Consider the following 72089-nt stretch of genomic DNA (forward strand, 5'->3'; position numbering starts at 1 on the left):
TTCTAGATCTTACTGGAACTATGTACTAAACAGAGATCCAATATAAAAGGAAAAGTAAAAGGCGCCAAACTTATCAAGTCCAACCACTTCTTGCACGACCGTTGGAGCCAGTTTACGACGTCTTCTTGCCACCATTCGATCCCCTCCAACCTCCTCGACCCGCCGCCTGGGACCAACAACTGTGCTCGAGCAGAAGCTCCACACGAATAAGTCCTCATCTACTCACCTCGACGAAAACCTGGGCATCCGACCACCGCTCGGGGTCCGTTCCGTCGCCCAGCTTACAGCATCGCGTCTTCTCTCTCTAAACCCTTCGCGCCGACTCCCCAAAAGCCCATCAACACTAGCCTACAGCCCCACAAGAAAGAATAACACCTATCCCAATTGGTTAACAAATTAATCCAATTCTCGTTATCAGTAACTATAATCCAAACAAGCTGCGGGAGAACCCACTCTCTCACCAGTTAACATAACAAAGAAGCGTTTTTACTTTTAGCATAACTAAGAAGCCATTTTATTAGCCTTAGCTGTAACATAAAATTAGAAAACACTTCCACAAGGGGTTGTGGAATCGCCGCTGCAGAAAGGGAGGGGAACGTGGAGCATGGGTTTGCTAATTGACTGTGAGACTAACACAGAAACATGAAGAGCGCGATCACCTCATTTGGAGTTTTCTATAGAGTCGCACATTCCCTCCTAACTCATAGCGTCTATACTCACATCTGTCCCCGACACTGGCGGTTTTGGCCTTTTTGGGGGAAACAAAGACGATAATTCAGAGTAAGAAGTGCAGGAGAGACAGAAAGAAGCTTTACAAGTTGGTAAGTCATTCGTGAAAGAGTGAGAGTGGAAGAGGTGAAATAAAAACAATCTCCTAAGGATATACTTACTTTAACAAAGCCAGGATGCAGCACTCCATGCCGGAATATGTAAAACTAATAAGAAGTACACACCACTAAACTTAAATGAAAGTACAACCCAGAAATCTGAAGAAATAGTTACTATAAAAGATAAAATTAACTACTCATGTCCCAATATAGAAGACATCCCCGCGATTTGAGCAGAAAAGTTCCTAGCAAACTGAGAAATGAGTGCGCTTCGCCATGCCCGTACGTGAAGTTTTACCAGCTGGAGCTGAGAAACGATAAAATAATATTATTATATTTTGTGAAACTCTCTATAGGCAGACGATCGCTCCTTCATCAAAGGCAGAACAATTAATTTAAATAGCAGAACTATTTTCTGGATCTAAACATGAACTTTGGACGGGATAAGTCCAGAGCAAAAAAACATGGAAGCTGCAATAGAGCTGGTCTTGATAGAGAGAATCCTGCACAGGGACTCCCAAGTCCTTTTGCACATCGTGTTTTTTGTAATTTTCTCTCTGTTTAGAAAACATTCTACTCTTTTTTTTCCGAAGTGCATGACTATACACTTCCCCACTGTATTCCATCTGCAAGACTTTGCCCATTTCTCCAGACGTCGATATGCTTTTGCAGCCTCGCTACGTCCTCAAAGCTGCCTGACCCTCCAATTACCATGGTATCATCCGCAAACTTTGCAGTAAAGTAATCAATTCTGGCATCAAGTCATTGCCATACAACATAAAAAAAATAGTTTCAACACAGATCCCTGTGGAACTCCACTGGTCACCGGTAGGTACCCCTTATTTCTATTATTTCCCTCCGGCAAATCAGCCACTGCTTTATGCATGCAAAAATCTTTCCTGTAATATTATTGGCTCATGTCTGGCACCTTGTCAACGACCTTCTGAAGCTCCAGGCGCACATCAGCAACCGATTGTCCTTCGTATATCTTGCTTGTTAATTCTTCTATACATTGAAAAGATTTCAACACGCTTGTGAGACAAGAATTTCCCTCGAGGAAAACATACTGAAAATGGCCGATTTTACCATGAGCCTCAAATACACTGAAAACACGTCCTCAAAATCTGACTCCAATATCTTCCCAACCAGTGAGGTCAGACTAACTGGCCTATAATTCGGTTCTTATACCTCTCTATCTACTTGAAGGGTGAAGTGGTATTTCCAACATTCCTGTCTTCCAGCAGCATACCAGAATACTTTAATTCTTGAAAAATCATCACTAAATCTCCACACTGATCTGATCTCCACCCGGATCTGGGCCGTACCTTCCAAATATCCAGACCTGGATTGCACTACCTTACTTTCCCTTTTCTATTTTCTAATTATGATTTAAAATTTAATTTTTTATTATATTTACTTCGATTTGTACTTCAGGGAGCGCGAAGCACTGAGTCAGATATCGCTGTGATGATTGTACGCTGTAGTATCAATTGTTTGGTGACAATAAGGCAAAGTAAATAAAGTAAGTGCACTCTCTTTAGCCACCTCTTTCGGAACTCTAAGGTCTACATCATTTGGTCCAGGTTGTAAACTTAAATTCACCGGACCAAATAACCACAGCAGAAAACAGATCATTATTTATCTTTTCACCGAGCTCCGCCGGCGAGGGAACTTTGCCCGACATCAAGGGGAGAAGCGTCTCATCCCTCTGGCGGTACAAACAAGTTCACTACTCGAAATCCAGAATGGTTACAATTTATAAGGCCACCGATAAAAAAGAACAATCAGTTCGATAGACATTCCAGCTACTCAAATAGAGCAAAACTTAATAACTTAGATAAGAGACTGTACCAAATTTAATCTTTAACTAAGAAAGGAACGTCCTGTCTTATCTCCAACAGCAACCACCTTTTGTCGAACCCAAAAGGTGTGAAAAGTCAGGAGACGAGTTTTGTGGATCTATGTGTGCTTCAACCCTTATCTCGCTCCAAAGAAGCAGCTTAGATACATCATCGTAAACATGCAGTCGCCATTCAGAAATCAGAATACACAGTCGGTACTCAACGTTAACTAATTATTTACAGGAATCTTAGAATACCCCAATTCGTTTAAAACTATCATTCCCTCCTTTTTTATTATTTGATGATAAAATATAAAGTAATCTATTAGGTTTACAACAAACTATAAGAGGATTAATATATCTTATAAGAAATACTATGGTTATAATTAAAATTATTATCACAGCTATATACAGAACCATTCCCCAGAAGTCTCCGAAATGTTAACAGACCATGGCCAGGTTGCCTGACCATCGGTAAGCCCAAGCATCTTTTCTCCAATTCCCTTAATTTCCTGGATTTCCCGAGTGATAAGCTGAGACAGATATGTAATAATAGAAGCCTTATCTGGAATATAAGTACAGCATTCCTTTCCTATGCTGTGTTTCCTATGTGTTGCAATTAAATAAAGGAGACTACGGAGCCATGAGGGAAGAGCTGGCCAAAGTTCAATGGGCGGATGCCCTGGCAGGAAAGACAGTGGATCAGCAGTGGCAGATATTCTTGGGGATAATACAAAAGATGCAAAAGCAGTTCATTCCAATGAGAAGGAAGGATTCAAAGAGGGGGAAGGGTCCACAGTGCTTGACAAAGGAAGTCAGAGATTGTATAGTATTAAAGAAAAAGAAGTATGACAGGGCTAAGATGAGTGGGAATACAGATGTTTGGGAAAGTTTTAAGGAACAGCAGATCTTAACTAAAAAAACAATACGGAGAGAAAAAATCAGGTATGAGCTCAGTCTAGCCAGGAATATAAAAGGGGATAGCAAAAGCTTTTTTCGCTATGTGAATAGAAAGAAGATAGTTAAGAACAATGTTGGCCCCTTGAAGAATGAATTGGGAGAAATTGTTATGGGAAACAGGGAAATGGCAACAGAATTTAATGCGTACATTAGATCTGCCTTCACCAGGGAGGACACAAGCAATCTCCCAGATGTTCCGATGGGCCAGAGTCATAAGATATCGGTGGAATTGAAACGGATTGACATTAGGAAAGAAACTGTGATGAGTAGACTGATAGGACTGAAGGCTAATAAATCCCCGGGTCCAGATGGTCTGCATCCGAGGGTTCTAAAAGAGGTGGCTCAGGAAATTGCGGATGCATTGGTAATCATTTTCCAATGTTCCTTAGATTCAGGATCAGTTCCTGAAGATTGGAGAGTGGCTAATGTTATCCCACTTTTCAAGAAGGGAGGGAAGGAGAAAACGGAGAACTATAGCCTAACGTCAGTCGTGGGGAAGATGCTTGAGTCCATTATTAAGGACAAAATAGTGGCAGATCTTGATGGCAGTAATAGGATTAGGCCGAGCAAGCATGGATTTACCAAGGTCAAATCATGCTTGACTAATCTGTTGGAGTTTATTGAGGGTGTAACAAGGATGTTAGACGAGGGTAAGCCAGTGGATGTTGTATACCTAGATTTTCAGAAGGCATTCGATAAGGTGCCACATAGGAGATTGGTGAGTAAAATCAGAGCTCATGGCATTGAGGGCAGGGTTTCAACATGGATAGAAAACTGGTTGGCAGATAGAAAGCAAAGGTAGCAGCGAATGGGTGTTTCTCGGACTGGCTGGAGGTGACAAGTGGGGTAAAAACAGGGCTCTGTATTGGGACCACAGCTCTTTACGATTTATGTCAACGATTTAGATGAGGGCATTGAAAACTATATCAGCAAGTTTGCTGACGATACTAAACTGGGTGGCAGTGTGACATGCAAAGAGGACGTTAGAAGAATACAGAGAGACTTGGATAGGCTGGGTGAGTGGGCAGATACTTGGCAGATGTCATTCAATGTGAATAAATGTGAAGGTATCCACTTTGGAAGCAGCAACAGGAGTGCAGAGTATTGTCTGAACGGTGTAGAGTTAGGTAAGGGAGAAATGCAAAGAGAGCTAGGTGTCCTAGTCCATCAGTCAATGAAGGTGAATGAACAAGTGCAACAGGCATTGAAGAGGGCAAATGGAATGTTGGCCTTTATTACAAGGGGAATTGAGTACAAGAGCAAGGATGTCCTTTTGCATTTGTACAGGGCCCTGGTGAGACCACACCTGGAATATTGTGTACAGTTTTGGTCTCCAGGTTTAAGGAAGGACATTCTGGCAATTGAGGAAGTGCAGCGTAGATTCACTAGGTTGGTTCCTGGGATGGCAGGGCTGTCTTACGCAGAGAGATTGGAGAGATTGGGCTTGTACACGCTGGAATTGAGGAGATTGAGAGGGTATCTGATTGAAATGTTTTAGATAATTAAAGGATTTAATAGGATTGAGGCAGGAAATATGTTCCAGATGTTGGGAGAGTCCAGTACCAGAGGGCATGGATTGAGAATAAGAGGTCAGTTATTTAAATCAGAGTTGAGGAAAAACCTCTTCTCCCGGAGAGTTGTGGAAGTGTGGAATGCACTGCCTCGGAAGACGGTGGAGGCCAATTCTCTGGATACTTTCAAGAAGGAGCTAGATAGATATCTACTGGATAGGGGAATCAAGGGATATGGGGACAAGGCAGGGACTGGGTATTGATAGTGAATGATCAGCCATGATCTCAGAATAGCGTTGCAGACTCGAGGGGCCGAATGGTCTACTTCTGCACCTATTGTCTATTGTCTATTGTCTATGACAACCCTTTCTCTGCTAGCAATAAATCCAATGCCATCCCAGTCTGTAAAGCTACTATCCTCAGAGCTACTATTTCAGTAGTTAAATCCTTAATCTGGGTCTCGACATCGGTAAAACCCGAGAAGTACTGTTCGCCAACTCCTCTGGTACAGCTGTCAACCTGATCTCTTCTCTCGAATTTCGGGCTGTCTCATGCAAAGGAAATACTCTCGTCCAAAATCTCTCACTTTCTCTAATTCATCTTTTATTTCCTTCTAGCTCCGATGAGAAATGTTGGCTAATGAATATATAAAGGGTGCTACATAAGGTAATCAGCAACACCCCGTCCAATTTCTCGATGTGATGGTTCCCTTGTCATCATAAGGCCCTGACAGCCACGGATATACCTTTTTACCACATAACCAGTCAGTTCCATTATCAGCGAACGGAGGGGAATCAGCTCTAATTTCTGTACAAGAGCTATTTCCCAATAACGTTTCCTCTATTGCTCCAGTTCGGCAATAACCGGTCCCGTTTACCTTACTCAGAGTATGGGCAAGTTCTATGGGCAAGTCTCTCAGCCACTTCTGTAGGGATTCGTAAATCCCTTAAAACAGAGACACCCGCAATTCTGGTTTCTATTACATCCTGATATCCACCATCGATCCAAAAATGGGTCTGATGTTTTACTCAAAGCATTCAGAAATCTCACAGTTAACATCTCACTACTACTCCAAGGTACTCGTTCCGAGGGCATTCCCGATTCCGCATGCTGGGGTAAACTGGGACCCACCAAACACGCCGACTGCCATATTTGTTCTGCATGTGTGTGGCACAGAGAAAGGGGAGTATCTGTTTGTAGACGTGGTGTATACAGTACGAAAAGTAACATTAGTACTGTCAGCATGATATTATTCCCCCTCCGTTTCTGCTACTTCCTTTACAGCGGGTTTACAGTCGGTTCGATGTACCCACTTTGGTTGCCCCTCCAACCTCACGGCCGTAGGTGTGGTCAGCAGCACCTGATGGGGTCCTTACAACCGAGTGTCCAATTTATTTCTGTCCCAATTCTTTATCAACGCAAAGTCTCCAGGATCAACAGTGGGATAGTCCCCTTTAACTTGATCCTCGTCAGCTTGGTGGGCCTGGCGAACCCGCGAATGCACACTATGGAAAATTTTGGTCAGCTTACACAAATACATTCCCATTTCCTCCCCTAGAGCATGCATTTCTATCTTATCAGGAAATGGACAATTTAACCCCGGCGTCCATGGGGTATGCATAGGCATTCCATAGATGATTTCTGCTGGGAATACAATTTTAGACGGGGATGTAACTCTCATATGGGACAATGCCACAGGTAAAACCTTAAGCCAGATTAGTCCAGTTTCTTGCATAAGTTTAGTTAGTTTATTCTTTAAGGTTCCATTTGCTTGCTCCACTATACCAGCTGCACTTGGATGATGAGCACAGTGGAGTTGCTGTTTTACTGCCAGTTCTTTACAGATTTTCTCATTTATCTTAGCAATAAAATGAGGTCCATTGTCTGTGCTTATTGATTCGGGTAATCCGTAACGGAGAATCGACATAGCAGTATTATGAGTACTGTGTATAGCCTCTATCCATCTGCTAAACAGATTTACTATTAGCAAGAAATATTTATAACCATGCACCCTAGGTAGTCCAATAGAATCATGTTGCAGACACCTGGCAAGAGGGTGTTCCCGGAGGCACAAGGTATACCCTTCCCAGCATTGGCCTTTTTACATAATAGGCATGTTTTTATTCCTTTTTCAGTTGCTGTTTGGAAATCAGGGTGCCACCAGGATTGTAATAATGTGGTTACCATTCCCTCCTTGCCCAGGTGGGTACAATTGTGCACATAATCAATCAGGGTGGGTAAAAAGAAATTTGGAAAAAATCCTGTCCCGCAAGGGTCAGCCACAATTGAGTGTTTTATCATAGTGTCATCCCATCTGGGACCATAATTTGCGTTCCTCAGCAGGGGCGTCCCCCTGAAATGCGCGCATTTCCCTCATGTCTGGCATTTCCGTTTGCTGTGATGATTGAACTGTGGACTTTTGTACCCCATAAGTATAATAAGTGGCTGGAGGAGAGCGGCTTGCTTTGCCGGCTCGTCCACCCTGGCGTTTCCCGGGGATACTTCATCGGATGCTCGTGTATTAAACATTTATTATAGCGACTTGAGATGGGATCTGAAGAGACTGTAATAAGTGACGAACATACAGGGCATTAATAATAGACTGTCCAGTGGAGGTTACAAATCCACGATGCTCCCACAGAAGCAACAATAATCATGGGCCACACCAAAAGCGTAGCGGGATTCAGTGTAAATATTGGCTGATTTGCCTCTAGCTAAAATACAGGCGCGGGTGAGGGCAGAAAGCTCTGCCATTTGTGCCAATATAGGGGACTTAAAGATCCTTGTCCAATAACTGTGGAGTCAGTGGCGATGGCGTACCCTGAGCATGGTTTGTTGGTGGGGCTGACAAAAAAATGCCAACGACATAGAAGTGGAGGTCGGCATTAGACAATGGCTGACCGGACAAATCTTCTCGCGTGGTGGTGAAAATACAATTTTGTAATAGAAAAGCATGTGTTGGAACGTTCAAGGGTTGTGGTGGGTCATTTAGGAAGGTCGTAGGGTTCAGAGTGAGAAGAAGTCAGTAGGGTATTATCAAGGAGAGCCATCTCGTATCGCCTTTGCCGAGCTTGTGTTAGATGTTGAGTCTGGAGATTATTGAGGAATTCCACCGTGGACTGTGGTGTGAGCACAGCAACTGGCAGGTGTAAGGTAATATTTGAAGCGGCCAACACAAGCGTGTGTACAGCGGGGGTAACTGTATGAAGAGTGGCAATCTTGCTGCTACGGGATCTAATTTGGTAGAGTAATAGGACGCTGTCGGTCGCCATGTTTTTGAGTGTGTACTGTAGTGGCACAACGGTCTTTAATGGCGACGTATAGTTGAACGGGGCGATCATAGAGGGACTGCCCCCAAGGGAGGGGCTCGTAATACACTGTCCTTTAATTCAGTGACAGCCTCTCTTTGTTCGGCAGTCAGAGTGAAGGTAGGCGGAGCGTTTAGTGATACCAGTTGAGATAGCTGACTGGTGTAAATGGCAATATTCAATATTCGTTGTCTTGCAGAAATTCAGGAGTCCGAAAAAGACCCTCGTCTGTTTCGGCGAAGTTGAAATGGGGGCATCTGAAATGGGGTCGTATTCGGTCTTCTGTCAGCTTCCGTTCGGCTGCTGAGTGCAGGACCTCTAGAGACTTCACTTCTTTCTGGGAACGCGTTACTTTATGCGGCGGGGTCACGTTCTCCAACGAGTGGAGAAAGTTCAGTGGTATCGTCGTGACAATTTCGCAGGCGGAAGCGCTATGGCTGGCAATCAGTAAACCATCTGTGTACTGTATCAAAGCTGAGCTACTAGACAACCTCAACTCACGTCATTGGCACTGGCGAGTCTGCGAAAATAGCGTTGGAGAATGAATCAACCCTCAGGGCAAGCGAGTCAGGTGTATTGTTGTCCTTGATACGTAAATGCAAACTAGTAATGGAAATCTGGATGTATTGGAACGACGAAGATAGCATGTTGCAAATCTACTATTGTAAATATGCAGGCGGCTGCAGGCATGCAATTCAGTATAGTTGCAGGGCTTGGGCCAAGGGCATGTAGGGGTGCCACGATTTCATTTATCTTCCTGATGTCTTGTACTAGGCGCCGTTCTTTTCTTTCTGGCTTTGGAACGGGGAAGATCGGCGTATTGCAAGGTGATTGGCGAGGGACCGGAATTCCCTGAGCCAGCAAGGAGGTTATAAGTGCTCGCACTCCTTCATCTGCCTCTGGTTTCAAGGGCTACTGAGTAACTGAAGGAAACACCTGTTCCTTTTTCAGTTCAATGCAGACAGGGGTGCAAGATGTCCGCCCAACTTCGTGGGGGCGGGGGGGGAGAGGTCGCCCGTAGTTGTGGTTCTCTCTGCCATTGGGTAATGCTGGATGCATGCCGGGTCAACCGTCCAGTCAGCTTTTGTGGGAACTCACAACATTGTAGGCGTCCTTGAGGGAGCTGCTGCCATGATCCTTTAACAGTCTGGGCAAGTTGCGTTAAGGTATCGTCGAGAGTGCCCAGACGCTTTGCCTTATAACCTGGATTAACAGTTCGGGTAATATGCGGATCCACCAGTCCTGTTTATCGCCAAAGGCAACCAAGGATCTGAGCCAGGGAAGCAGAGACTTTCTTACCTTCTATTTCTCCGATAATGGAAACCGAATATTCCTTTCCTTCGGGAGAGGTATAATACTGGTCATCTTCAACCGAAGCCCCAGTAGCGACACAACAGACTGTTACTTGAGAGTCAGCTGTTGGGAAGGGAGGCACAAAAGTGGATGGACCTAGGCTGATTCCCCTCCATTGGTGAACAGCAAACTGGGGGGACTGCCTTCCCCCTGTCAGTCCCAAACTGATGCCCCCCTCTGCGCAGGGTACTTCAACCCCTAGTGGACAGAGCAAATCTCTCCCTGCCAAATTGCATCCGAGATTGCTGGTGACTGCAAATGTTTTGTCCACAGGATTGAAAAGGCAGCGGCATAGTCTGACAATCTACATTTACCTATCCCTCAAATCATGATAAAACCACAGTCGTATCCCTTGTCCTTTACACTCTCCTGATCGAGGGTCGAGGTGGTTGCCCCCGTATCAATCATAAACGGAATTGGAGTTCCTGCCATTCGTAGCGTAGCATGTGGTTCTTGTTTAGGGGACGTATTGACGACTGGGATGTTTTGCCCCTTGCCTCATGCGAAAGGATTGTTCATTGTGAATGAGGCTCGAGGTGGTCCGCTGGAGGGTGATTCTGCCCTAAAGTGATAGGGACATTTTGCCCACCAATGGCCATATCTTCCAGAATTAAAACAGGGTCTAGCCATTGCTTCAGGTCGAGGCTCATCTCTGGGCGGTACCCGAGGTCTGGTTCCCTGCGGCCAGGGTCTACTATCAGGTCCTCCTCGATTCCCCTTCCAGGGTCCCGGCTGGAAGGGGTTAGAAGGTGGATTCAGCTGAGCCGGTCTCTGAGGTAAATTCTTCCCTCAATGGAGGTACTTATCCCATCCTGTATATTGGCCCCAGTCTGCCATATCAGGATTGGGGAACGGAGGAGTAGGCCAGTCCGGGTATCTCTGGTCAGGATTTCCAGGATCCTCCCCACCGTCCAAAGTATTCCCTTGCTTTACTACCGTCTGCCCTCGTGTTCGTTGAACATGCTCAGTTCTCACCTGGGGTTGAAACGTGATTTGGACTCATTCTGACCGCTCCAATAATAAACAACAACTCATCTCCTCTGGTTTCGAGTATTGTCAGACTAATCGATATTGTTCGTCCGAAGCATATCTGCAACATGGGTGGAACACACTAAAATAACATGGCATTAAACAGGAGCGAATCTTGTCCTTAGTTTAAAGCTAAATCTCCGGTAAAGGCACCATAACAGGCAACAAAACTTTCCCAATACTCACTTCCTGTCCGTTCAGGCTTGGGTTGCATTCCAGCACCCTGTTCGCTGAAGGGCTCGCTCCAGTGCTTGAATCAAATGGTTAATCCAGTAATGATCATCAGGGATATTTTGTTGTAAATCGTCATGAGTTCGAACCGGCCCCGTATCATCACTCATTTGTTCCAACCATTTACCTTTTTCTTCTGGGGATAAAATCAAGCAACATAATCCAAACAAATCTTTAGTAGTAGCCACATACATTTTAATAGTACTCCGGACATACTGGGCAAACTTAGCTGGTTTTTCATTCCGGTCTGGGGTTTGATTCATTATCATGATCATTTCTGGCCGTTTCCAAGGGACATAAACCTCAACAGTCGATTCCACAATATCGTCTGCTGCTCGTGGATTGGGCAGTTGTCTAGTGGGATATTGCCCCGGGGAGCTAATTTGGACTTCCTCCATTTACTGAGTAAATTAGGCTAATTCTTCACCCTGATCTCTATTCTGTTTCTTTACGCCCCTTACTTCTTCGATTTAGTTTTACTCGTTCCCCTATACCTGATCCCTTAGTGTCTTGATAAGGACATGCAGAATTATAAGGCGGAGGGGGTGTTGAGGAACGCTGGTTTGGGACGGAGGTATCGGAACTCTGGGAAATAATCCCCATTCCTCATCCCAATCCGTGTCTTCTGAATCATCAAGCAGGGTCTGTATGCCAAACATAGGATCGGGATCCCGGGACCCTTTTCAGCTCTTGTTCAGCGCTGTTGCCTTAATCCCTCCTTTCTGTCGTTGTCGGCCTTTTGCTGTTTTCACTGTTGCTATTTCTCTCTTTTCCTCTCCCATCCACCCATTCACATTCAGCTTTAAGGGTTTCTCGACTCTTAGGAGTTCCGACAACAGCACGTGCCTCTATTTCTGTATTGCATGCATTATTCCTCCAACTGGCCAGTAAAGTGTTATTCAATTTTACATCCGCTTTATCTTCCCATTCCTCAATCAGGAATTTTCATTTCCTTCCACAGTTCTTTTTCCAGATTAAATTAACCGCGTGCTTACATGATGCTATAACACAAGTTCCTCCCCCGCTCCCCCCCCCCCGGGGCCCAAATATCAGTTGCTCTTATTTATGACGCTGGGTGAGAAATTTAGCCAGCCTGCCTCCTCGTTAATCAACTTCAACCGGCCATATTATCAGGAGGCAGCTGATATGGCCAAATCCCTTAGGTAGCGGTGGCCGCTTCTCCTGACCGGGGTCCCCATTCCCGACTCTTTCTTTAGGAACAATACTGAATATCCAATGTCACCGGCAGACTTTAATTATCACAAAAACCTGCTAGCCTATTTTCCGTTAATTTTCACAAAACAACACTCACATACTCTGGAGGAGTGGGAGGTTCCCTTCCTTCATTTCTCTGAACTTGCCTCATTAAACTTCAACCGGCCATATTCTGCTGCCGAGGTGAGAAATTTACCGGGCTGCCAGTGTCGCATCCTTATCAAATTTCAACCGGCCATATTCTGAGACTTACGTGACCCCTTATCGAATTCGCCGGGCAGCGGCGACCGCTTGTCCCGACCGGGGCCCCAATCCCGCTTCCGGCCGACATACAGAATAGCCAATGTCACCCGCAGCAACCTTACCGAGACAACTGCTTACCTTAAATCCTGTTCCGAATAGTTATTTTGATCTGGTCAAGGTACCAATCCCGTGGGCGAGGTAAAAATGTACCTCGGACGCCCTGCTACCCAATTGCGATTCGACTCAAGTCTTCAGTCACCTATTCAGCCCAGAGCGACATTCCCTATTTTGGGATTCGAGCCACAGCAATAAGTGTAGACTTAAATTCACCGGATCAAGTAACCACAGCCCTGAAAGATCGTTACTTATCCGTTCACCAGGTTATTTCTTCGAGCTCCTCCGGCTAGGTAACTTTGTCCCGACATCAAGGGGAAAAGCGTCTCATCCCTCTGGCGGTTCAAACAAGTTCACTGCTCGACTTCCAGAATAGCTACAATTTATAAGGCCACCGATAAAAAAGAACAATCACTTCCAAAGATATTCCAGTTGCTCAAATAAAGCAAAGCTTAATAACTTAGATAAGAGACACCTTCAACTTTAAGTTGTAATTAAGAAAGGAATGTCCTGTCTTATCTTCATGAGCAACCATCTTTTGTCGAAACCAAAGGTGTGAATTATCAGGAGACGTCTTTTTTGGATCTGTATGAGCTTCAACCTTTATGTCGCTCCAAAAAGCAGCTGTGAGACTTCATCTTAAATATAGCCATTCACAAACACAGGCACAGTTGGTACTCAACCTCAACCCATTATTTACATGAATCTGAGTATCCCCCAAATCCTTTAAAACATTATCAGTCAGACATTGGGAAGAGATTCTCTCAGTGATTTCAAATGAATGCGTATCATTGAGTTCTCACGGGGGCGAGGATGTTCACATGCTGTGAATCTGGGAATGGTTTCAGACAGTAATCTAACCTTGTGACACACTACAGGGTTCACATTGGAGAGAAAGCTTCAATAATCAGCATGCTGGATATTTGTCCATCACCGTTGCTGAATGCAATTTCGAGAGTGACTGTCAGTGCTGAACTCTGCAATATTTGCTGCTGCTCACCACACCCAGTTCTGCATCCTGGTCACTGGGCATGGGAGGAGTTTCTTCTGCTGCATATTCACCATTAATGGGACTGGAGTTTAATATTCTGGATATGTGCAAATAAATCAGTTCTATTTTAAACTCTGTCTTTGGTACTTAGTGAATCTATAACACACCTCGTGTACAATAGAGAGTGGCCGCCTGGACCTTGCCAGTGTTTCAACTACACGACAGTCCTTTTAAATCCTCCCCTGTTGTTCCCCTCTCGCTCTCCCTATGGTGATGGGTTCCAAACAGTCACCACTCTGTGGGTGAAGAGTTTTCCCTTGAATTCTCTGCAGACTGAAGAAGTCGAGCTGACTGCAGTTCTGTCTCAGATATCCTTTGTCCCTCTAATCTCTGGGCTCAGGAAGAATGACATTGGGAGTTAACCTCCTTATTTAGGGCTCATTTCCACATTATGGGTCATTTTCCCTGCTTCTAAAGTGTTGTTACAGAACACCACTGTCATCTAAAGACTGAAAGCAGAATGGGAAACCATCTGTTGGATGTTCAACGGAGCAGGGTCAGAAACCTGAGGCAGGTCTGCACAGGGCAGAGTGTGGGGCTTCGGGAAATGGTTGGGGTAAGAACGGATCATGAGAAGGGAATCAGCAGCAGGGAGTGGAACCGAATAACAGAGTGTGGACATGTCGAAGCTGATTGACAGAAAATAATTCGTTTGTCTGACTGATGACACAAGCAATGCCTGTTGTGAGGTGCTCCATTGGTCAAGGGAAATGAGGGTGTTGGGAATGGTTATATCTATTGAGGGAGTTAGTCATGCTTGTTTATCCTGTAATATAATTTCTGGATGGTTATTATATAACCATATAACAATTGCAGCACGGAAACAGGCCTTCTCAGCCCTTCTAGTCCATGCTGAAAGCTTACTCTCATCTATTCCCACCAACCTGCACACAGCCCATAACCCTCCATTCCTTTCCTGTCGATATACCTATACATTTTTTTTAAATATCGAACCTGCTTCTACCACTTCTACTAGAAGCTCCTCCACACAACTACCACTCTCTGAGTAAAGAAGTTCCCACTCGTGTTACCCCTAAACTTTTTCCCCCTAACTCTCAACTCAAGTCCTCGTGTTTGAATCTCCCCTACTCCCAATGGAAAAAGCCTATCTACGCCAAATCCATCTATCCCCATCTAAATTTTAAATACCACTATTGAGTCCCCCCTCAACCTTCTATACTCCAAAGAATAAAGACCTAACTTGTTCAACCTTTTTCTGTAACTTAGGTATTGAAACCCAGGTAACATTCTAGTAACTCTTTTCCGTGCTCTCTCAATTATATTGAAATCTTTCCTATAATGCGATGAACAGAACTGCACACAATACTCCATATTTGGCCTGAACAATGCCTTGTATAATTTTAATATTACATCCCAACTCCTATACTCACTGCTCTGATTTGTAAAGGCCTGCATACCAAAAGCTTTCTTCACCACCCTGTCCACATGAGATTCCACCTTCAGGGAACAATGCACCATTATTCCTTGATCACTCTGTTCTGTTGCATTCCTCAGTGCCCTACCATTTACCATATATGTCCTATTTTGATTAGACCTACCAAAATGTAGCGCCTCACTCTTAACAACATTAACCTCCATCTGCCATCTTTTTGTCCACTCTTCTAACTGGCTTAAATCTCTCTACAAGCTTTGAAAACCTACTTCATTATCCACAACGCCACCCATCTTTGTATCATCTGCTTACTTACTAATCCAATTTACCGCCCCATCATCCAGATCATTAATGTATATGACAAACAACACTGGACCCAGTACAGATCCCTCAGGCACAACACTAGTCACCGGCCTCTAACCTGACAAACAGTTATCCACCACTACTGTCTGGCATCTCCCATCCAGCCACTGTTGATTCCATTTTACTACTTCAATATTAATACCTAATGATTGAACCTTCCTAACTTCCTTCCGTGTGGAATCTTGTCAAAGGACTTACTGAAGTCCCTATAGACAACATCCACTGCTTTACCCTCGTCAACTTTCCTAGTAACCACTTCAAAAAGTTCAATGCGGCTTGTCAAACATGATCTTTCATGCACAAATCCATGTTGACTGTTCTTAATCAGACCCTGTCTAATCAGATAATTATATACCATATCTAAGAATATTTTCCTTTAATTTACCCACCACTGACGTCAAACTTACAGGCCCATCGTTGCTAGGTTTACTCTTAGAACCCTTTTTAAACAATGGAACAACATGAGCAATTCGCCAATCTTCTGGCACCATCCCCGTTTCTAATGACATTTGAAATATTTCCGTCAGAGCTCCTGCTATTTCTACGCTAACTTCCCTCAAGGTTCTAGGGAACATCCTAACAGGAACCAGAGACTTGTCCACTTTTATATTCCTTAAAAGCTACTGTACCTCCTCTTCTTTAATTATCAGAGTTTCCATAACTACCGTACTTGTTTCTCTTACCTTACACAATTCAATATCCTTCTCCTTAGTGAATACCAATGAAAATCATTTTTCAAAATCTCCCCCATAGCTGTCAACGCTGATTCTCTAAGGGACCAATTTGATCCCTCACTATCGTTTTGCTATTAATATAACTGTAGAAACCCTCTGGATTCATTTTCACCTTACTTGCCAAAGCAGCCTCAGATCCTCTTTTAGCTTTTCTAATTACTTTCTTAAGATTGTTTTTACATTCTTTATATTCCTCGAGCACCTCATTTGCTCCATGCTGCCTATATTATAGATCTCTCTCTTTTTCCGAACCATGTTTACAATATCTCTCGAAAACCATGGCTCACTCGAACTTCTAACCTTTCAACCTAATAGGAGCATAAAGATTCTGTACCCTCAAAATTTCACCTTTAAATGAACTCCATTTCTTTGTTATATCCTTCCCATAAACTAATTGTCCCAATCCGCTACTAAATCTTTTCGCATCTCATCAAAGTTAGCCTTTCTCCAATCAAAAATCTCAACACTAGGTCCAGTCCTATCCTTCTCCATAAATATATTGAAACTAATGGTATTGTGATCACTGGACCCGAAGTGCTCCCCAACACATACCTCCATCACCTGAGCTATCTCATTCCCAACAGGAGATCCAACACTGCCACTTCTCTAGTTGGTACCTCCATGCATTGCTGCAAAAACCTATCCTGCACACATTTTACAAACTCGAAACCATCCATCCCTTTTACAGTATGGGCTTCCCTGTCGATGTGTGGAAAATTAAAATCAGCCACAATCACAACCTTGTGGTTACTACAAATATCTGCTATCTCCTTACAAAATTGCTCCTCCAATTCTCGCTCCCCATTATGTGGTCTATAATACACCCCTATAAGTGTTACTACACCTTTCCCATTCCTCAATTCCATCCAAGTAGTCTCCCGAGACGAGCCCTCTAATCTGTCCTGTCAAAACACCACTGTAATATTTTCTCGGACAAGCAATGCAATGCCTCACCCTCTTGCCCCTCCGATTCTTTCACACCTTAAGCAACGAAATCTAGGGATATTTAGTTGCCAATCACACCTGTCTTGCAACCATGTTTCACTAATAGCTACAACATCATATTTCCATGTCTCAATCCATGCTCTAACCTCATCCACCTATCTGACAATGCTCGTAGCATTAAAATAGATGCATTTAAGAAACTCTCCACCTCTTCCTCTCTGCTTATCCCTAACGGTGCACGCAACTTTATTATCTTTTTGTTTTCCTTCTCCCCTACATCTTCGGTCTGAACCCTCCTACATCAGGGAGGAAGTTCAAATCACCTCTGTGTTAAAAGTCTAACCATCACGGTGACTGAAGGCAGCTGCAGGTTCATGAGGGACTGTTACTGTCAGATTCTGCAGTTCTTGCGGCTGCACATCGCACCCAGGACTGAACCCTGGTCCCTGAGCATTGGAGGAGTCTGTTCTGCTGATGTTAGTCTTAAACTAGACTGGCGTTTAATATCGTGGATCTGTGAAAGTTAAAACAGTTTTGTTTAAAATCCCGTGTTTCAGGTACTTACTGTCTCTACCACACTCACAATGTCAACTAGAAAGGCCACTCGGCCCATCTGGTTCCTGCCCATGTTTCTGTTCCATATCCGTATATCAAAATCTACCCCTGCCGTTCCCTTCTCACTCTCCCTGAGGTGACAGGTTGCAACTAGTCACCACTCCGTGGAATAGAAGATTTCCCTTGAATTTCATAGAATCACAGAAATCTATTTTCCTAAGCTCCATGTACCTATCCAAGAGTCCCTTAAAAGACCCTATTGTATCCGCCTCTACCACCGTCGCTGGCAGTGCATTCCACACACACACACCACTCTTTGCTTAAAAAACATTGCTCTGATATCTCCTCTGCACCTACTTCCAAGCAGCTTAAACCTATCCCCCCTCGTGTTAGCCGTTTCAGCCCTGGGAACAAGCCTCTGGCTATCCACACGACCAATGCCTCTCGTCATCTTATACACCTGCATGAAATTCCTGCATGATTGTCTCCGGGCTGAATAAGACGATGAGCTCACTGTGGTTGTGACGTTCTCGCCCGTCGCCCATCTCACCACCTCCCCACTCCCCCTCTCCTCTCCCTCTCCCCCTCCCCGTTCCCCCTCCCCTCCCTCTCCCCCTCCCCCGTTCCCCCTCCCCTCCCTCTCTCCCTCTCCCTCCCCCCTCCCCTCCCTCTCTCCCTCTCCCGCCCCCTCACCCTTTGTGTTTTACGTCAAAGACCTCAATCAGGCACTAAAAACGCACTCGCAGTAAAGGAACCTGCAGTCTCGTAACACGATACACCTCTAAAGTCTGACAGCTGTCTAGCGAGTGAATCTTCGATGGTGCAGAGTCAGAAACCAAAGAGTTGCCAGATTGAGTCAGGCTTTGGGGCTGCAAAGAGAAATGGGGTCTAGAGTTTACGAGGAGGAGGAATCAGACCAGCAGGATGTGGCTACAAAAGAAAGATTAGAAGCATTTGGAAACTGGTTGATCGAAAAGAAAAGGTGGTTAATTTCTGCAAAATACTGGTGGAAATCAACAGTCAGGCAGCAATTGTGAAGAGGAATAAAAAGACAACGTTTACACCGAGCCCTTTCAGCATGCCTAGCCTGTGTAATCCGCTGCTTAGTTGCTGCTTGAACTACAGAGTTCCTCCAGCATTTTGTGTGTGTGTGCGTCTCTGTATTCCAAGCAACTGCAGAATCTCCTATGTTTTATAACTGCATTTTACTTTGGCATTCGATAGGCGTTGATATTGAGTATATTGCTTATGGGAGCCGCTTTCTGCGGTAAAACAGCTGCAGATTTTTCGATACACACGAAAAAATAAGGTATGGACCTTGAACCGGTACCTGCACAAATCTTTAATGGCACCGTGATTACCCATAGGGCCATGAGTTAAAAATTTCGCCGTCGTTGAGGCACCGATGAAATGCGCAGGCGTCAGGCTGAGGACGTCCCCGAGTATCACGCATGCGCGCAGTACACTGAAGGCCTTGAGAATGTCGGATGGAGGTAAGAGTGATTCTCCGTGTTTTTCTCTGAAACACCGACTTCAGAACGATTCCTGTGAAATCCGGACATCACAGTCCGCAATCCCGAGACAGTCCTTCTCTCTTCCCTCTCTCTCAGCCTCACGATCCGTACACGGGCCCCGAGGAGCTTCCGGCCGCTGAGTGAATGGGAACCGATGGATCTCTCAGACAGAGCTGAGCTCCAGCTATCTAAATGCAAGGATTAGGAACTCGGAGAAAGGGAACAAAATCTTTTACATCACCAGTTGAGAAATTCGCCTTTGTTCTACCTCCGATCACTGACAGGAGAAAATCTGCAGATGCTGGAAATCCAACCAACACACACAAAATGCCGGAGGAACTCAGCATTAGTACTCTTTTCCATAGATGCTGCCCGGCTTGCTGAGTTCCTCCAGCATTTTGTGTGTGTTGCTTGTTCCACCTCCTTTTGTTCTGGACTTTTCTACCCGTGACGACATGTTTTGTACCATTCTCTCTGGAAGATAATGATATCAAAAACCTTTGCCCTGGGCAACAAGTAGCTTTCACCTCACAAATGTGCCAGACTCCAATGAGACAGGCTACTGCCCTTCCCTTCATATTCATTGGGATTGCCATCACTGAGTTCACCACCGTCAGTCATTGGGGGAGACTTCAGGGGGAATATTTATGTACAATACAGAAACTGGTGATACCTGTGTGTATTGTGGTGATGAAAAAGTTGTTGGAGAGTTTACAAGAGGGAAGAATTGGAGTGATATTTGGAAATCTGACTTTTTAAAGCGTAATTTAGCAAGCAAACCACTTATGGACAAAGTGCAAAAGCACTGGAGAGAAAATCCTTCATTACCCGTTACAGGCCTGTGACATGGTGTGAGAGGGCAGATGAACTGGATCGAGCCCAGAGGAGATCACAGTTCTTACAGACAGTGATTTGCTGGCTGTTAAAATGAATACCTCTCTATATAAAATTCGCAGTGCACATGTCGTCACTGGGTAAAAGAATGCACAGTACAAGATTTCTGTGCACACTGGTGATTACAAATTAGAGGGGACATTGTTGTGGAGAACTCCAGTGTCCCTGACACCCTCACCTACAAGATGTGCACCCAGCTGCACTTTGAGGAGTTGGAGCTGAAAATGGATGAATTGTGGATCATCCAGCAGTTGGAGGTGGTGATAGATATGACATGAAGAGAGGTGAGTTACACCTAAGGTGCAGGACACAGGAAACTGGTTGAGAGACATGAAGGGGAATGAAGTTAAATAGCCATCGCAGAGTAATCTTGTTGCCATCCCACACAACAGCCAGGTGGGCTGCTTTACAAACTGTTGGGGAGGGAGGGATTACCTGGCAGAGGAAAGTCAAACGGGTGGTAGGGGATTCGTTAGTTAGGGGAACAGAACAGAGGGGATGAAAGGTCAGTTTTGATGGTGTCAAAAGGACCTGACAAGTGTGGTTTGGGATAGGCCGTTTTCTGGCAAAGGAGTACTTGGTAAGCGGGAGGCCTTCAGAAGAGACATTTTTGAGAGTGTAGAGTTTGTATGCTGAAAGGTAACTGGTGCAGGGAACCTTGGATTTCAAGAGATATTGAGGCCCACGATATTTTGTTCCTCTAAATGCCTCAGACTGTTAAGTGCTACCAATACTCATTAATGACAACAGTATCATAATTCCACCCCCGAGCTCATCTGACTTATTTTTAGTCATCTTCTGTGGTTTCTAAAAGCTTCCAATTGTTTTTGCTCTTTAGGATGCCATCTCTTTGGCTTTTATGTTGGCTTTGGCTTCTCATTTCAGCCACAGTTGTGTCTTCCTGCCTTTACAATGCTTCCACTTCTTTGGAATGTATCGATCACTCAGCTCCTGAATTCTCCCAGAAACTCCAGCCATTGCTGCTCTGTTGTCACTCCTATCTTTCCCTTCCAAACAAGTTTGGCCAGCTTCTCTGTCATAGAAACATGGAGAAGTTCAGTACGGAAACAGGCTATTTGCCCAATCCAATTAAACTGTCTAATGCAACTAACTGCACCGGGACCATCGCCCGCCATACCCCTACCATCCAGGCTCCCATCCAAACTTCTTTTAAATGATGAAACCGAACTCATATTCACCACTTGTGCTGGCATCTCACTGCACGCTCTCACGACCATTTCAGTAAAGAGCTTTTCCAAATGTTCCCATTAAATTTTCACTTCCCCACTTACCCATGACCTATGGTTGTCATCACACCCATCCTCAGTGGAAAAAGCTGCTTACCTGTACCCTATCTATACTGTCATAACGTTGTCTATTCCCAACAAATCCTCAAAGAAATGTATAATATCTTTGTTGATGTTTAGAGCCTTTTTCAGATGTATAAGTTGATGAGGGACACTGATCGTGTGGATAGCTAGAGGTTTTTACCCCAGGGCTGAAATGGCTAACGTGAAGGGGTATAGTTTTAAGGTGCTTGAAAGTTGATACGGAGGGGATGTCAGGGGTAACTTTATTTACACTGAAAGTTGTGGGAGCATGGAACGGATTGCAGGCTACTTGTGTGAGATTGTTTCAGTTACTGTGGGGCCAGGAACCCATGCAGCTCAGTGGGAACAGGGAACAATACCAACAGAGAGAGTCAAACTGAGCCAGGTCACAGATTGGAGACGGCAGAGATGCCCCATTCTTATAGAGACAGGAAAAGCGTCAGGAGATGATTTCTGTCTCCAACTTGGGTTGAACTTCACTGTAACAGTGTGATGCCAGGTCACACCTTGACAACTCAAGCGATCTCATTAGAAATGTCCTACACCCATTGATGGATTTTGTAAATCTTTTTACAGGTTAAAAATGACAAGGAATTTGCCTACGGGAACCTCGAACACAACACGCTAGTTTTGCTGTCTCTGTCCAGACATTTAAGAACAGGAGCAAGGGATTCAGCCGATCATCCTTCCTGCTCAGACTGTGGGGAGGGATTCACTTGATCATCTGACCAATTGGCACGCCCATTAGTTTACATGGGGGGAGCCCATTCATCTGCTCAGACGGTGGGAATGGATTCACTCAGTCATCTCAACTGAAGGTACATCAGCAAGTTCACACTGGGACAAGGCCATTCACCTGTTTGTTCTGTGTCTGAGCAGGGATTCAGTGGGTCTTCCCACCTGTGGACACACCAGTCAGTTCACATTGGGCAAAGACTGGTCATCTGAAGAATTTGTGGGGAAGCATTCACTCTGTCATCTGACCTAATGGCTCACCAGCGAGTTCACACTCGGGAGCGGCCATTCACCTGCTCAGACTGTGGGAAAGGATTCACTCAGTCATCTCAGTTACTGAGACACCAGTCAGTTCACACTGGGGACAGGCCATTCAACTGCTCACTCTGCGGGAAGGGATTCACTTCTGCATATAAGCTACTGAGACACCAGTCAGTTCACACTGGGGAGAGGCCATTCACCTGCTCAGACTGTGGGAAGGGATTCACTTCATCATATCAGCTACTGAGACACCAGTCAGTTCACACCGGAGAGTGGCCGTTCACCTGCTCAGATTGTGGGAAGCGATTCACTGAATTATCTCGACTGAAGATACATCAGCGAGTTCACACTGGAGAAAGGCCGTTCACCTGCTCAGATTGTGGGAAGGGATTCGCTCAGTCATCTCAACTGAAGGTACATCAGCGAGTTCACACTGGGGAAAGGCCGTTCACCTGCTCGGACTGTGGGAAGGGATTCACTTCATCATCTCTACTGAAGGTACATCAGCGAGTTCACACTGGGGAGAAGCCATTCACCTGCTTGGACTGTGGCAAGGCATTCACTTCATCAGCTCACTTACTGAGACACCAGCAGCGAGTTCACACTGGGGAGAAGCCATTCACCTGCTCAATCTGTGGGAAAGGATTCACTTCGTCATATAAGTTACTGAAACACCGGTCAGTTCACACCAGAGAGTGGCCGTTCACCTGCTCAGACTGCGGGAAGGGATTCACCGAATTACCTCAACTTAAGGTACATCAGCGAGTTCACACCAGAGAGAGGCCATTCACGTGCTCAAACTGTGGGAAGGGATTCTCTCAGTCATCTCAACTGAAGGTACATCAGCGAGTTCACACTGGAGAGAAGCCGTTCACCTGCTCAGACTGTGGGAAAGGATTCACTCAGTTATCTCAACTGAAGGCACACCAGAGCGTTCACACCGGAGAGTGGCCAATCACCTGCTCGGACTGCGGGAAGGGATTCGCTTCGTCATCCCATCTGAAGATACATCAGCGAGTTCACACTGGAGAGAGGCCGTTCACCTGCTCAGACTGTGGGAAGGGATTCTCTTCGTCATCCCACCTGAGTTCACACTGGAGAGAGGCCATTCACCTGCCCAAACTGTGGGAAGGGATTCTCTCAGTCATCTCAACTGAAGGTACATCAGCGAGTTCACACTGGAGAGAAGCCGTTCACCTGCTCAGACTGCGGGAAGGGATTCACCGAATTACCTCAACTTAAGGTACATCAGCGAGTTCACACCAGAGAGAGGCCATTCACGTGCTCAAACTGTGGGAAGGGATTCTCTCAGTCATCTCAACTGAAGGTACATCAGCGAGTTCACACTGGAGAGAAGCCGTTCACCTGCTCAGACTGTGGGAAAGGATTCACTCAGTTATCTCAACTGAAGGCACACCAGAGCGTTCACACCGGAGAGTGGCCAATCACCTGCTCGGACTGCGGGAAGGGATTCGCTTCGTCATCCCATCTGAAGATACATCAGCGAGTTCACACTGGAGAGAGGCCGTTCACCTGCTCAGACTGTGGGAAGGGTTTCTCTTCGTCATCCCACCTGAAGGTACATCAGCGAGTTCACACTGGTGAGAGGCCATTCACCTGCTCAGACTGTGGGAAAGGATTCACTCAGTCATCCATCCTAAACGCACACCAACGACTTCACACTGGGTAGAGACTGATCTGCTCGGACTTTGGGAAAAGATTCTCTCAGCCAAATCAACCAGTGTGCATCATTGAGTTCACACTGGGGAGAGGCCATTCACCGGCTGTGAATGTAGGAAGCGATTCACTCCATCATCTAATCTTATGTAGCTCTCAGTTCTTCTGGCAGCTTAACAGAGGGGGTTATAGCCCCCCCCCCCCCCCAGTCCAGTTTGGCCAAACTGAAGAATCTCGTTTGGGTGGATACTGTGCGATGTGTCCCCTGTGTAATGTGTCCCTGGGGTTCATGCTTTCTGTGGACTGTCTCTTTAAAATTCAAAGAGAACCGAGACTGACGTTGGACACGCTGTTGGATTTCTGCAGAAGTGCTGGGTTGCTATGGTGACCAGCTAATGTTTATGTTCTGTGTGGTTAAGCAAGGTCAGAATGATGCTTTACCGACACAGAACAAGCAAGCGACTTCTTACGGAGAGAGGGAGCGGAGCTACGTGATGGACAGCTGGTGTTCAGCTCAACGGTATTTAAACACACGTAACTGCTTTTCTCGCAGGGCACGCAGACGCTCAAAGGCTAGTGATGAAAGTTTCTGCTAGTTGGACTTTCTTGTACCCACAAGGGTGGGATTTGAGGATCGATAAAGAAGAATCGATCTGTGGCTTTTAGTGCGTGTAAGAGCGAACCTGTGGGATCTACCGGAGAGTCTAACCCTTGCCTGGGTTGGGAGACTTTCTCTTGAAGAAGGTGCTCTTGAGTTGGTCACGTCTGGCTAACTTGGAAGATTTGATGGGCATTGGAAAAGGTCGACAACACCTGTTTACTTGGATTACATCTCCCTCTCCCTCTCCCTCCTTCCCTCCCTCCCTCCCCCTCCAATCTTGTGAACTAAATTGAATCTACCACATCATCGTAAGACTGGCGGTGCAGACTCGAGGGGCCGAATGGTCTACTTCTGCACCTATTTCCTATTGTCTATTGACTATGTCGTTTACCACCTAGGTTTTGGATTTTATATACAGGTGGCTCCCGTTTTTCGGACGTTCGCTTTACAACAGCTCACTGTTACGAAAGACCTACATTGGTACCTGCTTTTTCTAACCAAAGCGGATTTTCGCTTTTACGATAAAGATGATGCCTGCTTTATATGTGAGTTTACCCCGAGAAAGACTACCGTGACCGTGAAGCCTTGTGCGGCAGTTGTGTATGCATGCGTGCACGTGCCGATTTTTTTTCCTCTCCAAATCGATTTCAGTTCACTATCTTCTGGATTTTCAGTGAAACTACACCGTACATACAATATTTCTACTTTATATAGTGTGTATACTTATCATATCATTCCTACTTTTACTATAGGTTAGTGTTATTTTAGGTTTTATGTGCTATTTGGTATGATTTGGTGGGTTATTCTTTGGGCCTGGGAACGTCCACAATCTTTTCCCATTTAAATTAATGGTGATTGCTTCTTCGCTTCATGACATTTCGGCTTACAAATGGTTTCATAGGAACGCTCTAGCTTTAGATACCGGGGGAAACCTGTATTCACACCTATATATGCATAACATTGCTAACCCTTGGATTATCTGGTTTAAGTTCACTATTATTAGTAGTTAGCAATAAAATAGTGTTTGTTCACTGCAAAACCAGACTCCAAGTGTGTTCAATTGTTGCTGGTAGTTTTATAGGTTTGCATCTGTGTGACACCTGAAGTAACAAATGGTACATAATATGTGATTAAACTATTAAGATTTATAATTCTTACTTTGACTATAGGGTTAGTAAAGAAAACAAAAAAAAATGAAAATGGGCCCACTCTCTCCATTCACGTCTTCTCATCTCTCCCCAGCAAAAGGCCATGAAAATCTCTCTTCCAGACTCACAAGGAAGACCATTTCTGTCATTGGACAGTCCTACACTCCAAAACCCTGTTATCTCTAATCTTACCCTAAACATTGCTGCTGCAGAGAAACCACTACCTCAGCAGTGAAACATTACTGAGAGGCCATTACATCAGCAGTGAAACCTTAGAGCATGTTACATTGTGACACACTACCAGGTTCACACTGGGGAGAAAGTTTCAATGAGCTGCATGCTGGATATTTGTCCATCACCGTTGCTGAATGCTATTTTGAGACTGACTGTCGGTGCTGAATTATTGCTGCTGCTCACCACACCCAGTTCTGCACCCTGGTCACTGGGCATGGGAGGTGTTTTTTCTGCTGCACATTCACCTTCAATGGAACTTCAGTTTAATATTCTGGATCTGAGACAAATAAACCAGTTCTATTTTAAACTCTGTCTTCCACCTACTAAATCTGCCTCAGCTATTCAATCGTTTCTCTCTAATTATGGTATCTCTGATATATGGTGTTTCCTTCATCCTACTGAGAGAGATTATTCTTTTTTTTCACATGTTCACCATACCTTTACTAGAATTGACTACTTCTTACTCGACAATCAACTCATTCCATTTGTCTATTCTTGTGATTCTCAGAGTATACTGATTTCTGACCATGCCCCAATTACTCTGTCCTTAAATTTTCCTGGCCTTCCTCAGAGGAATTATTACTGGTGGTTTGATTCAACTTTACTATTGGATGATGATTTTCTAAAATTTATCAAGGATCAGATAACCTTTTATTTTAACACCAACACATCACCTGAAGTGTCATCCCAGATTGTCTGGGATGCCATGAAAGCATATCTGAGGGGTCAAATAAACTCCTATACAGCAAATCTTAATAGAAAGTCCTGTGCAGATCGATTAGACCTCATTAATCAGATTAAAGAATTGGATCAACTCTATGCGCAAACTAAGAATCTTGAACTATACAAGAAACGTGTAGAACTTCAAACTAAATTTAATCTTCTGTCCACTCAATCTGTCGAACGCCAACTTCTTGAAAGTAAGAGTCGTTTTTATATTCATGGTGACAAATCTGGTAAATTTCTAGCCAATCAGCTGAGGCATTCCAAAGCCAAGCAACGTATTACAAAGATCCGGAAGGAGAATGGAGACCTTACATCGGATCACTTAGAAATCAATGACGCATTTAAAAATTTCTATTCTCGACTTTATTCCTCTGAATCATTAAATGACAAATCCTCTATTGATCATTTTTTAAATAATCTGAATATTCCTTCACTTTCATCTGATTTTAAAGCCAAACTCAATGCGCCTATGTCATTAGAAGAAATATCTACTGCAATTTCTGCACTGTCTTCAGGGAAATCTCGTGGACCTGATGGGTTCCCTGTAGAATTTTATAAATCATTCTCTTCACTTCTCTCCCCTCAGTTACTTTCAGTATTATCTGACTCGTTTAACTACAGCAAATTGCCACCCTCTTTCAATGAGGCTTCTATTATTCTTTTATTTAAAAAGGGTAAAGACACAACAGAGTGTTCCTCGTCTAGGCCGATTTCATTGCTTAATGTTGATGTTAAAATATTGGCCAAAGTTTTGACATAGATTAGAAACTGTTATTCCCTCTATTGTTTCTGATGATCAAACTGGTTTTTATTAAAAACTGTCTTCCTTTTTTTAACATTCGGCGTTTATTTAACATTTTATATTCACCTCCAACTGGGATTCCTGAATGTGTTATTTCCCTTGATGCGGAGAAAGCATTTGATCGTATAGAGTGGAACTACCTTTTTGCAGTTTTAGAAAAAATTTGACTTTGGTCAAAGTTTTATCTCTGTATTTGCTGTATTTGTGTCCGACTGCCTCTGTTTTAACTAATTCTCAGAAATCCCAGTTATTTAACCTCAAACGTGGCACCCGTCAGGGATGGATGCCCTTTAAGTCCTTTTCTCTTTGAATTGGCTATAGAACCTTTGGCGATAGCTTTTCGAAATTGTCCTGAACTGACCGGGATTTGGAGACGGGGTGTTGAGCATAAAGTTTCTCTCTATGCTGATGACTTATTACTTTTTCTTTCAAATCCGTCTACATCCTTACCTCCAATGTTTTCACTTCTTGACCAGTTTAGCCAGTTCTCTGGATATAAACTTAATTTACATAAGAGCGAACTTTCCCCAATTAATAAAGAAGCACAAGAATTAACATTTCGTGATCTCCCCTTTAAAGTAGTCCACAATCAATTTACTTATCTTGGGATTATATTCACAAGGAAGTTTAAAGATCTCTTTCGTGAAAATTTTGCCAATCTTTCATATACTATTAAACAGAGTCTGTTACATTGGTCACCTCTGTCTATGTCTTTGGTAGGTCGTATTAATGTTGTTAAAATGTATCTTCTCCCTAAACTTTTATATTTATTTCAATCAATCCCAATTTTTATTCCTAAATCCTTATTTGATTCCTTAGACTTTGTTATTTTGTCATATCTGTGGAAGAATAAGCGCTCTAGAATTAACAAAGTTTATCTCCAAAAGTCTAAAAAAGAAGGTGGCCTGGCTTTACCTAACTTTCGTTTATATTATTGGGCAGCCAATATATGCTGTGCTACCTTTTGGTCTTTTTTCCATGGCCAACCCGAGTGCCCTAATCGGGTGGCAATGGAGTTGAGCTCCACGAAAGAATTATCTATCTCTGCACTTCTCGGCACCGTACTCCCTAGTAGTTTGTCCAGATTAATAGTTAATCCTCTTGTCAGACATACTTTGCGTATATGGGCTCAGTTTAGGAAACTTTATGGGTTCCATGGTATTTCCTTTTCTACCCCTATCTTACATAATCACCTTTTTTTTTACCTACTACGTATGACTCAGCCTTCCATGATTGGTATAGGAAGGGCATTAGACATTCTGAAGATCTTTTTATTGATAATCGCTTTGCCTCTTTTCAACAGCTCTCTGCTAAGTTTAATCTGCCTAATGCTCATTTTTTTAGATATCTCCAAATTAGACACTTTATTACTCCTTTAATCCCTAACTTCCCTAAAATGCCTGAGAAAAATGTTATGGACTTATTTCTTTCCATTAATCCTCTAGGTAAAGTTTTAATATCATTTATTCGTGATAAATTAGCAGCCCTACGACGTGCCCCTGTGGATAAACTTAAAATGGCACGGGAGGATGATTTAAATACCTCTTTATCCGATGAGACTTGGGACTCGATTCTCAAATCGGTTAACTCAACCTCCCTGTGTGCTCGCCATTGCCTTTTATAGTTTAACATTGTTCATAGAGCCCATATGTCTAAATCCAAATGATCTCGGTTTTACTCTAACATCAGTCCGCTTTGTGATAAATGCAAAAGGGGCGAGGCCTCTCTCATTCATATGTACTGGCTTTGTCCTAGCTTGGAGAAATTTTGGAAAGATGTCTTCATAACGTTATCGTATATTCTGAATCACCACCTAGAACCTAACCCTTTAATTGCTTTGTTTGGTTTCGGGGGTGAGACAGATTTACGTCTGAGTTTGACGAAGTGTCGAATATTATCTTTTGCCTCTCTCCTGGCTAGGCGTTTAATCTTCCTTAGATGGAGAGATGTTGCCCCGCCCACACATGCTCAATGGCTTAACGATATCATGGCCTGCTTAGACCTTGAAAAAATTCATTATTCAGTCCTTAATTCGGATTTGAAGTTCCATAAGGTCTGGGGACCTTTTATTGAGTACTTTCATAACCTTCCTCTTGACTAGGGTTTTTTTTTTTTTCGGTCCCTTGCTTTCAGCTCCTTTTTTTTGGTAGTAGGCATTAATACCTTCTGTTGCTCAGTGTATTCACAGTTCGGGGGTTTGATTGTCCTGATTTATATTCTCTATATTGTGTTGTGGTTAGTCTGGAGTTTTTTTTTGTTGCGGGGCTTGGGAAGGACACTAATTTTACATGTCTTCAATTTGGCTGCTTTCTCAATTATCTTTCTTCGTATCATATTATTATTGTATGTTTATTTTTGCACTGTATCAATGTTCTTCATTTTGATCCGGGCTTTTTTTTATCTGTAGCTATGTAGAAAATGTATAAAAAAACTAATAAAAAAAACTCTGTGTTTGGTACTTAGTGAATTTATAACACAACTGGTGTACTCAGGCCTGCTGAACCCGGCCAGTGAATCTGTTCCACATCCGTCCATCTAAATCCACCAACCCCCCCCCCCCCCCCGTGTTGTTTCCCTTGAATTCTCTGCAGACTGAGGAAGTCGAGATGGCTGCAGTTCTAATCTCTGGGCTGATGAAGAATGACATTGTTCGTTAACCTCCTTAATCACAACTTATTTCCACATTATGACTCATTTTCCCTGCTTTTAAAGGGTTGTTGGAAACACCACTGTCCTCTAAAGACTTAAATTGGAATGGGAACCCATAAGTTGGGTGTTCAAAGGAGCAGGGTCAGAAACCAGAGGTGGGTCTGCACAGGGCAGAGTTTGGGACTCTGGACGATGGATGGGCTAAGAACGTATGATGAGGAAAAAGGACTCAACAGTGGGGCGTGACAATGGATGACAGAGTAGCAACATGTGGACGCTAATTGGCAGACGAAATAACTTGGTTATCTGACTGACGAAAAATGCCTGTGGTGAGGGGCCCCATTGGTCGAGGCACATGTGTGTGTTGAGAATGGTTATACCTATTGAGGGAGTTATTCCTGCTTGTTTATTCTGTAATATTATATCTGAATGGTTATTTGAGATGATCCTATCTGAAACAATGTATTGATTATCATATAATTTGTGAGATTATGTCCTTAACTGAATCAGGCTTGAAGTCATGGTGCCTTAATGAAGTTACCGTGGTCATTCATCAGTTTGTGTTTTAAAGCAGGATTTTGGTGAATGATTTTTGCCACTTGATTTTACCTGCATAAGTAATCAGATTGAGTTCAACTGCTGCAGGATCCTGGAATGTGTTGGGTTGTGTCTGGTTTCTCTTGGCATTTTCTGCATTGAGACGCCCATAATTCTCGCCCACTCCCTCCGCGGTGCACCAACGGTCCAAGAGCACCCTCTTCTCGTGGGCTAGCTCGGTATACGTTTGATTCCACCCTTTCCTTAAATTTCTAAACTTTTGTCTACAGGCCTCAGGTACCAATTTGTAAGTCCGGAGAATGGCCTTTTTTACCTCAGCATAATTCTCCGCTTCTCCCTCCCCCAGGGACAAAGACGCATATGCTCGTTGGGCCTTCCCCTTTAACACACTTTGTAACAACGCCACCCACTGCTCTTTTGGCCACTTCTGATTTACTGCCACCTATTCAAAAAGCAAGAAATAGCTATTGACATCTGTCTCCTCGAACGGGGGCACCAATCTCAACTCCCTACTAACATTAAACCGCTCTGCTTGGTCTAACCCTTGATCTCTTCGTTCGTTCTTCATCTTCTCAATTTCCCGGTCATGTTGCCTCTGTTTCTCTTTCTAGGCCCGTTCCCTCTCTTTGTCTTCTGCTTCTAGCTTCCTTAAGTTAATTTCATGCTGCCTTTGCCTTTCCCTCTCAGCCGCTTCCAGCTCTTTTAACTTAATTTCACGTTCCAACTTCAACTTCTCCACCTCTAACTGAACCGTCCCACTTGATGGTATCTCTTCAGGGATATCTCCCAATACCTCAGCTTCAAACACCTTCTTCCCAATGTAATACTGGGTTATATCCCTTCGTACCTCCCGCTTTTTCAATGACGACCTCACTTCTGTGAGGTTCAACCCCTTCGCTAAATTTAACAAGTCTGATTTGGTGGCCGCCTCTAGCGCCCCCACCGTCGGGTTTTCCATAAATTCACCCACGTCCATCTTTGCTGGTTTCCCGTTTGGCTACCCGCGTAACCAGAATCAAGTTTTGGACTACAAGCCCGATTCACTGGCTTCCCAATTTGGTGCCAAATCCCGAGACGAGAAACCTCAAGTTGTTACGTATCCCGTAACTGGATAACTCACCAGCAAAGATAAAGAGATCCGTTGAAGGCTGATGTCACTATTTTCAAACGTTTTATTCGTAAAGGGACACAAAAGTAGGGTTAATACATACATTCAGATAGTGCACATTGTCAACATTCAATCTAAAGCGCGGGTATAGTGATAATCATCATTAAGAAGTGAGCTCTGCTGGTGTCGAGGGGTTAATAGATTGTCCGTTGGAAATATAAATGTCACTCTGAAAGTCTGCAGGCCTCAGCCCTTTGAAAATCGCTGGGTTTTTGCGTAGGGCGACCGAGAGAGAGGGATTGGGGGAGCAGAGACCGAACTTGCCGAGTCTTGATGAATCTTCTGTGAAATCGGGGGAGCGTTGGTTTCCTTTCCCCGATGTCAGTTAAAAGCGGTTTTCTGTGATTCCAGCCACAAATTGCAATCCCGGAATCTAACGCACGTGGCTTCCTTCAGAATGGCATCCCGCTGCAGCGGGAACACTCTCTCGTGTCTTCTGGGTGCGTCTGAGGGGCTGTCCCCTTGAGACTCTCCTTTATACTTCCTCACGGGGTCGCAGGTGTCAATCAGGTTGGGATAATGCAATCTCTCTCTCAACCAGCCCACCTTGCCCGAGGGCTTTTCACGTGGTCTCCATGAGACAATAGTTGCTGGCATCTTATTCTGTATCCCTGGTGGGACGTGCAATTTTCCACCTTTCTCTCTCTCTCACTTCCTGGATCTACTGACACCCCCCCCCCCCTCACCTCACCGGGTGCTTTTGCGATTCTCACAAAGGAGGGGGTTGGGATCATAACACTGGACTCTCTTACGTTTGCTGAAACTGTCACATATTCCTCAATGTGAACCAGAGCGTGAATCTGTTCGAGTTATGTCCCACTTATAAATAATATAGAAATCATCTCGATTTTCTTCTGACAGTTTCGGACTCTTCTGCAATTTGTCATGCATTTTGATTGGGAAAATTGTAACTACGTTGTTCTGTGCAGCACTAAGAGAGTTTATGAGTAGGAATGCGAGGGAAACTCCAGTTTGACATTTGGAATCATCGAATGGTCCGCATTCCAGCAGGCGGTTGACTGATGAACTCTGGGAAATTGCTGTCACTGCTACGTCACGGCAGAGCCGGGAGTGTTACGCTCGTCAGGGACAAATCTGGCGGGAGAGCTTGTTCCGGTGTTGCAATACGCTCCTATGTTACACCCGTCAATGCAGAAGAACTAGATGAATGTAGGTGAATGGACAGCAGATGATGAATAGATTCACATTAAAATGTGAACACATCACCTGGACATGTTGGGATCATGGAACAGTGGAGAACAGGAACAAGCCCTGTGACTCACTACTCCTGCGCTGAACAAGATACCGAATGACACTGAATTCTGATGTCTTTACGTGACCCATCTCCCTTCATTCGCCGTATACGCATGTGCTTTGACTGAATATTTACCGTTATGGGAATCTAGAGGTTATATCGCAAAAGAAGGCAAACCTTTACCATCAGCTCTCTTGTTGAAGTAAGTATTCGAGAAGACAAGAGCAAACACTGATGGATTAAAAAGGTGTAGGCTCAGTCAAAAACATCCCCGGAGGGAAGCTGGAGGGCTGGTGAGTTAACCAATCTAGAAACAAGTTGGGTGGCGAAATGGAATCCAGATATAGAGGTAGCAATCACAGACAGCAAACTCTACACATATAGACTGAGTCATGACGGCGCAACAGGATCAGGACTTAACAAAAGTACAAACAGGAGAGAATTCTGAAGATTATGGGAAATATCTATTGATACAGTCACTGATTTGGAAGTTAGTTGATAGTGGTAGGTTTGAGATGCGGAATTGTGAAAGAAACCAGATGATGTATTGTGAGCATCAAGGAGCAGATGGAGCTATAGGACAGCAGAAGAATCTGTGTAGGTGGCCAAAACTGCGAGGAGATGTACATTATCGTAAAAATTGTTTGATTTGTGTTAATTGATAACCCAGATAAATCGGCAATAGAAGCAGTTTTAAGACCCGCTCCGTAGAAGGACCATGTGTTAACTTGTAGGATTATTTTCTTGGATTTTCACCTCCATGCCCTGAAGGACTGATCTATATGCTCGAGATAGGGGATGCGTTCATCAAATCGATAGAGTCTTTCCCAACTAGATAATGAAAACCGTTAACGTTACAGCCAGGATTTTGTTTGGAGAGAGTTTTTTTTTTACCGTTGGGCATTGCCAAGGATTATAGAACCAGATCATGGTCCCCGCTACACTGCACAGGTGATACAAAATGTGATGGAACAAGTTGGTATACCTTATTGACTACAATACAGTGGAATTGCTGAATGAATGAGCGGGACTTTAAAGACATTGCTAGCGAAAATAAAAGTGTTAGAATATCCGTTTGGGCTAGATTTATCACAGTCAGAGTTTGGTGGCATTGGAAAGGACCAATGCAAGTAGCAATTAATTGATTCTATTAAGTCGACCCATTAAGTCGCCGCCCATAAAATGTGATGGAATAAACAGCAGAACAAAGCTTATTTCGATGTGCGAACAAACCCGCTGGAGTTGGAAATCGGACAGAAAGTTATAATGTCTTTCCATCAGCTAAGCCCCTTAACATCATCGCGATTTGTCGGGACATATGATATCGCTGACAGAGCCAGTCCACCAGTATATCGAATTCAGACTGTTCCAAACAAGTTGGACTCGTATCATATTAACGCACTCAAACCTCTTGGAGATAATCAATGTCATCTAGCAGCTCAGTTCCAGAAAGCATCTTGTGAAAGGGATGCTCTGGACCGAGATGAGGTCATTCTCTCAGATTCACGTTTCAGGCAATCGGCGGTAGTGCGGATGAAGAGCAGTTGTCCACTCAATGAGTTGGGCAACCACCTCCGGTTTGTACCCTGAGGAGAAGGATAGGTCACATTTTTGCACTCGGCCGAGTCAAAGCGGGGAAAATGGAAGAGATAAACACGTTTCTGACGTGGTCTTCTGCAAATAAAGTGGGGGTTAATGAATCTGGTATAAATGCATTTTAATAAGGCTTTGTTTAGCCATTGTAGGACTATTCATAATGTCAGAGGGTTTGGTATCCAGGGAAAATTCGCTGATGGATACAGAACTGAGGCCCACAAAAGGTAGAGGATAATTGTGGATGGAGCGTTTTCTCCCTGGGTGTTGGTGACAGGTGTCCTGCAGAAATCTGTTATGAGACCCCCGGATTTCTGTGCTTTTATGAACGATTTGGATGAGGAGATGGAAGGGTGGTTTACTATATTTGCAATGATGTGGAGATTGGTGCTTTATGGATAACCATATAAGAATCACAGCACGGTAACAGGCAGTCTCGGCACTCCTAGTCCGTGCCGAACTCTTAATCTCACCTAGTCCCACCTACCCGCACTCAACCCATAACCCTCCACTCCTTTGCTGTCCATAAACCTATCCAATTTTACCTTAAATGACACAACTGAACTGCCCTCTATTACTTCTACAGGAAGCTCATTCCACACAGCTATCACTCTCTGAGTAAAGAAATACCCCCTCGTGTTTCCCTTAAACTTCTGACCCCTAACTCTCAAATCATGTCCTCTCGTTTGAATCTCCCCTACTCAATGGAAGCAGCCTATTCACGTCAACTCTATCTCCGTCTCAAAATTTTATATACCTCGATCAAATCCCCCCTCAACCTTCTACGCTCCAATGAATAGAGGCCTAACTTGTTCAACCTTTCTCTGTAACTTAATTGCTGAAACACAGGTAACATCCTAGTAAATCGTCTCTGCACTCTCTCTAATTTATTGATATATTTCCTATAATTCGGTGACCAGAACTGTACACAATATTCCAAATTTGGCCTTACCAATGCCTTGTACAATTTTAACATTACATCCCAACTTCTGTACTCAATGCTCAGATTTATAAAAAACAGCGTTCCAAAAGTCTTCTTCACACCCTATCTACATGAGACTCCACCTTCAGTGAACTATGCACTGTTATTCCTAGATCTCTCTGTTCCACTGCTTTCCTCAATGCCCTACCATTTACCTTGTATGTTCTACTTGGATTATTCCTGCCAAAATGTAGAACCTCACACTTCTCAGCATTAAACTCCATCTGCCAACGTTCAGCCCATTCTTCTAACCGGCATAAATCTCCCTGCAAGCTTTGATAACCCACCTCATTATCCACAACACCTCCTGCCTTAGTATCATCGGCATACTTACCACCCTATCATCCAGATCATTTATGTATATTACAAACAACATTGGGCCCAAAGCGGATCCCTGAGGCACCCCGCTAGTCACTGGCCTCCATCCCAATAAACAATTATCAACCAGTACTCTCTGGCATCTCCCATCGAGCCACTGTTGAATCCATTGTATTACTCCAGCAATAATAACTAACGACTGAACCTTCATAACTAACCTTCCATGTGGAACTTTGTCAAAGGCCTTGCTGAAGTCCATATGGACTACATCCACTGCCTTACCCTCGTCAACATTCCTCGTAACTTCTTCAAAAAATTCAATAAGTTTTGTCAAACATGACCTTCCACGCACAAATCCATGCTGGCTACTCCTAATCAGATCGGGTCTACCCAGATAATCATAAATACTAACTCTAAGAATACTTTCCATTAATTTACCCACCACTGATGTCAAACTGACAGGTCTATAATTGCTAGGCTTACTTCTAGATCCCTTTTTAAACAACGGAACCACATGAGCAATACGCCAATCCTCCGGCACAATCCACGTTTCTAATGTCATCTGAAAGATCTGCGTCAAAGCTCCTGCTACCTCTACACAAACTTCCCTCAAGGTCCTAGGGAATATCCTGTCAGGACCCGAAGATTTATCCACTTTTAAATTTCTTAAAAGCTCCAGTACTTCCACCTCTCTAATTGTTCCATAACTTCACTACTTGTTTCCCACAACTTAAACAATTTAATACCCTTCTTCTTAGTGAATACCGTAGAGAAGAAATCATTCAAAATCTCTCCCATCTTCCTCGGCTCCACACATAGATGACCACCCTGATTATCTAAGGGACCAATTTTATCCCTCAAAGTATAGAAAGTATAGAAGGTTGTCACAGATTCCAACAGGACGGTGACAGGACGCAAAGCAGCGCTGAGAATTTACAAACAGAGTTCAACTCGGAAACGTACGAAGTGATTCGCTTTGGACGGATCAATTTGAACGCTGAGGTGATAATTTCTCGAGTCAACTGAGGGTCGTACTTTAGTACGAGTTCCACAATGGAAACAGAGTGATGAGACTTTCTTCAATAAACCGAGGGCCGCTCATCGGTACGAGAACCACAATCGGCACGGAGCGGTGCACTGCCAGAACAGGGAGAATTGTGACTGACAGGTGATCTGTTCTGCACATACTTATAGTGACGTTCGAAAGACAATATACCTGACAGTAAATCAGAAGGAAAAAAACACAACTTCGTAGCAAATATTAGAACAGCCTGGGAACCTGTGGATTTTTCACAAGTTTTACTTGCTATTTTCGTTCAGACAGAGAACGGGTGGAGAAATAGTGTTGGAATTGTGGCAAGTTTGAGAAAATGTTTAAAGTATTTAAATGTTCAAATGTTTAAAATGTTTAAAACGCACGTCACGTCTTTTCGGTGGTCAAGTTATTCACCGGAAGGGGTCAGTTTCCGGTCAAACGGCTGGAAAACTTTGTTCTTCAGATTGTTCACAGTCCTTGCTAATCTCCGGAGGACACATTCCGTTTTTGATCACGGATCTCTGGAATACCGCTGTGGATCTTTTAAAGAGTGAGTTTTAAAGAATATAAGTGCAGTGTATTTTATTGTAACACATGTCAGCTGTCACTGTGATTTCCATCACCCAAACCGCCTGGATTGACTGGCATGAACGAAAGAAAATAATTAAGGAATATTCCTTTCAATAAAGAAGTGTTCTCCCTTCCACCTGCAAGACTAAACTCCTTCTCTCAATTTCAGAAGCGAATGAGCCCCGTTGAATGTTACAACATACATCAACTTGAATAGGAAGTCCTCTGTTAGACACAACACTGATGTAAAAGAAATGTCCTGTTTAAAGAGCTGAGGTCAGGTGTCATGGAAATTAAACTGGCAACATTCACATCATATTTAGTTTTAAAGTAAATAGATAGCAATATCCCTTGAAGAGTCATATTCATGACACGGGGAGTAAAAAATAGTTTAATTGTGTTTGTACACTTGCTTGTCACTAATGTCCCTGATGTGATAGCCACGCTAATTGCCTCAGTGGAATTGTTCTCTTCTCAATAAAAGTCTGCTAAACCGATTGCCAGTCCATTTGAGCAGCTGAAACGTTCCCTACAACTGAACGCTGCTTCTAACGGAATATGGGATATCCAGCGATTTACTACATCGCGGCAATTTACTATCCCACACTGGTAGCGGTTGGTGTACCCGGTAAGATGCCGGAGCTGGTCACTTTATGTATGGTGCCATTGTTACTCTGCTATTGCATCCGCACTGCTACCGAGCACAGATGCTACCATCGGCTGAAACGTGTTCCCGGAATGGAGGATTCAGGCATCCAATGCTTTTATTTTCATTTTCTTACTTTGATCGAAGTGATTATTCTTTTGTCAAGTACTTATGTGCTGATATTGACATCGTTTCATAATTTCACCTCGCTAGACTTTCCGAAGTGATGCTGGTCTCTGTTTTTCTAGATCCGAGTCTCTGTCAGTGTAGACTCTTCGATCTTATAACAACGTGGCAGCTTATTTAAATAACGGTCCCGTCTATTTTAGACACGTAAGTCTGGTCTTACATAAGTCAGTAAATGAGAAATTGTGTTTTGTGTCTTTTGAATCCACTTTGTCACCGCAACAAACAATCCCTTCAACTGTTTCGCCCCTAATAATGGAAATGGTTGGTTTACGATCTTCCGTTCACCGGACCGTGAGTCGTGGAACTCGGATGCCTCGCTCTAAACTGTGGGAAGGTCGCCAATCCACTGACACTCACATCCATCATTGTCCTCCAGCCGGAGTGCAGCGACCGAGACCGCACACACTGGATTCCCGCTTTCCACTTCCAAACAGACCATCCCCATGGAGGCATTCAGAAAGTTATTGTGGACTTCAGGAAGGAGAGAGATGCCGATCCTCATAGAGGGATCAGAAGTGGAGAGGGTGAGCAATTTCAAGTTCATGGGTGTTAAGATCTCTGAAGACTTAACCAGCTCTCGACATATCGATGCAGTTTTAAAGAAGGCTTGACAGCGGATATCCAGTACTTCATTATGAGATTAACGAATAAACTCAAAAAACTTCTGGAGAGTATTCTGACAGGCTGCATTACATCTGGTATGGGCAGGGACGTATTGCTATTCTATTGGATGGAGAGATGGGGAGAAGGGGAGCTGTATGATCATGCGGATGAGATCTGTGGATGGGGAAAACAAGTGATCACTCAGTACTCAGTAGGCGAACTTCAAGTACAAACTTTACATGCAGGCGACAATTGCAGTCTGATTTTGAAAGGAACAGCGGCATCTAACCATTCTCCGGCGAAATTCAGTGTAGAGACTTAGATAGCAGTCTTTGTTATGTTGGAAAAACTGATGCTGGAGCTCTTCCCTAGTTGGGAACGGAAGGGTGTTTGATGTTAATCTTCATCCTCTCTTGAATCGTTCTTTGTACGTTGTTTCTCTGTCTCTCCAGACGCCACGTTAGGGCTGAAAATTTGAATTTTCATTATAGTTGATTATTCGCTCGCAGTGTTTCACTTTCTCAGCCAGACCATGTGACCCTTCACTTACCTTTTGCACTCTAGGTCTCTCTCAATGCCGTTAAATCTGGGGCACCAAGTGAGAGATTGCTATTCACCGATCCGTCGGCTAATGGATCATGACATTCAGTCTGCCTTGTTAAATCGGTTCAGTAAGACTGAAAAAATAATAATTTCCTAAACTCCACAAGTGCTTCTCATTGATAACCTCCTTGTGAATTCCACTCGATCAAATTCGCAATATCTGACACAGCAGCATATAGTTAGAGGGACAAACAGACAAAAAGCAGACAGCAGAAGGCAGAAGACAGACGAATAAATAGATAGATAGATAGATAGATAGATAGATAGATAGATAGATAGATAGATAGATAGATAGATAGATAGATAGATAGATAGATAGATAGATATTTAGATAGATAGATAGATAGATAGATAGATAGATAGATAGATAGATAGAGATAGATAGATAGATAGAGATAGATAGATAGATAGAGATAGATAGATAGATAGATAGATAGATAGATAGATAGATAGATAGATAGATAGATAGATAGATAGATAGATAGATAGATAGATAGATAGATAGATAGATAGAAAAAGAACACACAGACTGTTATGCCAGTGGTGGAATATAATTCGAAGGACAGTGGAATGAGCTTTAGCAGAGAACGCAGGATGAAGCAGTGGTCCATATACAGCGACTCCGGAGACCGAACACCCAAGCCGGGTGATTTTTTTGTCTAATGTAGAAGTGACATTATTATGAATATTGAAAATACAGTAGCATGGGTTGCAGAGTGGGAACTAAATCGCTGCGTCAAATGCCTACATCTGAAGAAACTCAACACCTTCCGCTAAAGAATGCTAAAACTTACAGTTTCAATAAACCTGTACCTTCATATTAGATGCAGCTGATAAGTAGACGTAGTTACACCCACTGAACCCCAGTATGTCTGTAACATGTTTTAAACTTCCTCATGAAGCACCTCTTCTTCATCCGTTTCGAGAACTGAATGTTAGATTCTCTGCTGATATCTGAAATGTTTCCTGTTTGGCAACTTCCTGGTGAGGCACTTCTGCAGCGGTTTCAGTGCAATCACATCCAAACTTTACGGTTCTCTAATTAAACCATAATTATACGTCACTGCATCATGACCTTTCCGGTTCGTGAGGGCAGGTATTCGGAATGTGTTGAAATGCACATTTCTCTACCCGTTCCCGCCCCTTATTCATGTTTGAAATCCATTTTCCTTGCCCATCTCTACATCAGCAAACAAGAACCCCGTCATTCTTTGTCAATATTCTCCAATATTTGGAGAAGGAAGTCGGAGATCAGAACGTGAGTGCGGCGGGAGCCATTTTGACTTTCTCTTATTCTCATCGGTTAAGATGGGCGGGGCTGCGCAGGCGTGTGACGTCGGCCGGAGAAGCTGGGAAGATTAGAAAAGGAAATATTCTTAAACAGCGGGCAGCATCGTTTGCGGGCAGTGGAGTCTGCCGGGAGCAGAGTGAAGGTTTAAGGGCTTTGGCTCAACGGGCCTAGGCGGAAGCGGGCGAAGCAAGGCAGGTTTAGGTTTCAGTTTTTCCTGTTATTTGAGGAAAGGGGAACTATGAGTGTGACGGCAGCTTGTTGTTCTCTGTGTCGGATGTGGGAGGTCTTGGAGTCATCTAGCCTCCCTGATGTCCACATCTGCGCCAGGTGCGCCGAGCTGCAGCTCCTAAGGGACCGTATTAGGGAACTGGAGCTGCAGCTCGATGACCGTCATCTGGTCAACAGGAGTGAGCAGTTGATAGAGAGGAGTTACAGGCAGGTGGTCACACAGCGGTAGCGGAAGGCAGTCAGGGGGGTCACGTTTAGGAGGGGGAGGGGAAGTGTCAGCTACTAGAGAGTACCCCAGTGGCTGTGCCCCTTGACAATAAGTACTCGTGTTTGAGTACTGTTGGAGGGGACAGCCTGCCTCGGGGAAGCAACGGTGGCACAGAGTCCAGCCCTGTAGCTCAGAAGTGTAAGGAAAGGAAGCGGAAGGCAGTAGCAATAGGGGACTCGATAGTTATGGTGTCTGAAAGGCGATTCTGTGGACGCAGTCAGGAGACCCACATGGTGGTTTGCCTCCCTGGAGCCAGGGACCGGGATGTTTCTGATCGCGTCCAATATATCCTGAAGTGGGAGGGTGCGGAGACAGAGATCGTGGTATATACCGGTACCAATGACATATGTAGGAAAAGTGAAGAGATCCTGAAAGGAGAATATAGGGAGTTAGGAAGGCAGTTGAGAAGAAGGACCGCAAAGTTAGTAATCTCGGGATTACTGCCTGTGCCACGCGATATTGATAGTGAGAATGAAATGAGGTGGAGGATAAATGTGTGACTGAGTGATTGGAGCAGGGGGCAGGGATTCCAGTTTCTGGATCAGTGTGACCTCTTTTGGGGCAGATGAGACCTCTACATAAAGGACGGGTTACACTTGAATCCTAGAGATACCAATATCAAGGCGGGAAGGTTTAATAGATCTGTTAGGGAGGGTTTAAACTAATATGGCAACGGGATGGGAACCGGAATGATGGAGCGGAGGAGAGAAAAAGAGAAATAGGTCTAATGTAGTGAGCAGTAAGGATGTCAGGAAGGACAGGCAGATAATGCCGCAGATTTGCAGCTATTGGGATGAGTTGGATTAAAGTAGAGTTGCAGTGCAATCAATGTAAAAATACCAAATACTGGACTTAAGGTGTTCTACTTAAATGCACAGCATAAGGAATAAGGCGGATGATCTTGATGTACAGTTACAGATTGGCAGGTATGATACTGTGGCCAAATCTGAGACGTGGTTAAAGGATGCGTGTCTCTGGGAGCTGAACGACCAAGGATACACGGTGTATCGGAAGAACAGGCAGGTACGTAAAGGTGATAGCGTGGTAAGAAATGATATTAAATTATTACAAAGAGTTGACATAGGATCGGAAGGTGCAGAATCTTTATGGGTTGAACTAAGAAATCTCATCGGTAAAAGGATCCTGATGGCAGTTATCTACAGGCCTCCCAACAGCTGCAGAGATGTGGACTACAAACTACAACAGGAAACAGAAAAGGCTTGCTAGCCCGGCAGTGCTATGATAATTGTCGGGGATTTTAACATGCGGATGGATTGGGAAAATCAGATCTGCACTGGATCTCAAGAGAGAAAAATTATAGAATGTCTCCGAGATGGCTTGTCGTTGAGCCCACTAGGGGATCGGCTGTACTGGATTGGGTATTGTGTAATGAACCAGAGGTGATTAGATAAATGGAAGTGAAGGAACCCTTAGTAATTAAAGAGATGGAAGTGACCTTTAGCAGGCAGTGATCACAACATGACTGAGTTCACTGTGAAATTTGAGAAAGAGAAGCCGAAATCCGATGTGTCAGTATTTCAGTGGAGTAAAGGAAATTACAGTGGCATGAGAGAGGAACTGGCCAAGGTTGACTGGAAAGTGACACCAGCGGGAAAGACGGCACAGCAGCAGTAGCTGGAGTTTATGCGAGAAGTGAGGAAGGTGCAAGACAGAAATATTCCAAAGAAGAAGGAATTTTGGAATGGAAAAAGGATGCAACCGTGGCTGACAAAAGAAGTCAAAGCCGAAGTAAAAGCAAAGCAGAGGGGATACAAGGAAGCAAAAGTAGTGGGAAGACAGAGGATTGGGAAGTCTGTAAAGACTGACAAAAGGAAACAAAGAAGGTCATTAAGAGGGAAAAGATGAATTATGAAAGGAAGGTAGCGAATAATATCAAAAAGGATACTAAAGGATTTTTCAAGTATATAAAGAGTAAAAGATAGGTGAGAGTAGATATAGGATCTATAAAAATGATGCTGGAGAAATTGTAATGGGAGATAAGGAGATGGTGGAGGAACTGAACGAGTATTATGCATCAGTCTTCACTGAGGAAGACAACAGAAATATACCGGACATTCAAGTATGTCAGGAGAGAGAAGTGTGCGCAGTCACAATTACGACAGAGAAAATACTCAGGAAGCTGAATATCTAAGGGTAGATAAATCTCCTGGACCAGAAGGAATGCACCCTCGTGTTCTGAAGGAGGTAGCAGTGGAGATTGCGGAGGCATTAGCAATGATCTTTCAAATCTTGACGTCGGTGGTTGGGAAGTTGTTCGTGTCGATTGTCAAGGATGAGGTTACGGAGTACCTGGAGGAATATGACAGGATAGGCAGAACTCAGCATGGTTTCCTTAAAGGAAAATCCTGCCTGACAAACCTAGTGCAATTTTATGAGGAAATGTACAAGGGAGATGTAGTGGATGTTGTGAATTTGGACTTTCAGAAGGCCTTTGACAAGGTGCTGCACATGAGGCTACTAAATAAGATAAGGGCCTATGGAATTACAGGAAAGTTACATACCTGGAAGAGCATTCGTTGATTGGCAGGAAACAGAGAGTGGGAATAAAGGGAATTAAGATTTCATTCTGTTTGTTGATAAAAGCTTCCCAATCCTGTAGCTTCCTACTATATTGTTTTGCAATATTGTACGCCTATTTTTTTATGTTGCCCCATTCTTCCTTTAATATAATTCATCTTCGTGAAGTATCTGTCCTCTGCCTTCTGAAGTTCCCAGAAGCTCCATCATTGACGTACAGGTACAGGGATCTCTGAAGGTGCAAAAAAAGGTCGATTGAAGGAATGGTTGCAACGAAACACGTTTTATTTTAGTCAGGCACTCAACAGAAGGCGTGGAATGACTTTGTTAAGACATTAATCTTGGCAATTTAACACTCTGTACACTTCTGTTGCCACGCTGCAGAAAGGGTGCAATTGCCCTGAAGAGGAGATGCACCCGGAGCTTATGGGGGGACCTGAGTTAAAAGAAGAGACTGCATTCTCTGGAACATTTTCCCCTGCAGCGTATTAGATTGAGGGGTGAACTTAAAGAGGACAAAGCATCACGATGTGCATCGATGTGTGAATATCCACAAGGTTTTACGCACAAAGCTGTGCAAGACAAGATGGCATAAAGTTCAAGAGAGTGGAGAATGACTGAAAGGAGACATATATGCACAACATTTGCTACATAGAAGGTCATGGGTATGTGGAAGGAGCAGAAAGCGAATGTGGCAGGGGTGAGTTCGGTTCCGGAGTTGAAATGACATACTGACAGGATTATGAATAGGACTGGCTCAGAGCGGTATGGGTTAAATACTAGCAAATGTGGCGAACTCGTCTAGGCCTGAGCCAATTGGAATGAAGCGTACATTTCGATGTTATGCAACTCTGCGACTCCAAACAGAGCTCTGTATAACCAAAGGCGGCAGAGTTTTAAGAGGAGGAGTGTAAGGCGTCTCATACTTCCTCTGAAAGAATCAATCTGGTGCATACAGCCTGAGCGGATGGTGTAGGCAGCTTTTTATGGAGCATCTCAATGAACAATTGAATCACGATAAAGTCGGCGTTAAATTGGAGCAGTGATCTTTCAAGTTCTAGTTTGCGGGAATTCAAGAGGAACTAAACCTTGCTGTATCAATTATCATATGTCTGTTTCTGGGTTTACAAAATATCAGATTGTCCTTTTCGTCCATTATTGGATTGTTCTCTGTCCAGAGTCGAATCCGAGTTGAAACAGCCAAATATCACGTTGACACTGAACGAGATTCGAACATAGCAGTTCCCGTCTCTCTCTCTCTCTCTCTCTCTCTCTCTCTCTCTCTCTCTCTGTCCCTCTCCCCCTCTTTCACTCTCTCTCCGCCTCACTCTCGCTCCTCTCGCTCCCTCAGTCTCTCCCCTCTCCATATCTCTCTTGCTCTCTTACTCTCTCTCATTCGCTCTCCCATTCTCTCTATCGCTCCCCCGCTCTCTATCTGTCGCGCTCTCTCTCCCTTTCTATCTCTCGCTTTGTCTGTCACCCTCGCTATCTCGCTTTCGCACACGCTCTCTGCCTCCTTCGCGATCTCATTTGTTCTCTCTCCCGCAATTCCTCTCTGGCTCGATCTACTTCCCTCTCTCTGTCGCTCTCTCTCCCTATCATTCGCTGTCAACCATAGCACTGCCATCTCGCTATCTCTATCTCGGCTAAAACAACAGGTAATTATACTGTATTGTCTTTTATAAAGGTTAAAATCTGTTACGATTATTGTTCAAGGTGGCAGAGAGAAAGACAACCCACGATTAAGGAAAGAAGAATAAGAGCGAAAAAGAGGGCGAATAAAAGGAAGGTTTATGACTGGAATAGGATTGTTTGATACGGACGAAAACATAGTGCAGGATCGGTCAGTATTATTTCAACCGGGAAGCATGGGCCACAGGTTTGCCCCAAGCTTCAATTTGATATGAGCGGTAGGTCAGATGTAAAGGGCGAGTAATGCCCTCGGGATCATCTGTAACTCTATTTTGTAACTCTAAGGCAACACACACAAAATGCTGGAGGAACATAGCAGACCAATTAACATGAATGGAAAAGAGTAAACAATCGACCTTTCGGGTCTTCACCCTTCATTAAGACACTGATTTTATGAGTGTTCTTTTGTATTTCTTGCATCTGTAGAATTTATTCGTAAAAATAAATGCAAGATAATTCTAGATTGAGTAAGTCAAGTACCGACCAATCCCATGCCTTCTAACTTGCTGCCTGAGTCTATTATTGGGACTCTTGTCGAATGTTTCACTCAATTCCATTTAAACAGCATGCATTGCACTTCCCTCATCAACTTGGGTTGTCACCTCCTCAGAAAGCCAGAGCAGCCGCTGGACTAAAGTGCTTAGTGAAAGATTCCTCAAGTCAGCGTTATCTGGAACGGATAATTCTGAATATACAATCAATATTCAGTTCGTATTTGATTTGAATGACAACCTGCATGCGTAAATTCTAAATCATCTGAACCATTGTTCAATGAATTATCATGTGCCGGTTGATAAGTTTACAAACAGTCAGACGGTTCTTTTAATCGATTATCTTTCAATATTTTTATTGTTTTTTAACAAAAAAATATAAAGGAGAAAATATATGACATATTAATCATAATATTTTTGAATCGAACTTATCATCTTATTACCCCATATCCATATAGATTAAATTGAATGATAATATTGAAAAGTATTAATTTACTACACCAAAAAAAATCTAAACCCACTACCAAGAAAGCTGTTTGTTAAAGAAAGAAAAAGGAAAAAAGCATCCTTATCATGTAGAAAAACATATTATGAGCCAACATCTGTACTTGATAACAAATCAAAGATTCAGAAAGTAATTCAAAAAAGGTCCCCACAATGTTGGAAAGTCGTATTGATTCAGAGATTGAACAACGAAACTTCTCTAAATTTAACCATGACGTAACATCGCTTAACCATTGAGCATGAGTAGGCGGAGCAGCATCCTTCTACCGAAGCAATAAAGCCCTTCTGGCTATGGAATATAAAGGCCAAAATATGCAAACCAAGATGATAGAACGAATCTTATGTTTTGGTTATATTACAATAACCGAGTGGACTGTCCGGTTTTGGATTATTCAGACGCTAAATCTGTCAATATATTTTCTATCATTTCTCTTCTCGGATCCTCAATTATGATCCAAGGTGGCGGCGTGACGCTGCTTGCAGCCGCCTCTCCGGAGCTGATATCGATGATTTGTCAAGCGGGGCGCCGTGCACAATCCTAATCTGATGAAAAACCGACGTGTGAGCACAGAGGAACATCTGGAAATCTCCAGGAAAGCCTCTTCGTTGCTGCTGCTGCTGTGAGGTCCGGGTCTCTGCTGAGAAGAACAGGCCCCCAGTCCTCGGGGTCGCATTGCCGGCGGCCGTTGGTGGGGACGTCTTAATGCGCTCGGCAGAGGATGGTGCTCTGAGAAGCTGTGCCGGAGGGGATGGTCGGAGGCTCGGAGTCCGCTGCGGTCGGTGCGCGTTCACTGTGTGTTGTGTCTGCGATGCTGCGTCCGACGGAGATTCCATTGCTTGCTGCGTCTGCGAGGCTGAGTCGGGCGGCGCCTTGGAAGTCCATAGTGGGGGTACGCCCTTCTACCGGCTGCGTGGGATGACAAGTCTGTCTGAGCACTTCTGGAAACTGTGTGGTGATTTCTTTCGAACTTATAGTCTTTTAACATTTTTGGACTATTCTTACTGTGCCCATGGTCTGTTTTTTGTCAGTTATGCTATTGTTTGCACTGTTGTAACTATGTGTTGTAACTACATAGTTTTGTGCAGGTCTTGGAGCTTTAGTTTTTAATTTGTTGGTCTCCTGACTTGGTGTGTCTAGGTAGACTTGTTTTGTCTGATGGGTTTGGAGCTCCTTTCCGGGGATCACGCTAAGATGTTAGCGCGATCTTAACATGCAGCAGCCTCTCCGGACTCTGAACTAGGAATTGCCAAAAGTTATGTGGATTTTCTGGTGCAGTCCGTTTTGTCATGTGCTCTTGTGATATCATTCTGGAGAAACGATATCTCAGTTTTTTTCACTGCATTGTATTTGTGGTTTCCAAATCACAATAAAATGAAACTGAACTAAAATTCCCTCGTTTTTGAGTAAACTAACTGGTAGTTTTGTAGTTAAACGTACTTTGAAGATTAGGGTACAATTTAGAACATATTTTGGTTTATTGAGATTTTCTCTTTCAAGCCCCGTTTTTTTCTGAATATTTTCTAAACCTTCTATGATTGATGTAATTTTTTAAAGTTTGGGATAGACTGGGTATTAAATGCTTTCTGGATTTATTTGATGGAAAAATTCTCTTTTCGTTCGAGGACGTCAGCTTACCAAAAACTCACTTTTTTCGATATTTACAGACTTAAATTTCTGAGAAGATTTGGAACGAAATCTTTAAATTGGTTAACACCTCATCGCTATGTGTCCATCACTTCCACCTGCAATTTAAAGTGGCCCTTTGGGTCCACATGACTAAAGATAAGCTGTCTCGTTTTTATACTGGTATATCTCCCGATTGTGACAGTTGTAGCAATGGTGAGGCTTCATTAATTCATACGTTGTGGATATGTCCGAGTCTTGAAAAATACTGAAGGGAAGTATTTCAAACTTTTACTATACTTTTTAAAGTAAAACTTAAACCAAACCCTTTTGACTGCCTTATTTGGTATTGTTGATGTTCTTTTAATCGATCATTCGCTTCTTCTTTGTCCAGGATCGATTATCCCCTTGCTATGGACCAGGATTCCATCACATATGATCCCATTTTGTTGCCTTGGGTTTGTCCGTGGGTTCACAAACTTCTCTCACTCACTCTCTCTCTCTCTCTCTCTCTCTCTCTCTCTCTCTCTCTCTCTCTCTCTCTCTCTCTCTCTCTCTCTCTCTCTCTCTCTCTCTCTCTCTCTCTCTCTCTCTCTCTCTCTCTCTCTCTCTCTCTCTCTCTCTCTCTCTCTCTCTATCTCTCTCTCGCGGTTCTTTGTTTTCTTGGGGCGAGCCTCTTTGGAGGATAAATTGTACAACTTTACAGCTTTCACCTTTGTTTGCCAATGAATACAAAATCATTTCGTAGAAAGACGCTGATGCCGCTGGATTAAAGCCCATTCTGTCATGAATCAGAATCCGGGAAGGGCAGCTTGGATTGAAACCGAGTCTTTACACCCAGCGGAACAGTATCAGCTGCAATCCAGTGATAACGCCAGTGTGACTGCGGCGTGGCCACCTTGAAGGGATACGGGTACGGGTACGGGTAAGGGTTGTAAGGGAGATATTTTTATTTCCCCTTGCTCCGTTTTGATTCAACAGCATCAGGTATTCGCAAATAAGTGAGACACTGTGAACGTGTTGAAGATTATTACTATGCCTACTGTGTCTAAATGACATAAGAAATACTAATCAGCAACTTTTGAAACCACAGAAAGATAGTATACAAAGAATACCAATGGACCATTCAGTGATCTGATTAACATTGTGCCGTAAGGAGCCCAGTAGCCGACAGTTAATTCCATCGTTCTTGTCTCTGTCTCTCTGTCTCTCTCTCTCTCTCTCTGTCTGTCTCTCTCTGTCTGTCTGTCTCTCTCTGTCTGTCTCTCTCTCTCTGTCTGTCTGTCTGTCTGTCTGTCTGTCTGTCTCTCCCTCCCTCTCTCTCTCTCTCTCTCTCTCTCTCTCTCTCTCTCTCTCCCCCCCCCCCCATTGTCGACATTTGTAAAAGAATTGTTTTTTTTTTTGCTATTGCGAGTCAAGGTGACAGTCAGAAGGAGAACTATAGTCTACAGGTAGAGAAAAGGAAGAAAAAGAGCATCAAAGAAAATATGGCTAATGCTGGAGCAGGTGTGATTGATGCAGACAAAAACATTCTCCAAGATCAGGAAGGTCTATCAAGCTGTTTCGCCTCGACCTTTAAATTAATCGCGGTGGCATATCAGGTGCAACGGGGATTTCCCTGTGATTCTGAGGCGAATGATCCCATCGAGATCAGCTGAAAACAGCTGCAGTGTACTTTTTTCAGGCAATGCAAAAGAAGTACTGGAGGAATTCAGCAGGATAGGCATCATCCCAGGAACAATGTTTCGGCTCCAGAAACTTCAATAGGAATCTGATGTATTTGTGCGTTATATTGTAGCTCGAACTTCTGCAGGTTTTCTCCTGTTTATTTCGTAACTCTGTTCATCACATTTCGTACATTAACGCATAAGTGGGCGTACAGGATGGGGAGCACAGAGGTAGCCGAATTGTAACCCTTTAAAACAGTTATTTTTCCCGTTTCAATAGATTCAAAATCCGATTCATAGGGTATGTCACCACATTTTTGAGTTCCACTCGGAATTTGCTCTGCGTCAGGGCGTAAATGCACGTGTTGGTGCAGGAACTGAGGACCTGTAGCATTCCTGCTGTATCTTCTGTGATGTAACGTGGATCTGTGACAGAATAAACGAAATTCATTGAAATCCGCTGATAGATATAAAATACCACCTGTGTTATCCACAACAATATGAAGCTACCGGTTATGCTGAAGAGCAAAACTATGGATCTGTGTCGATTCTCCATCTCCCGGTCCTTGTCATTCTCTTCACTCTTTTGCCCCCGGAGCCCCCTGCGGGCTCGACTGGTCGCTAGAATCCGCCTGACAGTCTGAATATTGAACAGGAAAATCAGAAAGACTGAGATACAAGGGGTTGAAATGCGGTGAAACATCGTAAATGCCGCCCATGAGGGAGAGTTTATGTAGCTCGATGTAACAGCACAATACCAGGGAACACCATCAATCATTACCAAAGGTTCGTACACAAAGCTCCAGGGAACACATTCCAGACAGGCCAGCAGACTCACTGTCCCGATAACCACAGCCGCCGTTCTTTCGGTGCAATATTTTGTTTTCAGCTTCTCACGGCAAATAGCCACAAATCGGTCGACGGTGAAAGCGACAGTCAGCCAGACTGAGGCTGCAGTGCTCGCAAAAATTAGCCATCTGCCGAGTCTGCACAGACGGGTGAGGAGCAGGAATGATCGGGGAAAATAAATCTCAGCAGTCCACCTCAGTAGCGGATCAGAGATAACGACCAGGAGATCGGCCGCGGCCATTCCCATCAGATAGTGAGTGACACATTTGGAGAGAACGCACTTTCCGCGGAACAGAATCACAATCGCCACCGAGTTCGCTGGAAGAGAGACAGGAACAGCAAGTTGAAAAATACTGAGTAGAAATTAATGATTCTGTTTAATCCTGTAATATTTGCACTTTATTGCTGCATTTAGCGGTAGAAGGGTGGAGACAGATTGTAGTGACAGCGTAGACAGAGAAGGAGTTCACGCAGTAAAATAAAGTCAATGTGAGCTGAATTCAGATTCCTTACTGATGATCGTAATGTGCAGTCAGTTGAAAGCTAAAACTGGGTAACTACCCCCTCACAGTCTATAGTGGGTGGAATATTTTCTACCGGCGCCTTCCCGGTCTCGTGTCAACTGAGTGAATAAATTCGGACACTAATGGAGGGATTCTTCCATTAGACAATCATCGGCTTCCATGGTGTTCCTTGTCAGCGACAGAGCACCGAAGAACGGAACAGAGGCAGGAAATGCTAGAAACATTCATCCAGGCAAATCAAAATATGTGGAAAAGCAGGTAAGGTGAATATTGACTGATTCCAACAGGTACAGCGCAATCTAAATCTACCGGACAGACAGACAGGACGCCTCCCACTGACTCTAACTCAAGAAGGCGATGCAGAGCTCGATGCCGCAGTCAGATGTCTGTATGCGTCAGATGTGAATATAATAGAATGCATTTCACAGTATTGATAACCGTGTTTCACCGAGTCGATTGCGTCAATTGACTCAGCGACTTCATTGTACTGTCCACCACAGCTTCACATTCAGCCACAGTGCTCACATTTACTTACAAAAAAGCCACGGGTTTCATGCAGCAACGTGGACCTCCTCACATTGGCTACAGTGTTACTACCAACCGGTCGTTCGATCGTGACACCTCCCCGCAGACAACCGCTCACATAGAAACACAGACAGTCAAATGCTCTCATCTCCGCGGGCTGTGTAAACAGAATATACCCAAATACAGTGCAGCTGCTACAAGACCAAAAGCACAGAGAACCAAGCATCCCACTATTGAACAGAAACGTCTAGAAGAACAATGCCTAATCTATTGAATTCCACAGATGTTGGCTGTTTCGTTAAATTTCTGCAGCAGTTTCTTTTCGATCTAGATTCCAGAATCCACTTTCCCAATGTTTCCTTTCCATTCCTAATACGCGGAACACGGTGACTGGGCAGCGAGAGTGGAAACCAGCGACAGGGATAATCACAAGGCTGGAATTAACAATTCCCACCAAGAGCAGCTGACACTGCGGCTTACCGAGAATTCCAAAGACTGAAATGGAAGGATAGTAAACTTCTCGAATCCGCAAGATGATTGGATACACCATTTCAGTGAGAATCTGTGACCTCTGTTAATCCGAATTCACAGCTCTGGCAGACACTCTGACCTGATACATTCAAAACGGGGCTGATTTATACAAAGGATCCGTCTCCAGAGACACGGTTATACCTCTGACTAACTTATATATTTATAGTTACCTGAAGAAGCACTTTAATTCAACACAATTGTCTCTGATGTAACAATTAGGCCGATTGAAAACAAATAATCAACATTCTTTGCCATTACCTCAGCAGTGACTCATCTGGCGGAAATAATGCCGGAACTCCAGTGACAAAGGCTGAGTTTTGCACGCGGTGCAACTTTTTTACATTTCACGTTTTTATTGTAACAACGTTTTTACTGTAAACAGAGTTCACCGACACCGACCCAAAATTCTGCCCCTGCGGTTTCCCATTTCCAATTGTCCGTCAGTCCTTTAATATTTTCCTGGCCACACACACACACATATACATCCAAACATATTCAAACGGGCATATGCGGACACGCCTGCAACATATGCACAGACACAACGACTGTGCTTTGTCATAGAATAGCCACATTTACTGAGTCCCTCCAGAATTTTGTGATATTGCAGATGCAATAGACTACTATAAGCATCTCAAATCTGACAGATGTCAAAAGTAAGTTGTTTCAATATTCAAAGGAATGTGCAGACCTGATAAATAACAATAAAAAAACACGGTGCTCTGAATTGGAAGATAAATCAATGCAGGAAGGCTGGAAGTGATTGACAAGCGGCAAATACAGTATTTACTCTGTGTGTGTGTGTGTGTGTGTGTGTGTGTGTGTGTGTGTGTGTGTGTGTGTGTGTGAGTGTGTGTGTGTGTGTGTGTGTGTGTGTGAGTGTGTGTGTGTGTGTGTGAGTGTGTGTGTGTGTGTGTGTGTTTCTGCGTGTCTCTGTGTGTGTGTGTGAGTGTGTGTGTGTGTGTGTGTGTGGTTGTGTGTTTCTGCGTGTCTGTGTGTGTGTGTGTGTGTGTGTGTGAGTGTGTGTGTGTGTGTGTGTGTGTGTGTGTCGGTGTGTGTGTGGTTGTGTGTCTGCGCGCATGTGTTTCGGTGTGTGTGTGTGTGTGTGTGTGTGTGTGTGTGTGTGTTTCTGCGTGTCTGTGTGTGTGTGTGTGAGTGTGTGTGTGTGTGTTTCTGCGTGTCTCTGTGTGTGTGTGTGAGTGTGTGTGTGTGTGTGTGTGTGTGTTTCTGCGTGTCTCTGTGTGTGTGTGTGTGTGTGTGTGTGTGAGTGTGTGTGTGTGTGTGTTTCTGCGTGTCTGTGTGTGTGTGTGTGTGTGTGTGTGTGTGTGTGTGAGAGTGTGTGTGTGTGTGTGTGTGTGTTTCTGCGTGTCTGTCTGTGTGTGTGTGTGTGGTTGTGTGTCTGCGCGCATGTGTTTCGGTGTGTGTGTGTGTGTGTGTGTGTGTGTGTGTGTCGGTGTGTGTGGAGGTCTGTTGTTTACTAGGAATTGCATTATATGACTCTATAACAGCTGAGGCAAATGACATAAATCTGATGGACCGATGGTCGTCTTTCCGTGCTCTACAATTCTTGGTCCATCCGAGCGAACAATCCAGCAGCCTTTAATTCGAAAGGTACCAACAATGCTTCACAATTTGTTCGTGTGAAAGGGAGGGATTTGTTTCATTAATTTACAGTTAATACATTTGTTGAACTGATTTGATTTCCCTTTGTTCTGAATGTTTCAGGGCAGCCTGATCTATAATACTATGTTCCAGGTTTCCACAGCATAGTCAGATGTTTATGCGGCAAAGGAGCGACTAGGTCCATAATGTGTGTGCCAGAATCTGTCTCCTTCAATTCAGCATTTGTCCTGTCGCCTGCTCTGCCTCGGTGCTGCTTCAAGTGCTTACAGAGATGGTCATTACATGGCAGCACCATCCCCTCAGGCCGTGTGTTTCCAGATCGGTACCTTCAGAGGGAATTATTCTTCAAATCCCCTCTACCCCTCACGCTCCTCTACTTAAAACTCTGTCCCCTTAATTATGCAGATCTCTCTCTCTCTAGATAACAGGCTTTCAACGGACAGAAAAGTATCCTTCATTTCAACTGACCAATGCTTACCCGAGTCAGTCCTATTTGCCTGCCTTTGACCCATATCCCTCTGAATCAGTCCTATCCGTAACTCTCTCTATATGACTTTCAAACTCAGTAACTGAAACCCTCCCCCCCTTACCACTTTCTCTAGTGACTCCTTCCACATCTCCATTACTATCTGTTGGAAATGTCCCTTACGTCACCTTTCAGTATTTCTCCACTTATCTGAAACCAAAACATGCTGGTGTTACACACTTTGTGCTTGGAAAACCTGTGGCCATTCACACTCTCTTCAAGACGGAAAAATGCTCAAGCCAATGCAGGATCTACTAGAAACGCAGACGCGCCCATAATCTCCTCTTCAGAGAAGCTTCCCTCTTTGAACAGTGTGGCACAAGATACGTACACATTTAACACACTGAAGCCAGCACAACTGATGTTTTAAAAAGGACTTGTAAGTAGGACTACTGTTCAATGCCCGGCTGACAACACATGAAATCATTAGATGCCTTTTTATCTCCCTGTTTCTGCACCTTCAAGGATCTACTCACTGAAATATGAATGTTGGAAAAGCTGGAAGCAATTCAGAAGCCACGGGTAGATACATCCAAATGAGAAGTGTTTTAAAGCATGTTGATAGGGTGATTAAGAAGGCTTCCTTTTATTGTTCCAGATATTGAGCTCAAATGTCAGGAGGTTAAGTTTCGTTAATAAACCCCTAATTTGGCCACACATGTAGTGTTTGTTACAGTTTAATTCGCCCCTATATAGAAAGGATGTTGAGGCCTTGGATAGGGCGCAGAAGAGTTGTTGCGTAGTTTATAGTACATGTGCTATAAGGAAAGCTGGCTGAACGTAGGGTACTTTCTCTGCAGCGGCAGACGGTGAGGGGAGATATGGTGGATTTTCATATTATAATGAAGGGCATAGAAAGGAGTAGTATGGGCATATCACTTTCCCATGATTGAAACATCTAACAGCGGAGAAAATGCATGCAAGTCGTTGTAATGTAGTTTCAAGAGATTGTAAAGGTAAGTTTGTTACTGAGAGAATAGTTGGATGCTTGGTGGGGCCATGCACTTTCTGGCTCGTCTCCTGGTGGGCATAATCTGCAACTTCGGTGTACCCATCTGACAAATTATCTGTTCACAGCGTCCTGGACAATCTTTGGTCAGTTGATCCCTTATTTTGTCTTATCTAGATCCCTTATTTTGTCAGTCGGAAGTGGCTTCAGATGCACTTTCCTATTGCAGAGGTATCGGGAACACATATCGATTCCCTGATCTCCCATATATTCTGGCAGTGCTTGTTACTGCCACAGCTGCTGCAATAGGGAGACGAATTCTGAAAAAAAAGCTCTGCAATTTGACTTTCCAGAGTTCATCTTTCGTTTCTCTGCCAACATTTCCAGTTCGTCTCTTTTCCGGTAGATCTTTTAGCAACCATCTTCACTAACTACATTGCAGCAATTTTTGTGTCAACCGTGCAGTTAGCTGGCTTCTCTCGACAGCTCTTTTAAAAAGGGGAACAATATTGGCTCATCTCCAGTCCTTTGCCACATCATGTGTGATTAAATAAAGCCTCCAGTAATCTGCTGACTTGCCACATTCACTCAGTAACCTCGGATGTATCCCATCAATGTCAGGCCATTTATCCGCCTTGCTATTCTTTGCGAGACCGGACGCTCCGATCAGCATGTTATCAACATGCCATGGAATATCAAACTATCTTTCCTGATCTTTCCATCCACCATTAATTTCTCTTTAATGAATATTGACGTTAAATATTAATTTGATGTTGTTTCCCACTTTCTCCGGCTTCAAGCCTAAATCTAAGTATCCTCACCTGTCCTTGAGTTGTCCTACCTTCTTATCTTCTCCACGGTGCTTCATTTGTTCATTTTAATGTATCTAGAAAGTGCCTTGGCATTTTCTGCAGTTTCGCTCAGCAAAATAATTGAAGCTCTCCTACCATTATTCAGCACTGATAATTCCCTGTTTGCATTGCATATTTTGGCATGTTTATCCCATTGTCCAATTTCGACTTCCGAAGCTATCCTGGGCCCAGCCTTCTATGTAGTTGGATCAACACTGGACTTCTACGCGGATGGTTTGAAATCGAAGCCGGCTGGGTCCCAACTTCGGCTGCAGCAGTATCATCTCGGAAGGAAGGTCCGGCCATCAGTTTTAGTATCTTGCCACGAAAATCCCTCTGTATGTATACATTATCCGGAGGATCGCCATTGGTCGATGTCGACTGTATTGCATATTTCTTTATGGTTCTTTTTTTTTCTATTGGACTGCATTTGCAATATATCTCTGAACATGCAATGATCTCGGACCTTGTATCCTTCTGTTAGCCATTCAATTAAACAATTTCAATTCTGAGCCATGTGTTTTTTTAACTAATTCCTATAGTGTGTTTACGCAACCACAGGTGCTCTTGGACTCCACTTTCTCCAGAACCTTACCAACACAATCATACTTAGCTTGCAACAGGCAGAAAACTCTGCAGGAATTCAGCAGGAAAAGAGTGAACATTCCACTTCTCGGAACTGAGATCTTTCATCATGACTGAGAAAAAAGATGAGAAGTCAGATAAAGACGATGGGAGGGGGAGGTGATGCAGAAGTACAGGGTGGTAGCTGAAAATTAGTTTACATCTGTTTATAAAGCTCCCCCACCCCACACAAGATTGAAACCTTATTTGGGGATGCATTATCAAATATCCTCTCCCCATGAATTGCATCAACGCGAGGTATAAGCCACAATACAAGCTTCCTTAAATGTTACTGATGTATTTGCCTCTGCCACCATCCTTGACATCGAATACCACACTTCCCCTGTGTTTAAACGAGAACCAAAGGTAGATCCTATACTGCCCGACAACGACCTTGAGAATCACTGGGAAAAGGATTCTGTCTGTCCACTCGACGTAGGCATCCTGTATCTCTCTTTGAATTCAGCTCCCATCACGCTTCTCTCCAAAGAGAAAGGCCTGATCCTACTCAACCTATCCTCACCAGACATGCTGTCGTAACTTCAAAGTTGGAAGTAAATTTATTGTCCAAGTACATACGTCTCCCCATTTACTCTCCTGAAATACACTTTCTTGCCGGCATACGCAGTACATATAAAGAAGCATAATTGTATCAAGGAAGAACTGCACAAAGGGAAGACGAACAAGCTGCAAATTTCAAAAAAAATATCAAAGACATCAAATATATGAAAGAAGAGTTTTGGATTCATTGAATGTGAGTTCATGGTTCGGATCAGTGAAATTATCACCTTTGGTTCAACAGCCGATAATTTAGGAGTCATTGCTGTTCCTGAAGTTTGTGCTAAGGGAGCTGAGACTCCTGTAACTCCTTCAGGAAGCGAACGTCAGGTGGATGATGGGGTGATGATGATCATCATCTTTGATGTTAAACACCGTTTCCCTTTGACAGCTTTCCTGCTTGATATGCTCAGTGGTGGGGAAGGCTTTACCTGTGATGGACTGGCTCCATTCGATTAGATATTCCATTCAATGACAATAGGGCTTTCACAGCAGACCATGATGTAACCAGTTAGTATATTCTATGTTGTACATCTTCATAAGTGTGTCAGAGATTTTAGATGACGTGCTATCTCTTCAAAAACATACGTCGTAGAAGCTGTAAGTGCTGGAAAGTCTCTCCAGGATACCAGCAAATTTTGCTCCTCTAAGCATCTGCACTTGGAAAATCCAAGACAATACAGGAGGAATTGCAGTCACACTCTACCCTGTTCCTTTTAGTCATCTCCCTAACCTACCTTCAGGTTAGTTCCTCTTTCTCCTGCTGGCATTTCAACACCTTTGGACCTTGAAGCACACAGCATCTCAAAGTTCTCTTTTATCAATGCTCTGTCACAGCCTGAAAGATTCCCGGTGGGAGGGAGGTGATTGATAGTATCCGTGAACTGCAGTCCAGTGTTACGCTTTTACATTTCTCTGTCCTTTAAAACTAGGGTTGTAATAGTGATTAAGAGAGCATTTCGGGTTTGGCTGTGTACAGGCTTCTGTGGTCACTGCAAAGTGCTGAGAAATTTATAGGTCTGTGTCCTGCTAATGAAGGTCTAGACATTGTACTCCATTATCCCTGTAATCAACTGCCGACTGAACTTGTACGATCACATATGCAGGCATGTTTATAGCAGAGATACCCATTCCCTTTCTTCATCATGCTGAGTTGTAGCAATTTCTATCCATTCGTTACTGTGTTTAATTTCCACCTATCTTCCTCCATGTTGTGCAGTGCGGAAGCTACGCTGGTCTGTGTCCACAAAGTCCAGAACTGTGCTTTTTTATCAGGTCGCTGTTCCTCCAGTTTAGAAGTGTCTGGTGCACTTGTGTCTGTGTTTGTGTGTGCATGTGTGTGTCGGTCGGTGTCTTCACGGTGCAATGTCAGGTTGTTAATGGCTGGTGCTGGAAATCTCTGACTCCATTTCTTGAAGCTCGGTTAAGTCAGCTCTGTGGACTTGTCATAGAGAACAGAACAGACTGGGGTATGCATTATTGTTAAATTTCTGCTCATTGTAGCAATTTCCAAGGTCTGTGATCAGCCAATACAAAGCTAGTTAATTATTGGTGTCTGATAAGAATTGTATTGACTCTTATTATACACCAATTATAAGAATCCCTGACCGTCCATATCGATCATATAAGACCATAAGAGATAGGAGTAGGCCTTGTCCATTCACCCAACGATTTCGCTCAGCCATCAGATCATGGCTGAATCCTAATCTGCCTCCTTCCAATCACCTGTCATTTTTCTATAAACTTTGATGCCCTGCCTATTCAGGAAACTGTCAGCTTTCGCTTTAACTACACCCAGGGACTTCGCCTCTACAGCTGTCTGTGGCAGAATCTTCCACAATTTCCCTACCCTCTGGCTGAAAGCAAATCCTCCTCATGTCCTTTTTAAGAGATCGCCACTCCATTTTGAGGCTGCGCCCTCTAGTTCTGGACACCCCAAGCACTTGAAACATCCAATCGGCATTCACCTTATTCCGGGTCTGTGCTGGTCTTTGCATGTCCAGCTTTGTAAAGAAGTGTCTTCTTGGAACATTCTGCGAACTGTTGCAAAGATCTGTGCGAGCTGGTGCTCGCTGTCATCAAGGTCTGTACCCTTGCGGCATGGTGGTGGTTGTAGTAAAGATTTCCGTCTTCATATTACGGTGGCCGTTGTTGTAAGTATCGTTATCCTTACAATACGGTGCCGTTGTTTTAAAGATGTGTGCCTTGCAGATTGGGCCAGCTGCTTGAAAGTTCTATTTCCTTACAGTGTGGTGCCGACTATTACAGATATGTCTGTCCTTAGTCTCGTGCCTGCTGTTGTGTCGGCAGTAAGATGCGTCGTGTTGTAATTGCTTGTGCCACTACAATATCAGTCTACTGATGTTTGTTAGTCAGAGTTACAGCGCAAAACACAGATTGTTCAGATCTGGGTTATCAGTATATCGTTTTGATGAATTACATTTCTTGTATTAGAGTCTTGTACCTGTCTGTGACTTCAATGGTCAGTGCTGTGCTCTGGCAGTTCTGAGTGCTTGAAATACAATGTAAGTGTCTTTACAGAAGTCTGTTCTTTTTACACAAATTGGTCTTGTAGGCGCAGGTAGATTAGCAGTCTCCTGGAGACTAGAGAAAAAGTTTGCTATCATTCCCCGTTTCCCACTCTCTTCACACAGCTCGGCAGGTTATTTCTTCGAAACGGCCTGTCCAGTTCATCTTTGAGCTGTCTGACTGAGAACAACAGTTATTGTAGAAATAACAATAACGGAACATGCTCCTTGATCCTTTGCACAATGTGCCACAAATCTCTGACCAATAAACAATGAACAGCACAGCAGGGGAACAGTACCCTCTGCTCCCTCTGTGTGCATATTACGATGGCAATTTAAACTGCAGATTTGCCGGTATGTGGCCTGTGTCAATGGAATGAAGCCCTCAAGGATTTCCACACCTTAAAGTTCAACACTACCTGTTCCTTAGAATAAGCATGTCCGAGAATATCACCATGGCCCTTTCCCGATCTCGTTTTCCTCCATGTCATTTTCCTTATTGAACACCAACGAATGCAACGAGTTAATTTTGGACCTCGCTTGTTAACTCGGGCTCCAGTCATAAACTCCGTTCTTTGTTCAAGTGGCCCTGTGCTGTCCCCAGTATGCCGATGTTTTCAGTGCATGCATTCAATGCGTTGGGACTCTCATTAATTCTTCTCACTGAGGATATTTCCTTTTCACTGTTCACTCTCCTGATTCACAGTGTGACTTGTTTCTATATTCATCTATGTTCCTCCAAATCCTGTCCAATTTCAACTTTCTAAAACTTACATATGGCTCCTCTTATTTGTGTAACTAAATGCAATATTTCTCATCATGCTAAGATCCTGAATCTCCGAATCTGTAGTGGTGATAATTCACCCACTACGTTTATTCTATTGTTCATGCAACAGCCAATAAACTGCTGCCATATCGGTTGCTCTTTCTTACAGACTTTTCTGGGTGTGGCCACTAATATAATCTTATAACAGCGAATTTACCTTTCTTATTCTTGAACTCCACGCACATAGGCTTATTGGTTGTACCTCTGGGATGACAATGCCCCTCTGACTTTCTGCCTGGACAGCGGGCAGCTCCCCAATCCATTTCTCAACACCCTAGGCTGTCTGAGAATTTAAGTGATGGAATGTTTAGCTACATGCCATGCATGTATCACTCTGGCACGTACTGATCCTAGTTCTAAGTATATCCTCCCACTAGACTGTCTGAATTATCTGTATGCTAAAATGTTCAGCCGCTGACCCTGTCCTACTTCATACCGGTTCTCTGTTTTTATCGCATCACTGCTTCATGTAATAATCCTGTGTCTATGTACGTCTGTTTTAACTGTTATACACCCTGCACTGAAATAAACTCACTTCTGTCCCTCGGTGTGACCGGGCTCACAGACGTGCCACCACTGCGACTTCCTTTTGGCATTCATTCACGTTCTGCCCGATGCGACTTGATGCTGACTTGTCGCTCTGGTTCCTCCTGTACCTCGGACATGCCACAGGCTAAGCTGCCCACAGCATAGCTCCGGCAAACATTCCTGTGAGTCTATTGTGTCCCCTTCAGTATAGACTTCACCCATCCTCCTCACAGAAGTCCCGTCTATCCTGGTAGAGAGGACAATTATAGACAATAGACAATAGGTGCAGAAGTAGACCATTCGGCCCCTCGAGTCTGCACCGCCATTTTGAGATCATGGCTGATCATTCACTATCAATACCCAGTCACTGCCTTGTCCCCATATCCCTTGATTCCTCTATCCATCAGATATCTATCTAGCTCCTTCTTGTAAGTATCCAGAGAATTGGCCTCCACCGTCTTCCGAGGCAGTGCATTCCACACCTCCACAACTCTCTGGGAGAAGAAGCTCTTCCTCAACTCTGTTTTAAATAACTGACCTCTTATTCTCAATCCATGCCCTCTGGTACTGGACTCTCCCAACATCTGGAACATAATTCCTGCCTCAATCCTATCAAATCCTTTAATTATCTTAAACGTTTCAATCAGATCCCCTCTCAATCTCCTCAATTCCAGCGTGTACAAGCCCAATCTCTCCAATCTCTCTGCGTAAGACAGCCCTGCCATCCCAGGAATCAACCTAGTGAATCTACGCTGCACTTCCTCAATTGCCAGTATGTCCTTCCTTAAACCTGGAGACCAAAATTGTACACAATATTCCAGGTGTGGTCTCACCAGGGCCCTGTACAAATGCAAAAGGACATCCTTGCTCTAGTACTCAATTCCCCTTGTAACAAAGGCCAACATTCCATTTGCCCTCTTCATTGCCTGTTGCACTTGATCATTCACCTTCATTGACTGGTGAACTAGGACTCCTAGTTCTATTTGCATTTCTCCCTTACCTAACTCTACAGCGTTCAGACAATACTCTGCCCTCTTGTTCCTGCTTCCTACGTGGATAACTTCACATTTATTCACATTGAATGACATCTGCCAAGTATCTGCCCACTCACCCAGCCTATCCAAGTCTCCCTGTATTCTCCTAAAGCCCTCTTCGCATGTCACGCTGCCACCCAGTTTAGTGTCGTCAGCAAACTTGCTGATATAGTTTTCAATGCCCTCATCTAAATCATTGACATAAATCGTAAAGAGCTGTGGTCCCAATTCAGAGCCTTGTGGTACCCCACTAGTCACCTCCAACCTGTCCGAGAAACACCCATTCACTTCTACCCTTTGCTTTCCATCTGTCAACCAGTTTTCTATCCATGTTGAAACCCTGCCCCCAATGCCATGAGCTCTGATTTTACTCACCAATCTCCTATATGGCACCTGATCGAATGCCTTCTGAAAATCTAGGTACACAATATCCACTGGCTTACCCTCATCTAACATCCTTGCTACACCCTCAAAAAACTCCAACAGATTAGTCAAGCATGATTTGCCCTTGGTAAATCCATGCTGGCTCGGCCTAATCCTATTTCTGCCATCAAGATGTGCCACTATTTCGTCCTTAATAATGGACTCAAGAAACTTCCCCACGACTGACGTTAGGCTAACAGGGCGATAGTTCTCCGTTTTCTCCTTCCCTCCCTTCTTGAAAAGTGGGATAACATTAGCCACTCTCCAATCTTCAAGAACTGATCCTGAACCTAAGGAACATTGGAAAATGATTACCAATGCATCCGCAATTTCCTGAGCCACCTTTTTTAGAACCCTCGGATGCAGACCATCTGGACCCGGGGATTTATTAGCCTTCAGTCCTACCAGTCTACTCATCACAGTTTCTTTCCTAATGTCAATCTGTCTCAATTCCTCTGATATCCTATGACCCTGGCCCATCCATACATCTGGGAGATTGGTTGTGTCCTCCCTGGTGAAGACAGATCTAAAGTACACGTTAAATTCTGTCGCCATTTCCCTGTTTCCCATAACAATTTCTCCCAATTCATTCTTCAAGTGGCCAACATTGTTCTTAACAATCTTCTTTCTCTTCACATAGCTAAAAAAGCTTTTGCTATCCCCCTTTATATTCCTGGCTAGACTGAGTTCATACCTGATTTTTTCTCTCTGTATTGCTTTTTTAGTTAAGATCTGCTGTTCCTTAAAACTTTCCCAATCATCTGTATTCCCATTCATCTTAGCCCTGTCATACTTGTTTTTCTTTAATGCTATACAATCTCTGACTTTCTTTGTCAACCACTGTGGCCCCTTCCCCCTCTTTGAATCCTTCCTTCTCATTGGAATGAACTGCTTTTGCATCTTTTGTATTAACCCCAAGAATATCTGCCACTGCTGATCCACTGTCTTTCCTGCCAGGGCATCCGCCCATTTAACTTTGGCCAGCTCTTCCCTCATGGCTCCGTAGTCTCCTTTATTTAATTGCAACACTGACACCTCTGATCTGCCCTTACCCCTCTCAAATTGTAGATAAAAACGTATCATGTTATGATCACTATTTCCTAATGGCTCCTTTACTTCAAGATCACTTATCAATTCCTGTACATTACACATCACCAAGTCCAAAATAGCCTCGTTCCTGGTTGGCTCAAGCACAAGCTGTTCCAAAAATACATCCCTTAGACATTCCACAAACTCCCTATCCTGGGGTTCAGCACCTACCCGATTCTCCTAGTTCACCTGCATGTTGAAATCTCCCATAACGACTGCATTACCTTTAGCACATGCCAATGTTAACGCCCTAATCAACTTGTACCCAACATCCACGCTACTGTTTGGGGGCCTGTACACAACACCCATTAGGGTCTTTTTACCCTTTCTGTTCCTCTGCTCAATCCACACAGACTCTACTTCCCCTGTTCCCAAGTCACCTCTTGCTCAGGACTGAATCTCATTCCTCACCAACAGGGCCACCCCACCCCCTCTTCCCATATCTCTGTCTCTACGATAGCACGTATGCCCTGGTACACTCAATTCCCAGGAATGATCCCCTTGCAGCCATGACTCCGTTATCCCAACAATATCCTAGTTCCCCATTTTCATCTGAGCTTCAAGCTCATCTGTATTATTTCTGACACTACGTGCATTCAAGTATAGAATTCTTAGCCCATTCCTCCTCTCTTTGCTTAAAACACTGTCTACTGTACCTAACCCAGCTCCTTGAACTTCCATCGGGCAAATTGCACCCTGAATTTTGATGACCTTCTCAAGATCACCCAAACCTTGTACACATTTAACCCCATGCACCTTCTGACCAACCCTCTGGATCTGGATCCCTGCCCCCTGCCCATCTAGTTTAACCCCCCCCCCCCCCCCGAGCAGCACTGGCAAATACTCCTACAAGAATGTTAGTACCCATCCGGTTCAGATGTAGACCATCCCTTCGAAACAGATCCCAATGTCCCTGGAACAAAGACCAATTATCCAAAAACCTGAACCCTTCCTTCCTGCACCATGCTCTCAGCCTGGTATTAATGTGCATAATCATTCTATTCCTCGCCTCACTCGCACGTGGCACAGGTAGCAATCCCGAGATTGTCACCCTGGAGGTCCTGCCTTTCAACTTCACTCCTAACTCCCTGAACTCTCTAAGCAGGACCCCCTCACTCACCTTACCTACATCATTGGTCCCTACATGGACCACTACATCTGGGGTCATGCCCTAAATCTCAAGAATAGCCTGCACCCGATCTGAGATGTCCCGGACCCTGGCACCAGGGAGGCAACATACCATCCGAGACTCCCGATCTGCCCCACAAAATCTCCTATCTGCCCCCCTAACTATAGAGTCCCCTAAAACTATCCCTCTCTTCTCTTCCCTCGTTCCCTTTCTAGTTGAGGGTTCAACCTCTGTGCCAGAGGCAGGACCACTACAACTCATTCCTAGTAGGTCATCCCCATCATATTGATCTGTTGGCCCCACATGTTCATTGATCTCTTTCACTCTCTGCAATGTGAATACTCCAGTTAAAGCCATCTCCTGCGTGTGTGCTTTTATTTGATATGCAGTTACACAGACACAATGCAGGCTGACATTTGAGTACAGAAGTGATGACCTTAAGTTTCTCTATTCCTCCAACCTTGAGACAATTTTAGATCTAGATTCTTTGTTGTTCTCACAGTTCCAGTCCAAGAAATTCATTTGTCTCTTTCACATTTTGCAAGGGTCATGTAAGAAACGGCAAGAAAAAAAACACATATAACTGTTGCTAAAAATTTTATTGGAGTGTTATTATACAAATGCACCAAGTTAACATGCTGTACCTATCTGCACGCAATGCAACAAGGACTGTTCACTTGGAATAACTTTACAATTGACTTAAATTGTGATGCTCCTGTCTATATTGCAATGTCATTATGTGTGCAGTCAGAATTAGGCTGAGTGATGACACCTAATAGCTTTTCAAACATTTGTAGAATGTGGAAAGGCGCCAACCCTATGAATTAATGAATCCTCCAATATAATTTAGGAATTAACTTTCTTACATTGCATAAACAACTGATTAACAAACACATGTTTACAAACTGCATTCCATTCCAACAGTTGCTACATTCTCCCATGACTCATGTGGTCCTTTCCGTGGATGCAGACGTCTGGGGAGCATGAACACACTTCAGATTAGCAACATGCACTGCATCCCACAACAATAGCATTTCAAAAGTCCGGATACGGTGCACTAGCAGCAACTCACGGTAATAGCAAGGATTGAAAGATTCATCTTGGGTTAAAGGAACACTAACTCCAGCTGTCCTAAATCCGCTATGGGAGTGTGGGGCTAGTCCAGCCTTGGCCAGACACATCCCAAAAAATACATCACCAGTGGGGTACAGTTCAAGGTCTTGGGCTATGTAAAAAATGATGTGAGCTGCATACACAGACATGAGTATGCCCGCTCCACTAATGTATGGTGGGTACAACTTGCTGGTGGTCACTATTTCTGGTACATAATACTTACTCGACTTCTGGCGTTTGGGCCCAAACCCATAAATGAGACGGCCCACAAACAGGTGTTGGTGAACCTTCATGCCTAGCAAGTAGTCAACCATGTTATCGGTGTTGGCAAAGACATCATCATCTGCACTAAAGATGAATTTAGCACTAGGGCAAAATTCACTGACCCACTGCAGCAACTTGTATTGTTTGAGGGTGAGGTTGAAAAAGGTATCCAAGAAATCCCATTGTAGTATATCTCTGTGTTCTCTGTTTTCCATGGCTAACAGCTGATTCAATTTCCTACTTTCATTTTGGTCAGGAGAGACACCCGAGATAAAGACTCTCTTAATTAGGACCCCATTGAATTCGCGTTCCTTGCCCCAAGTCTTCCTTATCATTTCCCACCGATCCTGGTTGAAAGGGTGAGATTTGATCACCAGGAGCAGGAAGACATTCTGAGATCCTTCTTGACCACCGCATTTGTCTGGAACATTTTGAATCATGTCAAATTCTCGACAGTGTTTATACATCAAGAAGTTTTTTGTGTGCTCTTTCTCTTGATGAAATGAGGACAGGTGCAAGAATGTCGTGTTCGCGTGGCACTTTGGCTTGAGCACTGATTCAGTTGCATCACCGGTAACAACCTTGGGCAGGTCATTGCGATGAACAGTTTCTGCAACAACATCAGTCTCTCGACATTGGTCATTATCCCAGAACATGAAGAACAATCCCAGAGTAATCAGAACACCCAGCACTACTTTCTCATGGAATCGCCGATGTCTTCTCATCTTTCACCTGAAGTACAGAAAAAAAATGGATTAATTGAAAGAAAACTTTACATTTACATGATGCTTGAGAAGAATGGGAAGTTTAAGCTGTAATGAGGTTCACTAATGCTTTGTAATATTGACCCCAAAATGTTGGTGAGGTAAGGAATAGGCAAAGCCCTACACGCTGCTGAAAGTTTAATTAACCTGAAGCATTCCATCCCAGCAGAAAAACAAATCTACCTATAGGATATCATCTCTGTCATTAAACTGAAAGTCGCATAGTTTATTTCTGGGCCTTAAAGGTATATGATTCCAAAGGCTTTATTCCACCTCGCTTCACAGCTCTCATCACTCCTCTCGGGGCTTAAACTGAGCTGGGCCAGACATAGAGCAACATAGCACAATGCAGGGATTTTTGCCCATGATGTTGCACCGACCTTTTAATCTGCTCCAAGATCAATTGATCCCTACTCTCTCAAATAGATGTCCATTTTTCTTTCATCCATGTGTCTATCTAAAAGCCTCTTAAATCTCATTGATACATCTACCCTTATCACTTCCCAGGCTGTGCATTCCATATAGCCACCATTTTCTTTTTGTTAAAAAAATACTACTTCTGACAAACCCCTATACTTTTCTCTAATCACCTTAACATCATGCCCCCTGATATTAGTCATTTCTGCCCTGGGGAAATGCTGTTGGCTCTCCATTCTATCTATGCCTCTTATCAGCGTTTTCACTTCTATCAAATCAACAGTCCCCAAACCTCCCCCCCACCCCATCTTTGCTCTAAGAGGAAGTTCCCAGCTCGGTACCATTCAGGTTGAGTTCACAGGTTACTGATACTATAGAAGATGATGTATTATTGATCATTGATTAGTAACTGAATATATGGCAGTGCAGGGAAGGTAACGTGTTAGAACAGCTACTGAAAGCATCTGATTTTCGTGGTATTTCAACCTGGTTTATGTATACCTGCAATAGGAGAAACAAAGAGAAGTATACTCAAGGAACTTGGCTTTTTGCTTCGATCTTAACCAGAGAATTGTATTCTGTTACGTATCCCGTAACTGGATCACTTACCAGCAAAGATAGAGAGGTCCGTTGAAGTCTGATGGCATTACTTTAAAAAGTTTTTTATTGATAAAGGGGCACAAAAATAAGGTTAATACAAACATTCAGATAATATCCGTCATCAATACTAAATCTAAAAGCGCGGGTATAATAATAATCAGTGAGCTCTATCGTTGTCTAGGGGATAACGAATTGTCCAATGGAAATATACGGTTCACTGCTTTTCGACAAGCTGCCGTCATTTGGTTGTCGCTGTGGTGCACTTTGTTGGAGAGAGAGAGAAATAGGAATAGAATGGAACAGTTACCCTGCGGGTTTTCCAACCTTTATGATTTTGATCCGTCGGATTCTCGTTGGTGTGGCCGTTCACTTGTGGCCTCTCCTTTAGCTAAAGCCGTTCTTCCGTGGTAAGGCCGCCAATCCCAGGCAAGGGAAGGACACACACGAACCCCCCACCGGCTGTCGCTATTAAACGCTGTCACAGGATTTCTAGCTTGTCTTCTGGTGCGTCTGAGGGGCCGTCTTTACAGCCCCTCTTTTATCTGGACTCACGGGGTCTCAATCAGGTTGGGATTATGCAATCTTTCCCCGTCACCCAGACCACGTTGCCCTGAGGGTTTGCGCGTAACCCAGTCCCCATTCCACAAAGGTGTCTCCAAGAGACAATGGCGGTTTCCGTGGCTTTGTCTTGCTGAGGGGCCAGGCCACATTCCAAAAACCTTGAGGCTCCTCTCTCATTTCCTGAGTCCAAGACCCGAGTTGTTGCTGTTGAACCCACTTCCACCACTTGTTCTGGTAGCTACTTCCGGGTACTCACTGTCCTCTGTGTACAGAAGTTATCACCAAGGTCTCTTTTCAATTTTCCTCCTCTTCTCTTCTATCTGTGATCTCTCATGTTGGACTCTCCAACTTTCCAATAATGACAATCCATCTTATCAATACCCCTTATGATTTTAAACTTCTGAGGCCACCTCCCATACTCCAAGGTATAAAGGTCCAGCATGGGCAACCTCTCTGTAACTCGCGCCCTCTAGACCAAACAGACGTCCTCCTAAATCACTTCTGCACCCTCTCCAACTTGGCAGCGTCTTTCCTATAACAGGGTAACCAAAATTGAAGAGAATATTCCAAAAGTGGTCTCAACAACAACTTATGTAACTGCAAATAATGCCCCGCCCCTAAACTCTACACCATAACTGATGAAGGCTAGCATGCTGAACGCTTTTTTCACCATCTTGCTTTTTAGTGAACTATGTATTTGTCAATGCCTTGCCTTTCATTGTATCAGCCCTACTCCATTTGAATGTCTATTGTTACGTATTCAGGCAACAATAAATATATGAGTTCGGCAAGGGTTTATATAACAAATAACACTTTTATTGAACACTGAAAACAAACCCCCCAAAAGTAAACAGACACTAACGTAACCGGAAACACCTGCTGTGCGGCAGCTCAAACTGTTCTCAAAACGATGCAGTTCACACAGTTCTTAAAGCGATGTTGCAAAAACAGTTCTTTTAAAGTAGTATTGCCAAAAGTTCGAAATGCTCACATTTCATTTAAAAGGAGAGACTGTATAAGACGATTTAAATACTCTTTCAAGTCGTTTTGCTTCGATCCCCGACGTCGAACATTTCCCACGAAGTATTCACGAAACGAAACGGCTTAAAGGCACTGACCTTTCCTTTATCACACTGTCCTCAATCTTCTGCTATCCCGCAGAGATTAACACGAGAACAGTCAACGAATTCCTCCTAGATAAGGTCGAACCCGTTTCACCGTCGTAAATCGATTCTGCTCGATCTTTAACTCCCGAACTCCGAACTTCACACTCTACTGATTCTCAAACTAATAGTATTGTAAATAAACTGCTGGCAATGAGCTTTTAAACTTCAGGCATTAGATAAAACTTCATCTTTCAACTAAACTGCGTCATCACATTAAATCACGCAGTGTCATGAAGTCAACTTCGCAAATCCAGTCACGAACTGCCCCTCCTCACAGGGTGGGGTCTTCCTTTTATAAACTGTAAAAAAAACTATCACGTGATCTCTACTGGCGGGAAAATGACGTCACTCCACCAGCACGAGACCATTACCTCAAGTCCAGTATAGCTTCAACCCCAGTCACGTGACAAGGGTACCACTGTCATATGTCACGAGTACGTAACACCTCCCTCCCAAAAAAAACATTTTTGTTCTGACAAGAACAAAAATTTTGAACAATTGCTTACAAGAAAACAATTGCATAAATGTTATAACATATATAATATAAAATACCATCATATAACAGCTTATAACTCACAATACAGTAGGAGTGTTACAATTGAAAAAAAAACACTCCATAAATAAAATTGCATTGTACATTCAACATCGTGATAGACAATCAGGAACCACATTATCTTTACCTTTAATATGAGTTATCACAATATTGTACTATTGTAACATCAAACTCAGATTTAATAATCTTCTGTTTTTGTTTTTCATATTACTCAGAAAAACTAATAGGTTATGATCAGTGTTTACAATAAGTGGTTATTGAGTTATACCAACATATACCTCAAAATATTCCAAAGCTAAAACAAGAGATAACAATTCTTTCTCTATTGTCGAATAGTTTCATTGATGCTTATTAAATTTCTTAGAAAAATAAGCTACTGGATGATCAACCTCATCACCCTCATTCCTTTTGCAATAATACTGCTCCTGCAGCCTCATCAGTAGCATCCGCAGCCAATGAAAACGATTTTTCAAAGTCAGGTGCCTTAAGCACAGGTTGTTGACATATCATTATTTTCAATTATTCAAATGCTTCTTGACAAGGCACTGTCCAAACAAACTTCACATTCTTCTGCAGAAGGTTAGGTAATGGAAGGGCAACATTAGCAAAATTCTTACAAAATTTTCGATAATATCCTACCATTCCCAAGAATATTCTGAGAGTTTTTTTTCCCCATGTTGGAGTGGGAATCTCTAAAATTGCCTGAATATTTGCCTGAACAGTAGCTACCTTACGTTGACCCACAACATAACCAAGGTAAGTCACAGTGGCATGTCCAAATTCACCCTTAACTAAATTAATAGTTAAGTTAGCTTTTGAAAGCCTTTCAAACAATTTCTCCACCGCAATAATGTATGCTTCTCAGTTATTATTTCCTGTCGCTAAATCATCAATATAAGCATCAGTATCTTTCAATCCCTGTATCACAGAGTTAATCATCCTCTGGAAAGTACCTGGGGTATTCTTCATCCCAAATGGAAGAACATTATACTCATATAATCCAGATGCATTTACAAATGCAGGAATCTCTCTACCTCTGTCTGTTAATGGAACACACCAATACCCTTTCAATAAATCAATCTGTGTAAGGAACTTTGCTTTTCCAACTTTATCAACACAATCATCTACTCTAGGAATTGGATATGCATCTGTTTTCATTACAGCATTCACCTTCCTACAGTCCGTATAAAACCTAATACCACCATCTGGCTTTGGCACCATAACACCTGGCGAACTCCAGTTCGAGTTAGAATGTCTAATGATGTTATTCTCTAACATATATTCAATTTCCTTCTCAGCAAGTTCACATTTTTCTATGTTCATCCTATATGGGTGTTGTTTAATAGGTTTGGCATCTCCAACATCTACATCATGTGAAGCTATAGTAGTCCTTCTCGGAACATTTGGAAACAACTCCTTATATTTACAATTTAATTCCTTCATCTGTTGTTTCTGCTCTAGCTGTAAAT

General features: G+C 43.6%; 2 protein-coding genes across 2 annotated transcripts; one reads left to right on the forward strand and one right to left on the reverse strand.

The window, feature by feature from the left end:
* The first annotated feature begins 19152 nt into the window (after positions 1–19152).
* LOC132390051 (zinc finger protein 239-like) lies at positions 19153–41227 on the forward strand. The gene is made up of 3 exons (XM_059962640.1): positions 19153–19165; positions 22700–23186; positions 41074–41227. The coding sequence occupies exons 1-3, from the start codon at positions 19153–19155 to the stop codon at positions 41225–41227; spliced, it is 654 nt and encodes a 217-aa protein (XP_059818623.1).
* Positions 41228–66126: 24899 nt separating this feature from the next.
* On the reverse strand, positions 66127–67284 carry LOC132390052 (N-acetyllactosaminide beta-1,3-N-acetylglucosaminyltransferase 3-like). The gene has a single exon (XM_059962641.1). It carries the CDS (start codon positions 67282–67284, stop codon positions 66127–66129), a length of 1158 nt encoding a protein of 385 aa, XP_059818624.1.
* Between the last annotated feature and the right edge of the window lie 4805 nt (positions 67285–72089).

Source organism: Hypanus sabinus, unplaced genomic scaffold (assembly GCF_030144855.1).
Source record: "Hypanus sabinus isolate sHypSab1 unplaced genomic scaffold, sHypSab1.hap1 scaffold_753, whole genome shotgun sequence".
NCBI classification, from domain to species: domain Eukaryota; kingdom Metazoa; phylum Chordata; class Chondrichthyes; order Myliobatiformes; family Dasyatidae; genus Hypanus; species Hypanus sabinus.

Coding starts and splice junctions, on each gene's coding strand:
- LOC132390051 (XM_059962640.1), top strand. Junction 23,187..41,073: donor CAGCGAGTTCACACCAGAGA/GAGGCCATTCAC, acceptor TCATCGGTTAAG/ATGGGCGGGGCTGCGCAGGC.
- LOC132390052 (XM_059962641.1), bottom strand. CDS start 67,284: ATGAGAAGACATCGGCGATTCCATGAGAAAGTAGTGCTGGGTGTTCTG.